We start from the raw sequence: 72,089 nt of genomic DNA, 5'->3' as shown, positions 1-72,089 counted from the left end.
GATGACTCGCGACGTACCTCATGGCGAGTCCGGATAACCTGTTCAGCTCCGCCCAAGCGGCCAAATGGTCGGATACCGAAAGTGGGCGCTCTGGATTGTGGAACTGCGACCAAAAAAGTTCTTCCAATTCATGGTCACCTCGACCCCGGAAGTGTTCGGTCGCGTCTGCGGCACTCGCCGCCAAATCCAGATAAGTGTTCACCGCACTCCACTTCCGGTCTAACGGAGCATACTTAGGATCCCCGAACTTCATCCGCAGCATATAGGGCTCTCCAACCGCGATATCTCCGTCCTGACGTAGCTCCTCCTTCATAGCTCTCATTGCAGAGCGAGTGTCCTTCGCCTCGGCAGTGACCTTTTCAAGGTCCTTCTGTGCCACCCTATCTTCTTTTTCAAGAAGTTTACAGCGGTCGGCAGCATCCTTCAATTTTATAGCCATCTCGGCTATTACTTTCTTGCTCTTGCACTGAGCAGCCTGTTCGGCTTTTAGCTCTCCATCTGCTTTAACGGCAGCCACATCGCTTTTCCTCGCTTGCTCCTTGGCTCGGGCAAGTTCCACCCGAAGATTCTCCACGGCAGCGACACCATCTGCATTAAGCACATATATTATAAGGCACGAGCATCAAGATCCACTTATCAGATGTCTTTGGAGACATTACATACATTGTGCCTCGTCTAGCTGCTTATTTACAAGCGTGATATCGGCATCTGCTATGTCAAGTTGCCGCTTTAGCTCGGCAGATTCATCAGTCCGGCTAGCCACCGAACGCCTCGCCACCTACATAGGAAAGGTGACATATTATACCTGGGATTATGATCCTCTGTGCACCGTCATTTTTGACAACACATAGAGTCTCAGGGGCTACTATTTATACAGGGCACATTTTATTTATGCGGCTCTGTCAAAAGGTACATCTTTTCACGTACCTCAAAACCTGTCAGTAAACTCCTGGCGGCCTCGTACAATCCGCTTTCCGCGGATGAAATCCTTCTAATCACCGTGTTCATCAGCACACGGTGTTCTTCTGAGATAGACGCTCGTCCGAGCAGATCCTTCAGCCCATCCGATCGTGCACCAAAGGGTGTCGGACTAGTCCGACGACCATTTTCAAGGTCCGGATTTGGAGAAACCCTTCGGGACGACACCTCGGGGTCGCTCCCCTCACAAGATGGTATAGCGGGGGGAGGCGTTTCACTCTCCATCATCTCCGGACAAAGATCCCGTGAAGATGAGCTCTCATGAGAGGGGTTGAGATCCGAACTGCAAGGTAAAATTTCAGTTATCTTCCTCAGAAATAAAACAGGGATGTCACTCATTTTGGAACCCCTCTCTTTACTTACGGCTCGGTGGAGAGCTGATCCCCTTGGGGGCGCAATGCGGCCGGGCCATTCTCCGGCGCCGGACCCTCTGACGAAGATTTCTTCCCCTGCTTTGAGGCCATCGCCTCCGGGTCTTCGGAGGCGGTCCTTTTCTTTCCCTGGTTTGGGGAATTCTTGATTTCTTCCTTCCTAACAGCCTCCTTCACAGAAGCGGTAGCTCCTTGGTTCCCCTCTTCACCTTCTTCCGAAGGCGCAATCTCCAGCATCCTGGTCAACACGGGATCCGGCGTGGTCTCAAGCAGGGGGGTCGGACACCTGATAAGCTTTGCTTTCGCTATCCACTCCTGTTTGAAGGACAACTCTTTTAAGGGCAGTGTTATGATAAATGTACGGATAGCGTGTCCGGGTACAGGGCTACTTACTTGAGTGTCCGGGCGATTGCAGCTCAGACCTGCGTCATTGGACAGGTCCGGACACGTTGCTTGTGATCCGAAGAATAATTTTTACATCTCCATGGGCGTAGTGCCCATAAAGTGTTGGAGGGCTCGCGGTCCTTCCGGATTAAATTCCCACAGGCGCGCGGAGGGGGCGACGTTTGTAGGGCAGTATGCGACGAATCAGCATGACCTGCGCCACCACCGCCAGATTGATATCTCTTTCTAGGAGATCTCAAATGCGGCCCTGTAGCAAGGGCACGTCCTTAGACGGCCCCCAGTTAAGCCCTTTAGTGACCCATGACGCTAGCCGTGGTGGGGGACCCGAGCGAAAAGCAGGTGGCGCCACCCATGTGGTGCCCCTGGGGGCTGTGATGTAAAACCAGTCCCGTTGCCATAAGACAAACTCCTCTTGAAAAGAGCCCTCGGGCCATGGAGCGTCGGCAATCTTGCTTATAATAGCCCCTCCCCACTCAGCGTGCTGCCCCTCGATTATCTTCGGTTCTACCTTGAAGGTTTTAAGCCACAGTCCGAAGTGGGGAGTAATATGGAGGAAGGCCTCACACACGACAATGAACGATGAGATTTGGAGGATGGACTCCAGAGCTAAGTCGTGAAATTCCAGCCCGTAATAAAACATGAGCCCCCTCACGAAGGGATCAATCGGGAAGCCTAGCCCCCGAAGGAAGTGAGATGTGAACACCACGCTCTCACTGGGCTGGGGAGTGGGAATAGCCTGCCCTTGAGTAGGCAGCCTATGCGAGCTTTCTCCGGTTAGATACCTGGCATCTCTCAGCTTTCACACGTCTTCTTCCGTAACGGAGGGAGGAATCCACCGGCCTTGGAGGTCGGAGCCGGACATCATCGAACGTCCGAAGCGCCTGAATCTGGAGCTTTGGGTGTTGGAACTCGAGGCGAGGGGCGGATTTGATTGGAATGAAAAGAAAGGAGTCGAGCCTTGGTCTCTTTATAAAGATGTTGAATACCAAGAGCCCTCCCCGTAACCGTTAGGGACTCACTTTCAATTAAGAAGTCATACAAATGACACGGTTGGGTTACCCACGCTCGTATTGATGAGAATCCCGGAATAAGGGGACACGATCTGTGCTTTGACAAGACGCGCCAAGGAAACTGCCTCGCTAAGCGCGCTGAGGTGGGACAGTAAAATGATTCAAATAAAGGCTTGGCTGTGGCATAGATGTCACACTACAGAATATGTTGACAGATTAGATTTGTGCGAATATTATTCTCTCTGCGGAGGTATGTGGAAATTATTTTACAGAGACGGACACTATCCTTGTGTTCAACATCTTCTATGAAATATTCGGAGGAGGAACCCACCTTGCAATGTCGAAGACAATTTGCACGCTGGACTCGTCGTCATTGAAGCCTGGTTCAGGGGCTACTAAGGGAGTCCTGGATTAGGGGGTGTCCGGATGGCCGGACTATGACCTTTGGCCGGACTCCCGGACTATGAAGATACAAGATTGAAGACTTCGTCCCGTGTCTGGATGGGACTTTCCTTGGCATGGAAGGCAAGCTTGGCGATGCGATATGAAGATCTCCTCCCATTGTAACCGACTCTGTGTAACCCTAGCCCTCTCCGGTGTCTATATAAACCGGAGAGGTTTAGTCCGTAGGACGAATAACAATCATACCATAGGCTAGCTTCTAGGGTTTAGCCTCTCTGATCTCGTGGTAGATCAACTCTTGTACTACCCACATCATCAATATTAATCAAGCAGGAGTAGGGTTTTACCTCCATCGAGAGGACCCGAACCTAGGTAAAAACATCGTGTCCCTTGTCTCCTGTTACCATCCGCCTAGACGCACAGTTCGGGACCCCCTACCCGAGATCCGCCGGTTTTGACACCGGCATTGGTGCTTTCATTGAGAGGGCCTCTGTGTCGTCACCTTTAGGCTCGATGGCTTTCTGGATGAAGCGCCGCCGTCTCGAGGCGGATCCTGGGCAGAACCAATCTATGGCTCCGGCGGAGCTGTTCTGCCGGGGAAACATCCCTCCGGGAGGGGGAAATTGTTTCCATCGTCATCACCATCGATCCTCTCATCGCGAGGGGGTCAATCTCCATCAACATATTCACCAGCACCATCTCCTCTCAAACCCTACTTCATCTCTTGTATTCGATCTTGGTCCCAAAACCTCAGATTGGTAATTGTGGGTTGCTAGTAGTGTTGATTACTCCTTGTAGTTGATGCTAGTTGGTTTATCCGGTGGAAGATTATATTTTTAGATCATTAATGATAATTAATACTCCTTTGATTATGATTATGTATATGCGTTGTGAGTAGTTACGTTTGTTTCTGAGGATATGGGAGAAGTCTTGTTATAAGTAATCATGTGAATTTGGTATTCGTTCGATATTTTGATGAGATGTATGTTGTCTTTCCTCTAGTGGTGTTATGTGAACATCGACTACATGACACTTCACCATGATTTAGGCCTAGGGGAAGGCATTGCTAAGTAATAAGTATATGATGGGTTGCTAGAGTGATGGAAGCTTAAACCCTAGTTTATGTGTTTCTTCGTAAGGGGCTGATTTGGATCTATATGTTTCATGCTATGGTTAGGTTTACCTTAATTCTTCTTTCGTAGTTGCGGATGCTTGCGAGAGGGGTCAATCATAAGTGGGAGGCTTGTCCAAGGAATGGCAGCATCCAAGCACCGGTCCACCCACATATCAAATTATCGAAGTAACAAACGTGAATCATATGAGCATGATGAAAACTAACTTGACGATAATTCCCATGTGTCCTCGGGAGCACTTTGCTTTATATAAGAGTTTGTCCAGGCTTGTCCTTTGCTACAGAAAGGATTGGGCCACCTTGCTGCACCTTGTTTACTTTTATTACTTGTTACCCATTACAATTTGTCTTATCATAAAACTATTTGTTACTGATAATTTCAGTGCTTGCAGAGAATACCTTGCTGAAAACCACTTGTCATTTCCTTTTGCTCCTCGTTGGGTTCGACACTCTTACTCATTGAAAGGAGTAATATAGATCCCCTATACTTGTGGGTCATCAAGACTCTTTTCTAGCGCCTTTGCCGGGGAGTGAAGCGCCTTTGGTAAGTGGAATTTGGTAAGGAAACATTTATATAGTGTGCTGAAATTTACTGTCACTTGTTACTATGGAAAATAATCCTTTGAGGGGCTTGTTCGGGGTATCTTAAGCTCGATCGAAAGAGCAAAGTGTTGCTCCTCAACCTACTGCACCTACTGAAAATATTTATTATGAAATTCCTTCGGGTATGATAGAGAAACTGCTAGCTAATCTATGCACGAGATGGGACATTACATCCTGATATGCACCTAATCTATGTGGATGAAGTTTGTGGATTATTTAAGCTTGCAGGTATGCCCGGGGATGTTGTCAAGAAGAAGGGCTTCCCTTTATCTTTGAAGGGCAAGACATTGACATGGTATAGGCTATTGAATGATATTGGATCATGGAACTACAACCGATTGAAATTGGCATCAGAAGTTTTATCCAATGCATCTTGTTCATCATGATCGGAATTATATATATAATTTTTGGACTCGTAAAGGATAAATTATTGCTCAAGATTGGGGGAGGCTTAATTCAATGCTATGTTAATGCCCCAATCATGAGCTCTCAAGAGAAATTATTATTCAAAAAATTTATGCTCGACTTTCTCATAATGATCAATCCATGCTCGATACTTCTTGTACTGGTTCCATGTGAAGAAGGATATTGAATTAAAATGGGATTTATTGGAAAGAATTAAATATAACTCTGAAGATTGGGAACTCGAGAAGGTAAGGAGTCAGGTATAAACCTTAAGTTTGTTGGTGTTAAATCTTTTATAGATACCGATGGTTTTCGTGATTTTAGCACTAAATATGGACTTGACTCTGAGATAGTAGCTTCTTTCTGTATATCTTTTTCTACTCATGTTGATCTCCCTAAGGAGAAGTGGTTTAAATATCATCCTCCCATTGAAGTTAAAGTAGTTGAACCTATTAAAGTTGAAGAAGAATCTATTACTTATAATGTAGATCCTATTGTTCCTACTTCTTATATTGAGAAACCACCATTCCCTGTTAGAATAAAGGATCATGCTAAAGCTTCAACTATGGTCAACAAAATTAATATTAGAACACACAAACCCTCTAAGCAAATTAAAGTTGAACCTAGTATTGCTATAGTTAAAGATCTCTTGGTCAATAATATTGATGGTCATGTTATTTATTTTTGTGATGAAGCTGCTAGAATTGCTAAATCCGATACTAAAGATAAACATAGACCTGTTGTTGGCATGCTTGTTGCCTCTGTTAAAATAGGAGATCATTGTTATCATGGCTTATGTGATGTGGGTGCTAGTGTGAGTGCAATACCTTATACCTTATATAAAGAAATTATTAATGACATTGCACCAGCTGAGATAGAAGATATTGATGTTACTATTAAGCTTGCACATACACATACTATATCACCAATTGGGATTGTTAGAGATGTTGAATTCTTGTGCGGGTAGATAATATATCCTACTGATTTTCTTGTCCTTGCTTTCCCACAAGATAATTTTTGTCCCATTATATTTGGTAGACCCTTCTTGAATATTGTTAATGCTAAGATAGACTGTGAGAAAGATATTGTTACTGTTGGTTTAGGAGATATGTCTCATGATTTTAATTTCTCTAAATTTCATAGACAACCTCATGATAAAGAATTGCCTAGTAAGGATGCAATTATTGGTCTTGCTTCTATTGCCGTCCCTCCTGCTGGTCCTTTAGAACAATATTTGCTAGACCATGAAAATGATATGTTTATGAATGAAAGAAGGGAAATAGATGAAGTATTCTTTAATCAGGGACATATTCTGAAACACAATTTGCATGTTGAAATCCTTGGGGATCCTCCTCCACCCAAAGGTGATCCCGTGTTTGAGCTTAAACAATTACCTGATACTTGTAAATATGCTTATCTTGATGAAAAGAAGATATATCCTGTTATTATTAGTGCTAACCTTTCAGAGCATGAAGAAAAGAGATTATTGAAAACTTTGAAGAAGCACGGTGCCGCTATTGGATATACTCTTGATGATCTTAAGGGCATTAGTCCCACTCTATGTCAGCACAAAATAAAATTGGAGAAATATGCTAAACCAGTGGTTGATCACCAATGACGGTTAAATCCTAAGATGAAAGAAGTGGTAACAAATGAAATACTAAAGCTTCTAGAGGCATGTATAATTTATCCTATTGCCGATAGTCAATGGGTAAGCCCTGTTCATTGTGTCCCTAAGAAGGGAGGTATTACTGTTGTTCCTAATGATAAAGAATGAATTGACATATTGAATCAAGAGCTGCAGACAATCAAGGAGATTCTTGACTCTTATGCCCGGGCAACTGGTTTGAAAATTAATTACGCCAAGTCTCAACTAATGCCTATCAATGTAAATGCTCAAAAAACTCTGGATTTGGCCAATGCTCTTGGGTGTCAAGTTGGGGAGATGTCGTTTACCTATCTAGGTTTGCCTCTTGGTACAACAATACCCACTGTCAGAGAGTTAATGCCTTTGGTCGACAGAATTGAGAGAAGGTTGACAGGAACAACAATCTGGTTATCCTAGGGAGAACGAGTTCAGCTGATTAACTTCGTGCTATCCTCACTGTAATCTTTTGCTATGTGTGTACTAAAACTTCCACTAAAATTGATTCATATCTTTGATAGAGCAAGAAGACACTGTTTATGGAGGAAAGAAGTGGACAGAGATCCTAAAACCCACTCCTTGGCTTCTTGGAAGATAGTTTGTTGCCCAAAGAAAAAAGGGGGTCTTGGAATCTTAAACCTACAAATCCAAAACAATGCTCTACTGCTCAAGTACCTGCATAAATTTATACACAAACATGATGTCCCCTGGGTAATGCTAGTTTGGAATGCCCATTATGATGATACACCTCCCCATGCAAAACCACCTTGTGGTTCTTTTAGGTGGCGTGATGTATTCTCTCTGATGGATATTTATAGTGGGATCACCTCCTATATACCTGCCGCAGGGGATACGATTTTACTTTGGAAGGATGTTTGGATCAATGAAAGACCTCTGATGGAATCCCATGAGCATCTTTTTTCGTTTGCTAATAACGAAGACATCTCATTGGCACAGTACTACAACAACAATGATCACGTGGAAAACTTCATGCTCCCTTTGTCAATGGAAGCCAGAACAGAAATGGATAATTTACATGAGATCATGGAAGTAATCATCTTGGAAGCTATGGGGACCGATGAATGGATCCTTTGCTGGGGTGACACTGATTTTAAACCGAAGAAGTTCTACATTTCATGTTCAGAAATATATTGACTCCCCAATGCATCACATCGATCTGGAAAACAAAATGTATCATGAGACTCAAAGTGTTTGCATGGTTGATGTTGAATGACAGAGTCAACATAAGGGATTTATTGCTGAGACGACACTTTAATATTGGAGAAAATCACATTTGCCCAATGTGCCATATGGAGGTTCTAGAAACAAATGCCCATCTATTTTATGAGTGTCCTTTTGCTGCAAAGTGTTGGGAGGTTGTGGGCGTAGACTGGGGTAATCTTCCAGACATACAACTCAAGTATGAGAGAGCTAGGGCAAGATGGCAGGGGCCTTTGTTCAAAGACATAACCATATTGACCTCCTGGTATATTTGGAAGCAACGCAACAGAGAAATTTTTGATGGTGAGGAGGCCACGCAAGGTGAGTGGCTGAGGAAACTCAAGCAAGATTTTGTGATCTTGGGTTACATGATCAACCCTCAAATCTTAACCTTTTTAGAAGGCTTTAGCAACTCCGTATCTTTGTAATCTCTTGTTTTACATAGGCTAGTCTAGCACCTTCTGTGTTCATTTTAAATCCATGTAAAACAACCACTTCTCTTTAATGTTAACCATTGGTTAACATTTTGAATAAATAAAGGAAAAAACAACTGTATGAGGCTCTCCTGCTGTTTTTCACTGGTCAAAAAAAGATAAGAATGAATTGATTCCCCAAGGAATTGTTACAGGTTATAGAAAGGTAATTGATTTTCGCAAATTGAATAAATCTACTAGAAAAGATCATTACCCTCTACCTTTTATTTGATCAAATGCTAGAAAGACTATCCGAACATACTCATTTCTGCTTTCTAGATGGTTATTCTGGTTTGTCTCAAATACCTGTGTCAAAAGAGGATCAAGAGAAAACCACTTTTACTTGCCCTTTCAGTACCTTTGCTTATAGACGTATGCCTTTTGGTTTATGCAATGCACCTGCTACCTTTCAAAGATGTATGACTGCTATATTCTCTAACTTTTGTGAAAAGATTGTTGAGGTTTTCATAGATGATTTCTCCGTTTATGGAACTTCTTTTGATGATTGCTTAAGAAACCGTGATCGAGTTTTGCAGATATGTGAAGAAACCAATCTTGTCTTGAATTTGGAAAAGTGCCACTTTATGGTTAATGAAGGCATGGTCTTGGGGCATAAAATTTCTGAAAGAGGTATTGAAGTTGATAAAGCTAAAGTAGATGCTATTGAAAAGATGCCGTGTCCTAAAGATATAAAAGGGATAAGAAGTTTCATTGGTCATGCTGGCTTCTGTCAGAGGTTTATTAAAGACTTCTCTAAAATTTCTAGGCCTCTCACTAATATCTTGCAAAAAGATGTTCCTTTTGTTTTTGATTATGATTGTGTAGAAGCATTTGAAATACTTAAGAAAGCCTTACTCTCTGCACCTATTGTTCATCCACCTGAATGTAATTTACCCTTTGAAATTATGTGTGATGCTAGTGATTATGGTGTTGGTGCTGTTCTAGGACAAAGAGAAGACAAGAAATTAAATGTTATCCAGTGTGCTAGTAAAACCCTAGTCAGTACCCAGAGAAATTATGCTACCATTGAAAAAGAATTCTTAGCAGTTGTATTTGCATGTGATAAGTTCAGACTTCATATTGTTTATTCAAAAGTAATGATACACACTGATCATGCTGCTATTAAATATCTAATGTAAAAGAAAGATGCTAAACCTAGACTTATTAGATGGGTTCTCTTGCTACAAGAATTTAATTTGCATATTATTGATAGAAAAGGAGCTGAGAACCCCATTGCAGACAACATGTCTAGGTTAGAAAATGTTCTTGATGACCCACTGCCTATTGATGATAGCTTTCCTGATGAGCAATTAAATGTCATAAATGCTTCTCGTAATACTCCATGGTATGCTGATTATGCGAATTATATTGTTGCTAAATTTATATCACCTAGTTTCACATACTAGCAAAAGAAAAAGTTTTTGTATGATTTAAGACATTACTTTTGGGATGATCCACACCTTTATAAAGAAGGAGTAGATGGTGTTATTAGACGTTGTGTACCTGAGCACAAACATGAACAAATCCTACACAAGTGCCACTCCGAGTCTTACAGAGGACACCACACTAGAGATATAGAACTGCACATAAGGTATTGCAATCTGGTTTCTATTGACCCACTCTCTTTAAGGATGCTCATAAGTTTGTCTCGTCTTGTGATGAATGCCAAAGAATTGGTAATATTAGTAGACGTCAGGAAATGCCTATGAATTATTCACTTGTTATTGGACCATTTGATGTTTGGGGCTTTGATTGTATGGGACCTTTTCCTTCCTCTAATGGGTATACACAAATTTTAGTTGATGTTGATTACATTACTAAGTGGGTAGAAGCTATTCCAACAAGTAGTGCTGATCATAACACTTCTATTAAGATGCTTAAAGAAGTTAATTTTTCTAAGGTTTGGAGTCCCTAGATACTTAATGATGGATGGTGGTTCACATTTTATTCATGGTGCTTTCCGTAAAATGCTTCCAAAATATAATGTAAACCATAGAATTGCATCTCCTTATCATCCTTAGTCTAGTGGTCAAGTAGAATTGAGCAATAGAGAGATTAAATTAATTTTGCAACAGAGTGTTAATAGATCTAGAAAGAATTGGTCTAAGAAACTTGATGATGCATTATGGGCTTATAGAACTGCTTATAAGAATCCTATGGGTATGTCTCCGTATAAAATGGTTTATGGAAAAGCATGTCACTTACCTCTTGAACTAGAACATAAGGTATATTGGGCTATTAAAGAGCTCAATTGTGACTTCAAACTTGCCGGTGAGAAGAGGTTATTTGACATTAGTTCACTTGTTGAATGGAGAACCCAATCCTATGAGAATGCCAAGTTGTTTAAAGAAAAAGTTAAATGATGGCATGGCAAAAGGATACAAAAGCGTGAGTTTAATGTAGGTGATCATGTTTTGCTATACAACTCTCGTAAGATTTTTTGCAGGAAAGCTTCTCTTTAAATGGGAAGGTCCTTACATTATTGAGGAGGTCTATCTTTCCGGTGCCATAAAGATTAACAATGCCGAAGGTGGTAAACAGTCAAAGAATCAAACATTACATCTCAGGTACTCCCATAAGTGTTGAGACCAATATAATTGATACTGTAACCCCAGAGGAGTACATAAGGGACACTTTCTAGAATGTTTCAGACTTCGAAAAGGAGTAGGTATGTGGTACGGTAAGTAAACCGACTCCAAAATGTTTCTAATGATATTTTTTCTCTGCTTTGGAATATTTAAAAAATTAGGAAAATTAAAAGTAGTCCGAAAGAGACACGAGGCCACCACAAGGATGGAGGGCGCGCCCTATCCCCCTGGGCGCGCCCCCGACCTTGTGGCCACCTTGTGTTCCCTCCGGACCCTGTTTTCTTGCACAATACTTCTTATGGTCGGTACAAATTCATTATATGATCTCTCAAAGGTTTGACCACCGTACCGCACAAATATCTCCTATTTTTGTTTCAAGGTGTTTTCTGCCAGAGTTTTCAAGGCTAGGCACCATGTCGTCTCCCTCCTCCAACAATGCGGGCTACGATGCACGGCTGATGAATATAGAGATGAAGAGAGAAGAACTCGAGAAAATCAACGAGGATGATAAAATCAAGAAGGCCACGGAAGATCAAGCTCTGGCAGTTAAAGAAGAAGACATCCTTCGACCTCACTACTATTATCTTACTCCTACAAAAATTGAAGCTTTCAAGGTGATTGAAATAGTTCGTGTGCAAAACAAGTATCTCACTCATGAAAATATTTTGTTGCAAGAGTACATCACCGCACTCAAGGGCATTATTCACATCTTGGAGCATCTGCTACGCTCGATGTGTGGCACGACTTCATCAACAACCCCATCATTGATAACCCACAAGTATGGGGGATCGCAACATTTTTGGAGGGTAGAGTATAGGGGATCGCAACAGTTTTCGAGGGATTGCATGATTTGACACAAGGGGAGCCAAAGAATATTCCAAGTATTAGCAGCTGAGTTGTGAATTCAACCACACTTGAAAGCCTTAATATCTGCAGCAAAGTGTTTAGTAGATAAGTAGTATGGAAGTAACGGTAACGGTGGCAAAAGTAACAGTAGCAGTTTTGTAACGATCATAACAGTGGTAAGGGAGAAGAAACTGAGCAAAGATCAATATGTGAAAAGTTCGTAGGCAATGGATTAATGATGGATAATTATGTCGGATGTAAATCATCATGCAACAGTTATAACATAGGGTGACACAGAACTAGCTCCAGTTCATCAATGTAATGTAGGCATGTATTCCAAATATAGTCATACGTGCTTATGGAAAAGAACTTGTATGACATCTTTTGTCGTACCCTCCCGTGGGAGCGGGGTCCTATTGGAAACTAAGGGATATTAAGGCCTCCTTTTAATAGAGTAACGGACCAAAGCATTAGCACTTAGTGAATACATGAACTCCTCAAACTACGTTCATCACCGGGAAGTGTCCCGACTATTTTCACTCTGGGGTTTGCCGAATCATAACATGTAGTAGGTGACTATAACTTGCAAGATAGGATCAAGAACACTCATATATTCATGACAACATAATAGGTTCAGATCTGAAATCATGGCACTCGGGCCCTAGTGACAAGCATTAAGCATGGCAAAGTCATAGCAACATCAATCTTAGAACATAACAGATACTAGGGATTAAACTCTAACAAAACTAAGTCGATTACATGGTAAATCTCATCCAACCCATCACCGTCCAGCAAGCCAATGATGAGATTACTCACGCATAGTGGTGAGCATCATGAAATTGGTGATGGAGGATGGTTGATGATGACGATGGCGATGGATTCCCCTCTCCGGAGCCCCGAACAGACTCCAGATCTACCCTCCCGAGGAAGAACAGGGCTTCGCAGCGGCTCCATATTGTAAAACACGATGAATCCTTCTCTCTGATTTTTTTCTCCCCGGACGTGAATATATAGAGTTGGGGTTGATGTCGGTGGAGGTCCAAGGGACCCATGAGGTAGGGGGCGTGCCCTGCACCCTTGTGGACTGGGTGTGGGTCCCCTTCTGTTGACTCTTTTGCCAATATTTTTTATTAATTCCAAAACCTGACTCCATGAAGTTTCAGGTCATTCCGAGAACTTTTATTTCTGCAAAAAAATAACACCATGGCAATTCTGCTGAAAACAGCGCCAGTCTGGGCTAGTTCCATTCAAATCATGTAAGTTAGAGTCCAAAACAACGGCAAAAGTATTTGGAAAAGTAAATACGTTGGAGACGTCTATCAACTCCCTGATACATCTCCAACGTATCTATAATTTTTTTATTCCACACTGTTATATTATCATTCTTGGATGTTTTACAATCATTTTATAGTCATTTTATATCATTTTTGGTACTAACCTATTGACATAGTGCCCAATGCCAGTTGCTGTTTTCTGCATCTTTTTTACATTGCAGGAAATCAATATCAAATGGAGTCCAAATGAAACATAACTCCTGGAGGATTTTTTTGGGCCAGAAGAAAGTCAATGGGCCAAGGAAGCACCTGAGGGGTTGCTCGAACTGAGAAGCACCGACCAGGGCGCGCCACGAGGCCCAGGCGCACCCTGGTGGGTTTTTCCACCTCTTTGCTCTATAAATACCCAAATATTCCAGAAACCCTAGGGGAGTCGACGAAATATTGATCCAGCCACCGCAGAGTCCAGAACCACCAAGATCCAATCTAGACACCGTCATGGAGGGGTTCACCACTTCCATTGGTGCCTCTTCTATGATGCGTGAGTAGTTCTTTGTAGACCTACGGGTACATAGTTAGTAGCTAGATGGGTTCCTCTCTCTCTCTCTCTTGATTATCAATGCAATTGTCTCTTGGAGATCCATATGATGTAAGTCTTTTAGCGGTGTGTTTGTTGGGATCTGATGAACTTTGAGTTTATGATCAGATCTATGTTTTTATCCATGAAAGTTATTTGAGTCTTCTTTGATCTCTTATATGCATGATTGCTTGTAGCCTCGTATTTCTTTTCCGATATTTGGGTTTTGTATGGCCAACTTGATCTATTTATCTTGCAATGGGAAGACGTGCTTTGTAGTGGGTTAGATCTTACGATGCTTGATCCCAGTGATAGAAAGGGAACCGACACGTATGTATCATTGCTACTAAGGATAACAAGATGAGATCTATATCTGCCGCAATAGATAAACGGATCTCGTCTACATCATGTCATCATTCTTAATGCATTACTCCATTTTCTCATGAACTTAATACACTAGATGCATGCTGGATTGCGGTCGATGTGTGGAGTAATAGTAGTAGATGCAGGCAGGAGTCGGTCTACTAATCTTGGACGTGATGCCTATATAATGATCATTACCTAGGTATCGTCATGATTATTTGAAGTTCCATCAATTCCCAACAGTAATTGTTTTCCCACCATTTGCTATTTTTCTCGAGAGAAGCCACTAGTGAAACCTACGACCCTCGGGTCTCTTTTCATCATATTTGCCTTTGCGATCTATTTTCTCTTGCATTTATTTTCAGATCTATTAAACCAAAAATACAAAAATACCTTGCTGAAATTTATTTGTTCCGCAATCTATTTACCATATATACCACTTTTTACCTCACGTTATTTTCCCACTAGAGGCGCCGTACCCGAAAGGGATTAACAACCCCTTTAACACATCATCACGAGTATTTGTTATTTGTGTGCAGGTGTTGGTTACATGGTGTGAGGAGATTCTCCTACTGGTTCGATAATCTTGGTCTCATCACTAAGGGAAATACCTACCATTGCTATACTGCATCATCCCTTCCTCTTTGGGGAAATACCGACGTAGTTCTAGCAGACATCACTCCCCCAAGCTTAAACCTTTGCTTGTCCTCAAGCAATTCAGTTGACAAACTGAAAGTGATAAGGAAAAACTTTTACAAACTCTGTTTGATCTTGTTGTTGCAAATATGTAAAGTCAGCATTCAAGTTTTTAGCAAAGATTATGAACTAACCATATTCACAATAACACTTAGGTATCACATTTACGCATATCAATGGCATAATCAACTAGCGAGCAATAATAATAAATCTCGGATGACAACACTTTCTCAAAACAATCATAATATGATATAACAAGATGGTATCTAACTAGCCCTTTCTGAGACCGCAAAACTTAAATGCAGAGCACCCCCGAAGATCAAGGACTGACTAGACATTGTAGTTCATGGCAAAAGATCCAGCCATAGTCATACTCAATCTAAATTACTAACAATGCTTGCAAATGATAGTGGTGCTCTCCAACTGGTGCTTTTTATAAGAGCATGATGACTCAACATAAAAGTAAATAGATAGTCCCTTTGTAGAGGGAAGCAGGGATTTGCAGAGGTGCCAGAGATCGAGTTTTGAAACAAAGATAAATAATATTTTGAGAGGCATACTTTCATTGTCAACATAACAACCAAGCAATATTGATATCTTCCATGCTACATACATTATAGGCGGTTCCCAAACAGAATGTCAAAGTTTATAGTCCCCCACCATCAACGAGCACATTCCACGGCTGGTCCGAAACAACGGGTACCGTCCAACTAACAAAATCCTGGGGGAGTTTTGTTTGTAATTATTTTGATTTGATTTGAGTATGTGACTGGGCATCCCAGTTACCGGCCATTTTCTCGTGGATGATGAGCGGAGTCCACTCCTCATGAGAAAAACCCACCTTGCATGGAAGATATAGACAACCCTAGTTGATACATGAGCTATTCGAGCATACAAAACAAGATTTCATTTGAAGGTTTAGAGTTTGGCACATAGAAATTTACTTAGAACGGCAGGTGAATACCGCGTATAGGAAGGTATGGTGGACTCATATGGAATAACTTTGGGGTTTATGGAAGCAGATGCACAAGCAGTATTCCCGCTTAGTACAAGTGAAGGCTAGAAAGAGACTGGGAAGCGACCAACTAGAGAGCGACAATAGTCATGAGCATGCATTAGGATTAACCAACAATGAGTGCAAGCATGAGTAGGATATAAACCACCATGAACATAAATATCACGGAGGCAAAGTTGATTTTGTTTCAACTACATGCGTGAACATGTGCCAAGTCAAGCCACTCGAATCATTCAAAGGAGGATACCACCCTATCATACCAGATCACAACCATTTTAATAGCATGTTGGCACGCAAGATAAACCATTATAAACTCATAGCTAATTAAGCATGGGATGAATAACTATAATCTCTAATTATCATTCCAAACATGTTTCATTCATAATAGGCCGAATCAGGAACGATGAACTAATCATATTTACAAAAACAAGATAGGTCGAGTTCATACCAACTTTTCTCATCTCAATCATTTCATCATATATCGCCATTATTGCCTTTCACTTGCACGATCGAACGGTGTGGATAATAATAATGGTGCACGTGCATTCGACTAAGCTTGAATCTGCAAACATTTAATTCAAAGGAGAAGACAAGGTGATATGGGTTCTTGGTTAGATCAACAATAATGCATATGAGAGCCACTCATCATTTTCATCGTGGTCTTCTCCTCTCAACCCCCAAAGAAAAGAAATTCAAAGAAAAATAAAACTATTTACACGGAAAAGCTCTCAACAAGCAAAAGAAGAACGATAAATCTTTTTGGGTTTTCTTTTAGTTACTACTACAAGCATTGAAAGTAAACTAGCTAAAGGCTACAACTATTTATTTTTGTTTTCTCAAAGTTTTTCAAACACACAAGAAGAAAACAAGAAAAGAAAATAGACTAGCATGGATGGTACAATGAAAAAGTATGAATACCGACAACTAGAATGAGTGTGTGAACAAGAATGTAATGTCGATGAGAAATATGTACTCCCCCAAGCTTATCAATTTTGGCCTAAGTTGGTCTAAGCCCATGGATCAAAGTGGTCCTCTCCGGTGTACCGAGGAGGGTCCTTGGGGAGCCACTGGTTAGCAAGCTCCTCCGGATCTCACTGATAAATAGACTCCCGATATGGATCAAGAGGTGGATCAGGCTCAGGCTCTGAGACTCGTGTTAGCTCCCAATATGCATAAATGTCCTCGGGCATAATAAGGTACTTGCCTAAATGTATGTTAAACAAAGAGGGTGCAGGCAAAGTAATAGTCTCACAAGTAGTTTTACTAAATACCAAGTTATACTTAAGTCTCTTCATCTTATGTTTAACAATAAAATCATGTGCTACCATACTCTTATAGTCTAAGAACATACTGGGAAGCAACTTTTCCTCTTTCTCATAATGCCTAATAGGTATCTCAAAGTGTTTAGCAAGGTGTGAAGCAAAGATGCCTCCAAACATGGGGCCCTTTGAACTGTTCAGATTCAACCGTTTAGCAACCATAGAGCCTAAACTGAAGGTTGTATCACAAAGTAAAGCTGAAGGAAATATGCCCTAGAGGAAATATTAAAGTTATTATTTATTTCCTTATATCATGATAAATGGTTATTATTCATGTTAGAATCGTATTAACCGGATACGTGATACATGTGTGAACACATAGACAAACAGAGTGTCACTAGTATGCCTCTACTTGACTAGCTCGTTGATCAAAGATGGTTATGTTTCCTAGCCATAGATAAAGAGTTGTCATTTGATTAACGGGATCACATCATTAGGAGAATGATGTGATTTACTTGACCCATTCCGTTAGCTTAGCACTTGATCGTTTAGTATGTTGCTATTGCTTTCTTCATGACTTATACATGTTCCTATGACTATAAGATTATGCAACTCCCGTTTACCATAGGAACACTTTGTGTGCTACCAAATGTCACAACGTAATAGGGTGATTATAAAGGTGCTCTACAGGTGTCTCCGAAGGTACTTGTTGAGTTGGCGTATTTCACGATTAGGATTTGTCACTCCGACTGTCGAAGTGGTATCTCTGGGCCCTCTCGGTAATGCACATCACTATAATACTTGCAAGCAATGTGACTAATTAGTTAGTTGCAGGATGATGCATTATGGAACGAGTAAAGAGACTTGCCATTAACGAGATTGAACTAGGTATTGAAATACCGACGATCGAATCTCGGGCAAGTAACATACCGATGACGTATGTTGTTATGTTGTTTGACCGATAAAGATCTTCATAGAATACGTGGGAGCCAATATGAGCATCCAGGTTCCGCTATTGGTTATTGACCGAAGACGTGTCTCGGTCATGTCTACATAGTTCTTAAACCCGTAGGGTCTGCACGCTTAAAGGTAGATGAAAGTTATATTATGAGTTTATGTCTTTTGATGTACTGAAGATTATTCGGAGTCTCGGATGTGATCACGGACATGACGAGGAGTCTCAAAATGGTCGAGACATGAAGAACGATATATTGGATGACTATATTTGGACACCGAAAAGGTTCCGGGTGAGATTGGGACAATACCAGAGCTCCGGGAGGTTATCGGAACCCCCCGGTAGGTATATGGGCCTTAATGGGCCTTAGTGGAAAGGAGGGGAAAGGAGCAAGGGAGGCCCCACCCCAAGCCCAATCCAAATTGGGAGGGGGGCCGGCCCCCCTTTCCTTCCTCCCTCCTTCCTCTTCCTTCCCTCTCCCTCTCCAAATAGGAAAGGGAGGAGTCCTACTCCGAGTGGGAGTAGGACTCCCCCCTAGGGCGCGCCTCCTCCCCTTGGATGGCCCCCTCCTCCACTCCTTTATATACGGGGGAGGGGAGCACCCCATAGACACAACAATTGATCATTGATCTCTTAGCCGTGTGCGGTGCCCCCCTCCACCATAGTCCTCCTCGATAATATCATAGCAGTGCTTAGGCGAAGCCCTGCGATGGTAGAACATCATCATCGTCACCACGCCATCGTGCTGACGGACCTCTCCTTCGACACTCAGCTGGATCAGAGTTCGAGGGACGTCATCGAGCTGAACGTGTGCAAGAACTCGGAGGTGCTGTGCTTTCGGTGCTTGATCGGTCGGGCCGTGAAGACGTACGAGTACATCAACTGCGTCGTGCTCACGCTTCCGCTTACGGTCTATGAGGGTACGTAGACAACACTCTCCCCTCTTGTTGCGATGCTTCACCATGATCTTACGTGTGCGTAGGATTTTTTTTGAAATTACTACGTTCCCCAACAGTGGCATCCGAGCCAGGTTTTATGCCTTGATGTTATATGCACGAGTAGAACACAAGTGAGTTGTGGGTGAGACAAGTCATACTACTTACCAACATGTCATACTTTGGTTTAGCGGTATTGTTGGATGAAGCGGCCCGGCCGACATTACGCGTACGCTTACGCGAGACTGGTTCTACCGATGTGCTTTGCACTAGGTGGCTGGCGGGTGTTAGTTTCTCCAACTTTAGTTGAACCGAGTGTGTGTATGTCCGGTCCTTGAGAAGGTTAAAACATCACTAACTTGACGAACTATCATTGTGGTTTTGATGCGTAGGTAAGAATGGTTCTTGCTCAACCTGTAGCACCCACGTAAAACTTGCAACAACAAAGTAGAGGACGTCTAACTTGTTTTTGCAGGGCATGTTGTGATGTGATATGGTCAAGGCATGATGCTATATTTTATTGTATGAGATGATCATGTTTTGTAACCGAGTTATCAGCAACTGGCATGAGTCATAGAAGCAATAGGTGGCGAGACTACAATGATGCTACGATGGAGATCAAGGTGTCGCGCCGGTGACGATGGTGACCATGACGGTGCTTCAGAGATGGAGATCACAAGCACAAGATGATGATGGCCATATCATATCACTTATATTGATTGCATGTGATGTTTATCTTTTATGCATCTTATCTTGCTTTGATTGACGGTAGCATTATAAGATGATCTCTCACTAAATTTCAAGATAAAAGTGTTCTCCTTGAGTATGCATCGTTGCCAAAGTTCGTCGTGCCCAGACACCACGTGAGGTGTGATAAGCTCTACATCTATCTACAACAGGTGCAAGCCAGTTTTGCACACGCAGAATACTCAGGTTAAACTTGACGAGCCTAGCATATGCAGATATGGCATCGGAACACTGAGACCGAAAGGTCGAGCGTGAATCATATAGTAGATATGATCAACATAGTGATGTTCACCATTGAAAACTACTCCATTTCACGTGATGATCGGTTATGGTTTAGTTGATTTGGATCACATGATCACTTAGATGATTAGAGAGATGTCTATCTTAGTGGGAGTTCTTAAGTAATATGATTAATTGAACTTAAATTTATCATGAACTTAGTCCTGGTAGTATTTTGCAAATTATGTTGTAGATTAATAGCTCGCATTGTTGCTTCCCTATGTTTTGTATGTGTTCCTAGAGAAAACTAAGTTGAAAGATGATAGTAGCTATGATGCGGACTAGGTCCGTGATCTGAGGTTTATCCTCATTGCTGCACAGAAGAATTATGTCCTTGATGCACCGCTAGGTGACAGACCTATTGCAGGAGCAGATGCAGACGTTATGAATGTTTGACTAGCTCAATATGATGACTACTTGATAGTTTAGTGCACCATGCTTAACGGCTTAGAATCGAGACTTCAAAGACGTTTTGAACGTCACAGACCATATGAGATGTTCCCGGAGTTCAAGTTAATATTTCAAGCAAATACCCGAGTTGAGAGATATGAAGTCTCCAACAAGTTCTATAGCTAAAAGATGGAGGAGAATTGCTCAACTAATGAGCATGTGCTCAGATTGTCTGGGTACTACAATCGCTTGAATCAAGTGGGAGTTAACCTTCTAGATAAGATAGTGATTGACAGAGTTCTCTAGTCACCATCACCAAGTTTTAGAACTTCGTGATGAACTATAGTATGCAAGGGATGACGAAAATGATTCCCGAGCTCTTCATGATGTTGAAATCAATGTAGGTAGAAATCAAGAAAGAGCATCAAGTGTTGGTGATTGACAAGACCACTAGTTTCAAGAAAAGGGCAAAGGGAAAGAAAGGGAAACTTCAAGTAGAATGGCAAGCAAGTTTTCATTCCCGTGAAGAATCCCAAAGCTGAACCAAAGCCTGAAACCGAGTGCTTCTACTCCAAAGGAAATGGTCGCTGGAAGCGGAAGTGCCCTGAATATTTGGTGGATAAGAAGGATGGCAAAGTGAACAAGGGTATATTTGATATATAGGTTATTGATGTGTGCCTTACTAGTGTTTATAGTAGCCCCTGAGTATTTGGTACTTGTTCGGTTGCTAAGATTAGTAACTCGAAACAAGAGTTACAGAATAAACAGAGACTAGTTGAGGGTGAAGTGACGATGTGTGTTCGAAGTAGTTCCAAGATTGATATGATCATCATCGCACACTCCCTATACTTTCTTGATTAGTGTTAAACCTAAATAAATGTTATTTGGCTTTTGCGTTGAGCATGAATATGATTTGATCATGTTTATTGCAATACGGTTATTCATTTAAAGTCAGAGAATAATTGTTGTTCTGTTTACATGAATAAAACCTTCAATGGTCATACACCCAATGAAAATAGTTTGTTGGATATCGATCGTAGTGATACACATACTCATAATACTGATGCCAAAAGATGCAAAGTTAATAATGGTAGTGCAACTTATTTGTGGCACTGCGGTTTGGGTCATATTGGTGTAAAGCACATGAAGAAACTCCATAAAGATGGATTTTCGGAATCACTTGGTTATGAATCATTTGATGCTTGCGAACCGTGCCTTTTGGGCAATATGACTAAAACTCCATTCTCCGAAACAATGGAACGAGCTACTGACTTGTTGGAAATAATACATACCAATGTATGCGGTCCAATGAGTGTTGATGCTCATGGCGAGTATCGTTATTTTCTGACCTTCACAAATGATTTGAGTACATATGAGTATATCTACTTAATGAAGCACAAGTCTGAAACATTTGAAAAGTTCAAAGAATTTCAGAAGTGAAGTGGAGAATCATTGTAACAAGAAAATAAATTTTCTACAATCTGATCGTAGAGGAGAATATTTGAGTTACGAGTTTGGTCTTCATTTAAAAACAATGTGGAATAGTTTCACAGCTCACACCACATGTAACACCACATCGTAATGGTGTGTCCGAACATCGTAACCGCACTTTATTGGATATGGTGCGATCTATGATGTATCTTACAGATTTACCACTATCGTTTTGGGGTTATGCATTAGAGACAGTTGCATTCACTTTAAAAAAGGGCACCATCAAAATCCATTGAGACGATGCCTTATGAACTGTGGTTTGGCAAGAAACCAAAGTTTTAGTTTCTTAAAGTTTGGGGCTGCGATGCTTATGTGAAAAAACTTCAACCTGATAAGCTCGAACCCAAATCGGGGAAGTGTGTGTTCATAGAATACCCAAAGGAAACTGTTGGGTACACCTTCTATCATAGATCCGAATGCAAGATATTCGTTGCTAAGAATGGATCCTTTCTAGATAAGGAGCTTCTGTCGAAAGAAGTGTGTGGGAGGAAAGTAGAGGTTGATAAGGTAATTGTACCTTCTCCCTAATTGGAAAATAGTTCATCACTGAAATTAGTTCCAGTGATTCCTACACCAATTAGTGAGGAAGCTAATGATGATGATCATGAAAATTCAGATCAAGTTACTACAGAACCTCGTAGGTCCTCCAGAGTACGGTCCGCACCAGAGTGGTACGGTAATCCTGTTCTGAAAGTCATGCTACTAGACCATGATAAACCTACGAACTATGAGGAAGTGATGATGAGCCCAGATTCCGCGAAATGGCTGGAGGCCATGAAATCTAAGATAGGATCCATGTATGATAACAAAGTGTGGACTTTGGTGGACTTGCCCGATGATCGGCAAGCCATAGAAAATAAATGGATCTTCAAGAGGGAGACGGACGTTGATAGTAGTCTTACTATCTACAAAGTTCGACTTGTCGCAAAAAGGTTTTTGACAAGTTCAAGGTGATGATACAATGAGATTTTCCCAACTGTAGTGATGCTTAAGTCTGTCCGAATCATGTTAGCAATTGCCACATTTTATGAAATCTGGCAAATGGATGTCAAAATTGCATTCCTTAATGATTTTCTTAAAGAAGAGTTGTATATGATGCAACCAGAAGGTTTTGTCAATCCTAAAGTTGCTAACAAAATGTGCAAGCTCCAGCGATCCATCTATGGACTGGTGCAAGCATCTCGGAGTTGGAATATACGATTTGATAAGTTGATCAAAGCATATAGTTTTATACGGACTTGCAGTGAAGCCTGTATTTACAATAAAGTGAGTGGGAGCACTACAGCCTTTCTGATAAGTATATGTGAGTGACATATTGTTGATCAGAAATGATGTAGAATTTTCCTGGAAAGCATAAAGAAGTGTTTGAAAGGAGTTCTTTAAAAGAAAGACCTCAGTAAAGTTAGTTACATATTGAACATCAAGATCTATTGAGATAGATCAAGACGCTTGATAATATTTTCAATGAGTTCATACCTTGACAAGATTTTGAAGTAGTTCAAAATGGAATAGTCAAAGAAAGAGTTCTTGCCTGTGTTGCAAAGGTGTGAAATTGAGTAAGACTCAAATCCCAACCACGGCAGAAAATAGAAAGAGAATGAAAGTCATTCCCTATGCCTCAGTCATAGGTTCTATAAAAGTATGCCATGCTATGGACCAGACCTATTGTATACTCTGCCCTGGTTTGACAAGGGAGTACAATAGTGATCTAGGAGTAGATCACTGGACATTGATCAAAATCATCCTTAGTGGAATAAGGATATGTTTCTCGATTATGGAGGTGACAAGAGGTTCGTCGTAATGGGTTACGTCGATGCAAGTTTTGACATTGATCCAGATGACTCTAAGTCTCAATCTGGATACATATTGAAAGTGGGAGCAATTATCTAGAGTAGCTCCGTACAGAGCATTGTAGACATAGAATATTTTTCAAAATACATACAGCTCTGAATGTGACAGACCTGTTGACTAAACTTCTCTCACAAGAAAAACATGATCACACCTTAGTACTCTTTGGGTGTTAATCACATAGCGATGTGAACTAGATTATTGACTCTAGTAAACCCTTTGGGTGTTGGTCACATGGCGATGTGAACTATGGGTGTTAATCATATATAGATATGAATATTGGTGTTAAATCACATGGCGATGTGAACTAGATTATTGACTCTAGTGCAAGTGGGAGACTGAAGGAAATATGCCCTAGAGGCAATAATAAAGTTATTATTTATTTCCTTATATCATGATAAATGTTTATTATTCATGCTAGAATTGTATTAACCGGAAACATGATACATGTGTGAACACATAATCAAACAGAGTGTCACTAGTGTGCCTCTACTTGACTAGCTCGTTGATAAAAATGGTTATGTTTCATAGCCATAGACAAAGAGTTGTCATTTGATTAATGGGATCACATCATTAGGAGAATGATGTGATTGACTTGACCCATTCCGTTAGCTTAGCACTTGATCGTTTAGTATGTTGCTATTGCTTTCTTCATGATTTATACATGTTCCTATGACTATGAGATTATGAAACTCCCGTTCACCAGAGGAACACTTTGTGTGCTACCAAACGTCACAACGTAACTGGGTGATTATAAAGGTGCTCTACAGGTGTCTCCGAAGGTACTTGTTGAGTTGGCGTATTTCGATATTAGGATTTGTCACTCCGATTGTCGGAGAGGTATCTCTGGGCCCTCTTGGTAATGCACATCACTATAAGCCTTGCAAGCAATGTGAATAATGAGTTAGTTGCGGGATGATGCATTACGGAATGAGTAAAGAGACTTGCCGGTAACGAGATTGAACTAGGTATTGAGATACCGACGATCGAATCTCGGGCAAGTAACAAACCGCTGAGAAAGGAAACAACGTATATTGTTATGCGGTTGACCAATAAAGATCTTCATAGAATATGTGGGAGCCAATATGAGCATCCAGGTTCCGCTATTGGTTATTGACCGAAGACGCGTCTCGGTCATGTCTACATAGTTCTCGAACCTGTAGGGTCCGCATGCTTAAAGTTAGATGGTAGTTATATTATGAGTTTATGTGTTTTGATGTACTGAAGGTTGTTTGGAGTCCCGGATGCGATAACGGACATGACGAGGAGTCTCGAAATGGTCGAGACATGAAGATCGATATATTGGACAACTATATTTGGTGCCCGGAAAGGTTCCGGGTGAGATTGGGACAATACCGGAGCTCCGGGAGGTTATCGGAACCCCTCGGTAGGTATATGGGCCTTAATGGGCCTTAGTGGAAAGGAGGGGAAAGGAGCAAGGGAGGCCCCCCCCCAAGCCCAATCCGAATTGGGAGCCCCCCCTTGCTTCCTCCCTCCTTCCTCTTCCTTCCCTCTCCCTCTTCAAATAGGAAAGGGAGGAGTTTTCAGTAGGTGTCAACTTATTCAAATCAAGTCTACGATATAAAGATAAAGGCATAACACTAACACCAGCTCCAAGATCACATAAAGCAGTTTTAACATAGTTTCTTTTAATGGAGCATGGTATAGTTGGTACTCCTGGATCTCCTAGTTTCTTTGCTATTCCATCCTTAAAAGTGTAATTAGCAAGCATGGTGGAAATTTCAGCTTTCGGTATCTTTCTTTTATTTGTGACAATATCTTTCATATACTTAGCATAAGGATTCATTTTAAGCATGTCAGTCAAACGCATACGCAAAAATATAGGTCTAATCATTTTACCAAAGCGCTCAAAATTCTCATCATCCTTTTTCTTGGACGGCTTAGGAGGGAAAGGCATGGATTTCTGAACTCATGGTTCTCTTTCTTTACCGTGCTTCCTAGCACCGAGGTCTCTCTTATCATAACATTGATTATTTGATTGTGGGTTATCAAGATCAATAGCGGGTTCAATCTCCACATCATTGTTATTACTAGGTTGAGCATCAACATGAACATCATCATTAACATGATCACTAGGTTCATGTTCATCACCAGATTGTGTTTCAGCGTCAGAAATAGAAATATCATTGGGATTCTCAGGTGTGTCAACAACAGGTTCACTAGAAGCATGCAAAGTCCTATCATTTTTCTTTTTCTTTTTCTTAGAAGGACTAAGTGCATCAACATTAGTTCTCTGAGAATCTTGCTCAACTCTCTTAGGATGGCCCTCAGGATACAAAGGTTCCTGGGTCATTTTACCACCTCTAGTCATAACTCTAACATCATTATCATTGTTCTTATTATTTAATTAATTGAGCAGATCATCTTATGCCTTAAGTACTTGTTCTACTTGAGTGGTAACCATGGATGCATGTTTACTAATAAGCTTAAGGTCACCTTCAACGCCAGACATATAATCACTCAAGTGTTCAACCATATAAGCATTATGTTTCAATTGTCTACCAACATAAGCATTGAAGTTTTCTTGTTTAACAATAAAATTATCTAACTCATCCAAGAATTGACTAGCAGACTTATTACGAGGAATATCACCTTCATCAAATCTATAAAGTGAATTTACCTTTACTACCTATGTTGGGTTATCAAGACCATGTATTTCTTCAACATGTGGTAAATTCTTAACATCTTTAGATTTCTTTGCCTCTTGCATATCTTCAGGACTGAGAAATAGAATACCCCTTTTCTTCGGAGTTGGCTTAGGAGTACCAGTTTTGTAACGATCGTAACAGTGGTAAGGGAGAAGTAACTAAGCAAAGATCAATCTCTGAAAAGCTCGTAGGCAATGGATTAATGATGGATAATTATGTCGGATGTAAATCATCATGCAACAGTTATAACACAGGGTGACACATAACTAACTCCAGTTCATCAATGTAATGTAGGCATGTTTTCCGAATATAGTCATACATGCTTATTGAAAGGAACTTGCATGACATCTTTTGTCCTACCCTCCCGTGGCAGCCGAGTTCTATTGGAAACTAAGGGATATTAAGGCATCCTTTTAATAGTGTACCAGACCAAAGCACTAGCACTTAGTGTATACATGAACTCCTCAAACTACGGTCATCGCCAGGAAGTGTCCCGACTATTGTCACTCCGGGGTTTGCCGGATCATAACATGTAGTAGGTCACTATAGCTTGCAAGATATGATCAAGAACACTCATATATTCATGAAAACATAGTAGGTTCATATCTGAAATCATGGCACTCAGGCCCTAGTGACAAGCATTAAGCATGGCAAAGTCATAGCAACATCAATCTTAGAACATAATGCATACTAGGGATCAAACCCTAACAAAACTAACTCGATTACATGGCAAATCTCATCCAACCCATCACCGTCTAGCAAGCCTACAATGAGATTACTCACGCACGGTGGTGAGCATCATGAAATTGGTGATGGAGGATGGTTGATGACGACGATGGCGACGGATTCCCCTCTCCAGAGCCCCGAACAAACTCTAGATCTGCCTCCCAAGGAAGAACAGGGCTTGGCAGCGGCTCCGTATCGTAAAACGCGATGAATCCTTCTATATGATTTTTTTCTCCCTGAACATGAATATATAGAGTTGGATTTGAGGTCGGTGGAGGTCTAGGGGACCCAAAAGGCAGGGGGTGTGCCCTGCACCATCGTGGACAGGGTGTGGGTCCCCTTCTATTGATTCTTTCGCCAATATTTTTTATTAATTCCAAAATGTGACTCCGTGAAGTTTCAGGTCATTCCGAGAACTTTTATTTCTGCACAAAAATAACACCATGGCAATTCCGCTGAAAATAGCACTAGTCCGGGTTAGTTCCATTCAAATAATGCAAGTTAGAGTCCAAAGCAAGGGCAAAAGTGTTTGGAAAAGTAGACACGTTGGAGACGTATCAATCATCACCACCCCCGAAGAAAGAGACATAAATACATGGGTATGGGCACTCCCCTTGGTGACTGCCAAGCTTGCGAGAGGTGGCACGGTATAGTATCACCATCACACATTTGTCTTTATCGCTTTTCTTAGTTCAGTCCTTTTGGTTATATCTCGATCTAGTAGAATAAAGTTTTAGTATGGTCTAGCTTTGAGTTTTGCCTTGATCTCTATCTATGTAATCGACTCCGTGAGATATATAATAAAGAGTAGTTTTGAGTTAAGGGATTTCCTTTCTTGCTATGATCTTGAGGGAATTAAATAAAAGAAAGAATAAAAAGAAATAAAAAGTTCATATATTGATCTTATGAAGAGTAATGACTTCACATATAAAGAGTATGATGTATAAAAGTTATTGAGGGTTGACAAACATAGTTTTGGTCATTGTTGCAATTAATGTAAAGTAATAAAGAAAGAGAGGTCTTACATATAAATATACTATCTTGGACATATTTTGTAATTGTGGGAACTCATTAAAATATGACATGCCAAAAAGTTGATGTTGGACAAGGAATACAACATAATAAGGTATGTTTTCTTATATCTGAATAGAAGTTATATCGTCATAGATCATCCAACATGTTGAGCTTGCCTTTTCCTCTCATGCTAGCCAAATTCTTTGCACCAAGTAGAGATACTACTTGTGCTTCCAAACATCCCCAAACCCAGTTTTGCCATGAGAATCGACCATACCTACCTATGGATTGTGTAAGATCCTTCAAGTAAGTTGTCATTGGTGCAAGCAATAAAATTTGCTCTCTAAATATGTCTGATCTATTAGTGTGAAGAAAATAATCTTTATACGAACTTGTGATGTGGAACAAATAAAAGCAACAGACTGCATAATAAAGGTCCTTATCACAAGCAACAATATAAAGTGACGTTCTTTTGCATTAAGATTTTGCGCATCCAACCAAAAAAAGTGCATGAAAACCTCTGCTTCCCTCTGCAAAGGGCCTATCTTTGAATTTTACCGTCTACCCTTATATAATCGTCATGGTCATCATCACCTTTCCTATTTACACTTTTTCCTTTGGCAAGCACTCTATGTTGGAGAGATCCGGATATATAGATCCACTCAGATGTAGGTTATCAAAAAGTATTATTGTTCACATTACCCTTGAGGTAAAAGGTTGGGAGGCAAAACTATAAGCCCCTATCTTTCTCTGTGTCTGGTTGAAGCTTTGTACCCATAAGTATCGTGTGAGTGTTAGCAATTGTGAAATATTAAATGATAGTTGAGCATGTGGACTTGATGAAAAGCTCTTACATTGACTCTTTTCGTTTTCAATGGAGTTTCTGATTCATACTTTATCTTGTGAATGAATTTTCACTTTAGCATAAGAAATTACATGACATTATATGTTGTTGTTCTAAGGATAATCATCATGCCCTCATATCCGTATTTTATTTTATCGACACATGTATCTCTAAACATGTGGACATATTTATCGATATCGGCTTTCGCTTGAGGACAAGCGAGGTCTAAGCTTGGGGGAGTTGATACGTCCATTTTGCATCATGCTTTTATATTGATATTTATTGCATTATGGGTTGTTATTACACATTATAGCACAATACTTATGCCTTTTCTCTCTTATTTTATAAGGATTACCTGAAGAGGGAGAATGCCGGCTGCTGGAATTCTAGACTGGAAAAGGAGCAAATACTAGAGACCTATTCTGCACAACTCCAGAAGTCCCGAAACTTCACGGAGCATGTTTTTGGAATATATAAAAAATATTGGGCGAAGAAAATACTAGAGGGGGGTCACCAGCCAGCAGCAAGGGTGGAGGGCGCGCCCTACCCCCTGGGCATGCCTGAGGGAGTCCTGGATAAGGGGGTATCCGGACAGCCGGACTAAGTACTTTGGCCGGACTGTTGGACAATGAAGATACAAGATAGAAGACTTCGTCCCATGTTCGGATTGGACTCTCCTTGGCATCAAAGGCAAGCTTGATGATTCGGATGTAGATCTCCTCCTCTGTAAACCGACTCTGTGTAACCCTAGCCCCCCTCTAGTGTCTATATAAACCGGAGGGTTTAGTCCATAGGACTAAGGATCATTATCATCAACAATCATACCATAGGCTAGCTTCTAGGGTTTAGCCTCTCTGATCTCGTGGTAGATAAACTCTTGTAATACTCATATCATCAAGATCAATCAAGCAGGAAGTAGGGTATTACCTCCATCGAGAGGGCCCGAACCTGGGTAAATCATCGTGTCCCCAGTCTCCTGTTACCATTAGCCTTAGACGCACATTTCGGACCCCCTACCCGAGATCCGCCGGTTTTGACACCGACATTGGTGCTTTCATTGAGAGTTCCTCTGTGTTGTCGCTAAAAGGTTAGATGGCTCCTCCAACCTTCAACCAGGCTGTCCTGGGCGAGACTTTTCTCCCCGGACAGATCTTCGTGTTCGCCGGCTTTGCACTGCGGGCCAATTCGCTTGGCCATCTGGAGCAGATCGATAGCTATGCCCCTGGCCATCAGGTAAGGTTTGGAAACCTAAGCTACACTACCGACATCCCCGGAGACTTGATCTTCGACGGATTCGGGCCCGTGTCAGGAGCACCGAACAATCACGACGAGCATGACTTAGATTTGCAGTCGGAAAGTATTCGGAACATCGCACCTGCTACCGCTCTGGACTTCGCTCCAGGGAAGGTCATGCCTTCCAAGGATGGGTGTATGGACCCCGCCCCGGAGTCTGCATACTCCTCAGCGTTGGAGATGAACACAGACTCCTCTCCTAAAGGGATCTGTGTCTCCGGACCCCCGGACTCATCCCGGCCGTGTGTTCCGGACCGCGCGTATCCATGCCCATGAATCTAACTCGGCTCCAGTCATGGAGTTCACCGCCGCGGATATCTTTCAGCACTCACCCTTCAGAGACGTGCTAGATTCTTTAAGGTCTCTCTCTCTGTCAGGAGACTCCCGGCCGAACTATGTCCAGCTCGAGTGGGAAGCTGGCGACGAAGAAATTCGTTTCCCACCCACCACCCACTTAATAGCCATGGTCGATGACTTGACCGACGTACTTAACTTCGACTCCGAAGACATCGACGGTATAGACGAGGATGCAGGAGAAGAACAGGAACCACCGCCCATAGGGCGCTGGACTGCCACCTCTTCATATGACATATACATGGTGGATACTCCCAAAGAAACCAATGGCGATGAGGCAACAGAAGATAACCCCCCGGGGAAGAAAGCAAAACACAGGCGTCATTGGTGCCGCTCCAAGCCTCGCCACAACAATACCGGCATTGGAGAAGATAATCCAGATGGTGCTGAAGGGGAATACGATCCTGATCAACCCACCATCGAGCAAGTCGAAAAGAAGCAGCAGCAGCTCCAAGCTGACCAAGATCTGCCCGCAGACAAACGGACTAAGGCCCGGGCAGCCAAAGAATACGAACTCAAGTGCCGAACAAAATACTACCCAAAGCGCAGGTTACTACCTCAATTCGAGGAGGCGGCACTGAAAATCAAACGTAGGCCTACACCCTGTCGACAGCACACTGCGGCAAGGGGCTGCGCACAAGACCAGCGTTACATACCAAACAGCAACATAGAAAGTACCCCGGACGCATCAGCGGACAGAAACAAAGCCTACAAACCTTGGTGCAACAAATATAAGCGTCCCAAGACAAAGAATGGCGCCCGGGGAACGGCGATCAACACAGGAGCCCGTAATCCTCAAACCGTTGAGAGGGAGAAGACACTTCAACATCTTAATCCGGGCCCCTCCAGCTTGAACCGCATACTTGACCGACCATGTCAAATCCATGGTACCCCAGGAGCAGCAGCCAATCATATTAATAGAGAATGCTGGGTCTTTAAGCAAATCGGCAGGCCGGCACCAGAAGGAGCATGAAGAGGTGCCAGGGCAAGCAGCCCAGATTATCAGGTCCAGGGACCGACCACTCGAGGATCAGGCCCCACCAAACAACTTATTCTAGAGTGTCACACATAGGCGTAAGGGCCACCCAGGCCCCGCCACCCCGAAGATGGTCTCCGGATAGACAAAAATGTCATACCAACTTTTGGTCTTATACTTCCAGGCAGTAGCTATTCAGCGCCGCCACGGCACACTCCGACTCAACGCATTATCACCCAAGACCCACATGATGACGTTACAATTGCGGTCAAGACCGAGCTTCGCCTCGACACTGAAGAATCGGCTACTTTATTCACTGAAGCAGCGAGTCACGGTTTCTTCAATCGAACCTAAATTCGACAGCCAAACTCCCGGACACTGACAAGGGAGTCCGAACTACTTCAGGATACCCCAACCTAATCATAGCTCATACAGACCCTTCAGCATAAGCTGGACGGATCACATCCATGGCTCAACCACTGCTCTCACACGCCTCTTAAGCACTATTTGCTGGTTCACCCTCGCGCACAACCGGACCGGCGGCTTGGAATTAGCTCGGACGCATACAGGGGGGATGTCCACCCCACTTGAACACAATCCGGATAATCCTCCGGACCCGTGCACAGCCAACCACTGCCCGGCCCCAACAGGTTGTGTCGTCATGCCTCTCTTTTGTAACATGCACCGTACCCATACGCATAGACGTATTACTTAAATATGGCATGTGGAGTCATTTGACGCTTATCTGCTATTTTTCAACGAAATTTTGTCATAACGGCATCCGAACATCTTGTTATGCCTTCGAACGTCAGGGGCTTCCTCGCACCCGTACTACGGCGTCTAAAGTCCGAACACCTTCTCAGTCGTTCGGCACCCCGAACTTATAGCATTATATGCATCAACTCCGAATCATGTCTTGGGTCATTGGTTGGGTTTGCCCGGCTCCCATGTTTTGGTACCTTACGTTCGGCAATATCGGCTAAGGTAGCGCTGGGAGAACTACTGCGATTGTGTCCCGGTTCTGTCGGACGAACACCTCAGTAGAGAAAGCCGAAAACCGATTGTCATGATAAGGTGAGAGCTAGTCAGCTGTTCGAGAGGTTGTCAAATATTTAAGGATTTATTCCGCATAATGCCATAATAAAATGCAGTGTGCGAAGGATCGGTCCACCAATCAGGTGCTATTAGAGCCCCCGTGCGGTCTTCCGAACACCAGGGGCTGCGCCGCCCATACTCGAAATCCTATGGCTAACTAAGAGTAATAAAGCCTTATAGTCCGATTGCCTGGTTCGCTGTGCTGAACACCTCCTTCATGGACCCAAGAATGGGATAAAGAGTGTTCAGGTGTATCCCGAACACCCCCGTAGTTCTTACATGGGGACAGAAGCCGACGACTAGCCAACTCTCAAGACTAACATATTAAACGGCCGCGCAGGAATAAAATTTACGCATAACAGGCACCTACATATAAGTGACTCTGTTTTGCCTTAAAAAGCATAGCACAATTTCTTTCAGGGGAAAATAATTTCTTTCGTACATTCCACGACCACGAGGCAGGCGCCTTTCAGGACGCCATCATAATATAGTTCGGGCTTGCGGTTCTCCTTCCCCTCCGGCGGCCCCTCGGTCATCAGCTTCTCAGCATCAAGCTTCCCCCAGTGCACTTTTGCATGGGCAAATGCCATTTGTGCCCCTTCTATGCAAACTGACCGCTTAATGATGTCCAGCCAAGGGCAGGCCCTCCCAATCTGCTTCACGAGCGCAAAGAAACTGCTCCGTATGGGTTCGGTGGGCCACAGCCGGATAACCAAATCCTTCATGGCTAGTTCGGTCGCCTGATGCAGCTCGATCAACTATTTTAGCTAGTCGACAAATGGCACCGGATAGTTCGGCACCAAATACTGCGACCAGAAGAGCTTCGCCACAGTTTCCTTCTTCTCAGCTTGGCAAAATTGGGCAGCATCAGATATGTTGTGCGGCAAATCCACGAATGCTCCTGAAAAAAGTAGGATTCAATGGGTCACCATGAATCTTCCCTGCGAAAGTGTAAGGCACCTTGAGAAAACAAAAAAACCCCTTACCAGCCGCAATCTTCCGCGCCTCCTGAATATCCTTCAGCGCAACCTGGGCTTCCTCTCGAGCCTCACTCGCGGTCCGAAGAGCTTGGGCAAGTTCGGATTCTATCAACGATAGACTCTGCTCCAAGCTCTCGTTTCTCCCTACGACCTCCTGAAGCTCTCGTTCAGCTTCCACAACCCTCGCCTCGTGTTTCTCACGGAGAGTCCACTCCGCAGCAGCATTCTTTTCGGCCAACGCAACAACCTTCTTGAGCGCCTCAATTTCGGCATCCGCCCCTGGAGCGCGCAATATATATACTTTAAGATAGTCACAACTACTTACTTGTGGAAAAACTTACTAAAAGTTTTCCAAACATACCTTGTTTCTCCTCCAGCCGCTTCTTCACTCGGCCGAGTTCTTCTTCGGCCTGCACCAGACTCTGCTTGAGTCCAGACACTTCCGCAGTATGGGAGGAGGCAGTTGCTGAAGACATTTGATTCACAAATTTTATATATATATATATATATATATATATATATATATGTCTAGCTAAGTCTCCTACGGACGGGAAGTTGATCCCCTGTCATGTTCCTGTCCTCTCCAAACAGTGTATCAGGGGCTACTATCTATACTATGACAGTCTTCTACACATACCTCCAAGCCTTTTATAAGGCTGACGCATGATTCATTCAGTCTGCTCTCGGCGGCCTGAATCTTTTCTATCACCACGCCCATAAGGGCGCGGTGTTCATCAATAATGGACGCACTCTCAAGTGCTGTCGATAGGCCGCCTGGTGACTTTGGTTGGACGGAGGTCGCAAACGGAGTAGGATCGCCCCCTCCAGTCAAAGGGGGCCACTTGCCTGATCTCGGAGCCGTCAGGGTCTCCGGGACCGTGTCTGGCTGTGGGCCAGATCCATGATCGCCCCCGCTGTCGATATTCATGGGAACCGCCACCCCCGCGCGTCCGTCCTCCAATGTGCGCCCCCCGGCTTAGGTCCTTTTTCGACGACACCTAGGTGTCATAGCCAGGCTTTGGGGAAGGGGCCCTAGGAGGGGTCTCACTCTGCAAGGCATCGGAACTCAACGAGTCCTCTGATGAGTCCTGTTGGGCCGGAGACCTCGCTGGGCTATAAAAAGTACGATGCGAATCAAAATACTGCAGTCTAGTAAATTCTGGATGCATGGATGTGTTCGGATTTCGTGCACTTATGATTTTACCAGGGTTGGGCCCTGGGATCCCACTCCGTGCTGCTGTCGGTAGCCGTGGTGGATGCCTCGGGGACAGATGTTCTTCCCCTCTTAGGAGAATCTGCCTCTAAGGATGAGGAGGCTGCCCTTTTCTTCCTCCTCCTCCTCATTCCCTCTGGAGGAGGGAGGGTCGCTGGAGTCTTCGGACTTTGTGTCCGAAGCGCCCCGATGACGGAGACCGCTCCTGGTCTCCGTGGCCTTTTTATTGGCGTCTTTCTTCGGTGCCTTGTAAGGCGCTGGGACCAGCATCTTCGTCAGAAGAGGTCTCGCCGGCTCTTTTGGCAGCGAGGCCGGGCAATGAATCCGCCCCACCACCTTCATCCATTCCCGGGGCAACCGTGGAAAGACACGTTAGAAAACATCTCCTTCAAGACATAGCAATGGCAGATGCGAATAACCAAGCTATGATGACGACTTACCGGACTGGCGGGGTGGGACAACTGGTACCCGCGGTCTGCGGCGGAGTCCGGCCATGGTTTGCCAGACTTAAAGAGCACCTTCGAGATGTCCTTGTGCGTGGAGCCGAAATGCTCCCGCAGGGTTTGGTGCTCGGCAGGGTCATACTCCAACAAATCACAGCCTCTGTGCTGGCAAGAAAGGATTAGGTGGACCAGCATCACCTGGACCACGTCAACGAGCCTGATGGCCTTGTCCTCCATACCTTTGACGCGCGCCTGGATCACTGACAGTTCGTCGGACGACGACCAGTTTATGCCCTTCTTGGGCCAGGATGTGAGCCGCAAAGGGGCTCCAGATCGAAACTCAGGAGCAGCGGCCCACTTTTTGCCGCGTGGCTCCGTGATATAGAATGACTGTTGCTGCCACTCCTTGACGGAGTCTTCGAAAGTACTCGTCGGCCATGTGACCTTGGCCATCCTGCTCACCATGGCGCCTCCGCACTCGGCGTGTTCGCCACTCACCACTCTGGGTTTCACGTTGAAGATCTTGAGCCATAGACCGAAGTGCGGTGAGATACGGAGAAAGGCCTCACACACGACAATAAATGTTGAGATGTTGAGGAAAGAATTGGGGGATAGATCGTGGAAATCAATCCCGTAGTAATACATGATGCTGCAAACAAAAGGGTGGAGGGGAAACCCGAGCCCGCGAACGAAATGGGGGAGGAAAACAACTCTCTCGCGGGGCTCTGGAGTAGGGACAATCTGTCCCGCTACTGGAAGACGATGGCCGATTTTCTTGGCCAGATATCCGGCCGCCCGCAGCTTTTTAATATCCTTCTCCTGGACGGAGGAGGCCATCCACTTGCCTCCTGCTCCGGATCCGGACATTTTCGGAGGACCTCTTTTTGGTGGGGGGTGAATGCTTGGGCGCTAGGGCTCAGACGAAAGGAAAGGGGCGAGCAAAAGTAGAAGAAGGCGTGGGCAGAAAGGAGGAGGCTTTTCCCCTTTATAAAGGCGATAAAACTTTACGCCTCCCCGCTTGCCTAATGGAGCCTGGTCGTTCCCCACTTACCGTAATTGAGTGTATGGTTAGGCTACCCACGCCTGTATTGAAGAGAATCCCGCGATAAGGGGACACGATCTGTGCTTTGACAAGACGTGCCAGAGGAACCGCCTCGCTATGTGTGCGGAAGCAGGTTGAAGAGAATGGTTCGAATAAAAACCGGACCGCGGCATGGTGTCACTTTTCGAAGGATTGTCAGCAGATTGAATTCGTGGATTAGTATTGTTCTCTCCCTGGTGATATATGGAATGATTATCCTGCAGAGCCGGACACGGTCCTTGTGTTCGGAATTTATCTTGGAGTATTCGGAGATGGAACCCGCCTCGCAATGTCAAAGACAATCTACGCGCCGGACTCATCGTCATTGAAGCTTGGTTCAGGTGCTACTGAGGGAGTCCTGGATAAGGGGGTATCCGGACAGCCGGACTAAGTACTTTGGCCGGACTGTTGGACTATGACGATACAAGATAGAATACTTCGTCCCGTGTCCGGATGGGACTCTCCTTGGCGAGGAAGGCAAGCTTGGCGATTCAGATGTAGATCTCCTCCTCTGTAAACCGACTCTGTGTAAACCTAGGCCCCTTCGGTGTCTATATAAACCGGAGGGTTTAGTCCGTAGGACTAAGGATCATTATCATCAACAATCATACCATAGGCTAGCTTCTAGGGTTTAGCCTCTCTGATCTCGTGGTAGATCAACTCTTGTAATACTCATATCATCAAGATCAATCAAGTAGGAAGCAGGTTATTACCTCCATCGAGAGGGCCCGAACCTGGGTAAAACATCGTGTCCCCAGTCTCCTGTTACCATTAGCCTTAGACGCACAGTTCGGGACCCCCTACCCGAGATTCGCCGGTTTTGACACCGACAACGCCCCCCGACCTTGTGGGCCCCTGGCAGGCGTCCAGTGCCCATCTTTGGCTATATGGTGTGTTTTGACCTGGAAATATTAGAAGGAAGCTTTCAGGACAAAGCGCCGCTATCTCAAGGCGGAACCTGAGTAGAACCAATCTAGGGCTCCGGCGGAGCTGTTCTGCCGGGGAAACATCCCTCTGGGACGGGGAAATCGTCGCCATCGTCATCACCATCGATCCTCTAATCAAGAGGGGGTCAATCTCCATCAACATCTTCACCAGCACTATATCCTCTCAAACCCTAGTTCATCTCTTGTATTTGATCTTGGTCCCAAAACCTCAGATTGGTACCTGTGGGTTGCTAGTAGTGTTGATTACTCCTTATAGTTGATGCTAGTTGGTTTATCCGGTGGAAGATTATATTTTCATATCCTTAATGACAATTAATACTCCTATGATTATGATTATGAATATGCTTTGTGAGTAGTTACATTTGTTCCTGGGGACATGCGAGAAGTCTTGTTATAAGTAATCATGTGAATTTAGTATTCATCCTATATTTTGATGAGATGTATGTTGTCTTTCCTCTAGTGGTGTTATGTGAATGTTGACTACATGACACTTCACCATGATTTGGGCCTAGGGGAAGGCATTGGGAAGTAATAAGTAGATGATGGGTTGCTAGAGTGACATAAGCTTAAACCCTAGTTTATGCGTTGCTTCATAAGGGTCTGATTTGGATCCATATGTTTCATGCTATGGTTAGGTTTACCTTAATTCTTCTTTCGTAGTTCCGGATGCTTGCGAGAGGGGTTAATCATAAGTGGGAGGCTTGTCCAAGTAAGTGCAGCACCAAAGCACTGGTTCACCCACATATCAAATTATCAAAGTAACGAACGCGAATCATATGAGCATGATGAAACTAACTTGACGATAATTCCCATGTGTCCTTGGGAGCACTTTTCTTTATATAAGAGTTTCTCCAGGCTTGTACTTTGCTACAAAAAGTATTGGGCCACCTTGCTGCACCTTGTTTAATTTTATTACTTGTTACTCGTTACGTTTTGTCTTATCATAAAACTATCTGTTATCGATAATTTCAATGGTTGCAGAGAATACCTTGCTAAAAACCATTTGTAATTTCCTTCTGCTCTTCGTTGGGTTCGACACTCTTAATTATCGAAAGGACTACGATAGATCCCCTATACTTGTGGGTCATCATGGACGTGTAGCAGTTCATTCGGTGTTAGATTGCCATAAGTATCTATACTGTAGTACCATCATCATTGTTTGACTTTTGGAAGTGCCGAAGAGCCAACCGCATGGTCACCTACTCACAGTATAACCGACCATGTTTGCACGATTTGCACCCTTCTACGCTCCATTTTGTCTTGCGTTCCTTCCTCCATCCAGCATACTGACAAGTGGGCCCCATGCTCATTTATGCTAATGTGGTAGTCAATTATTTTGCCAGAGTCAGCTATCACACCCTTTCGATGCCATGTCAATGTACCCACTAGAAACAAGTTAGACTTGTTCGGTTCAACCGCTTCCCTAGGTGTTTGGAGAGGAATTGGCCGGCATGAGGCGGTTTTATAGGTGGGAAGACGGCAAAAAACAAGGGAAAATGCATGAACCAGCTTGACGAGGGAGGGAAGCTTTTACATACACGGGGGACGTGGCATTGGCCATTGGGCGGCAACACACGGTCATCTGGGTACGCAATAAAGGATGTGAAGAGGCTTCCTATATTGGCAAGGACTAGCTTCCCTACTGATTGCTCATCCAATCAAACTCCCAAGTTAACTGTGCTGAGGCTGGAGTAGTCATCAGATGGGTGACCGAATGGGAAGTGGACTCGATGTTAAAACTAATGGGATGGGTCACTTTAAACGTTTAACTGGCTTAAATGTATACAGTGGTCCATCCTATTAGTTGAACCTCAAGTTCTTTGTTTTGTAATTTTTGACATTTTTTGTTTTTTGAACACACGTTAATTGAAGGTCTATCGCGTTACTTTTTGATATTTTTTGTTTTTTTGAACACATGCTAATTGTCTTGAAAGGGGTCTATCGTGTTACTTCATGACATCTTTCCAAAAAGGAGTGACATGACTTTTGTCAACCAATAACGCATGTCTATCAAGTTAACCTTGAGGTACTTGTTCTCAAATTAACCTCTCGGTCTTGCAGGAGTACTTGTTTTTTGAACACATGTTAATCAAAGGTCTGTCACATTACTTTTTGATAATTTTTGTTCTTTGAACACATGTTAATTGGGTTGAAAGAAGGTATATCGTGTTAATTCACGACATCTTTCCAAAAAAGTGATATGAGTTCTGTCAACCTATAAGGCATGTGTGTCAGATTAACCTTGAGGTAATTTTTCTCAAATTAACCTCTGGGCCTTGCAGGAGTGCTGCAATGTGTTAGCGTCAATTGCAAGATGAGCCAGCAAGCTAGCAGTGAAGTTGCCAACATGCTCAAAGTGCACGCAACATTGAGTAGAAAGAAGCATGCTCAGGAAATTAATGCATGCTTAGGGAGGCCTTTGCTCAAAGAGCAAGTGTATATAAGGTACAATGGCCAGGCTATAAGGACGAGGAGTGAGAAGCGATACGCGCTGCTGGATATACTATAACTAGGTGTCCCACGGAGGTAACATTCAAAGTTATTCTCACACTATATAATGGTATAGGAATGTGGAGAGATTTGGTTGAATTCATATCGCTGAATAATACAAAATATCCTTTTGCAAACATGCAGGACATCTAGAATCAAGGTGCACGTGTCATGCAAGAAAATGGAGATAAGCAGTGTGTAAGTGAGTCGTGCACTTCGATGGCACCTACTATGCAATATTTGTTTCTCCTCGATGGCACCTACTTTGACGGAGCACGTGATGGTAGTCATGGATATGGTCGGCCCTTTTTGGAGAGACTACTAAATAACTTTGATGTGTCTAGAACAGCGAGAAGCTTTCTTACTATGCCTTCTCCCTCGCCAACACGTGCGTGGTGGCTCGCAGCACAAGGAGAAACTTTTTCTTACAAGAGGTGGACGTGCAGGTTCAAATACCCATGGATTTTTTGTTTCTCTACTGGCTTCATATAATTCTGAAAACACAAGTTTTCTTCAAGCCTCTTGCTCATATCTCTCATCAAAGGGTGCTATTCTATAATGCGTTTGTTTTGGGTACAAAATGTCACAGGTTCAAATCCTGTCATCCCTACCTATTACTTCTTTCTTCTTTATAGGCAGTAGCATGGCAGATTCGAAGATACCGATATCTCTATTTCAAATTGTTCATTTATTGTCATATTGCCAAAAGTACTACTGTAGTACAATCATTATTGTTTGAGTTCCGGAAGAGGCGACGAGCCAAACACAAGGTCACCTACTAACCTAGTACAGTATACTAGTATAGCCAAAGCTAGTCCACCTTTCTAGAGCATGGTTAATTAATGTAGGCGGCTCTTGCAGCGGCACATCATTTAAAGCAAGTACTCTTTTCGTAGGCCTTAAGGATAATGTTGTCCTCAAAGCCGGATGTAAATGATCAAGGTCCACGATCAAGGTGGTCTGGGCGGACACAACCACTCACTGCATCCGCCATTTGAAGCGGCGCGCCGGCCGAGGGCGCCACCCACTGCACTCCCAGCTATACCCGCCTCCTCGCCGCATTCAAAAACCTACATTTAAACCCGCGTGGAATGCGAGAAATCCGCTCCGGCCACACACCTCCGTTCAGGAGCAGGACGCCGGCCAAGCTCCTCCTTCCACCATTTTCTACACTCTTTAGGTGGCATCCGACGAGCAGGAAGAGCAGTTTTCCAGCATAAAAGCCGTCTGGGTGGCCCGCCGAGCCCGGCAATTACGAGCGAGGCAGCTCGCTGCTCCACCTACCTCGCCTAGCCCGTCGGAGGCAGTTGCCGCACTAAGACAGCACGTGGTTTCGCACGTAGCCGCTCCAATACAGATCGGGGAAGAGTGTCGACTTGCTCTACGCCGACTTGGCGAGGAGCACGATGGCACGGCATCATCGCTGCCCTCGACACTACCGCGTCATACAATGCCTCCAGTGCCTGCGACTGTGCCATCCACCATCGACGCGTGCGTAGCCACGCCATGCAAGCAGAGAAAGAAGCCGTCGTGGATGTTGACGAGGTGACGCGGCTATGCAGATGTCGACGAGGTAATGGCCAACACGTCCCTACCCGCCGCCATCATCAAAGAGAAATAGAACATGGGAGGATGCTGCTGATTGTATCCCATGATGGCCACCGCAGAGGCGACGCCGGCGAGAACAACTGATGTCTTGCACGATTCTGATTCAGCCCGATGCTGGAGGAGGACAAAGAGATTGGGTGGCGACCATTTAGATTAGGTATATTAATTCTACAAGGCTGGTTGTAACGGTTGTATCATAAGTAGTATCATGCATGCCAACTAGGCAAATTTGATGAGGTGGTGTAGAATTAAATGAAGAAAGAGAGGGTTGAGTATCATATTATGATACCGTATGGAATTAAGTTACTCCCACTGTGGTTAGTGTTAGGCCTTGTTGGTTTCAACTTCCTCCCAAGGGGTTTGGAGAGGAATGGAGGGGAATTTGGCTTGTACATGATTTAATCCCCGAGAATCCTTCTTAATCCCTGTTAAAACCCCTTGAACCGCACATGCCCTTAAGGTTAAAAATGACCGGGATTACAGCGGACAGTTTACAAACTTCAAGGACTTAAAGGTGAGAGTTTGTTTCTGACTAGCTCTACAACCTCAAGATTATACTCCCTCCGTCCCAAAATAAGTGTCTCAACTTTATACTAACTCTAATACAAAATTGTACTAAGCTTGAGACACTTATTTTGTTACGGATGGAGTAAATCGGACTTCACTCTCGCCTCATGCACACGCCCGGGTACACTCATGGTGGAGCGCATTTGCACACGTAAAGGCCGGTAACGTGACAACTTGAGACATCTGGTCGTCCAGTTAATGTGGGGTTTGGGACCAAATGTTAGCCATACCAAGTGCGACCTGAACACAATAGTGCGGTTATTGATCGATTTTGTTTTTACTGGTAGTACGTTAAATGAAAAAATATGCACTACAAAAAAAGATACATCTGTGACATTTTGGGTCGAACGAATTTTTTCCTGTCATGCTTATGAAACTTCTACGATGATAATTGTGACAAAACCCGGTATCATCATAGATGTGGTGGGCTCCTACTTCTATGACAAAAACTCATGAGAGAAAATGGGCTTTTCGTCCTGGGCGGGCGGGAGATGTAGTTGCATGACGTTCTTTGGGCCCTCCATGACGGAAAAAATCATGGTAGAAGCGAGGGCGAGGAAAAATTTCTGGGAGTTCTCGGTTACGGTGGGTGGTCGAGGCCGAGCGATGCGCAGAGGGATTGTGCATTTCTCTCGTACACGTACATGCGTTGGTGCGAGGTATTGGCCTCTAACTGAACCTGAGCAAGGCGTTCACTTACTGAACCCAACTGATTGCACTAGCTACACGTTACTGAACCCGAGCGATTGATTGATCCCTCGATGTTAATTGAAACCGATCAAGCGATTCCTTCGCTACTGCTGCTAACTAAGGTCGATCAAACCTGCTGCCTCTTGATGAATAGTGACTACTGTTGGGGGTTGGATGAAAAGTTCCTGGTGGGGCTTGGATGAACATGACCCTGTGGTTGTCGAGGCTGTTGTCCCTGGATGAACAGGACCCTGATCGAGCCGGTTGGGGGTGGATGAACATGACCCCGTGGAGGGTTGGTTGAACAGTAACCGGTGGAGGCTGGATGAATAGGACCCCGTGGAGGACTGGTTGAATAGTAGCCGGTGGAGGCTGGATAAACAGGACCCCGTTGGGGGCTGGTTGAATAGTAGCCGGTGGAGGCTGGATGAACAACAACCTGTGGATGGATAGTAGGTGGTAGAGGCAGGAGGGAGACGCTACAGATGAACAGTCACAGGTGGAGGCTAGAGGAGGTCGACGGTGGATGAATAGTAGCCCATGGAGGCTGGAGTGAGGTAGTAGACCGTGGATGAACAGTAGCTCATGGAGTCCCATTTTGCTGTATGCCATACCCCTCCCGATGAACAAGACCCCGTTTCGATCGTAGGAGGTCGAAGAGAAGTCTGTTTCCTCCGTTTTGCGGTATGCAACACCCTCCCCCGATCAACAGGACCCCGTTTCGACCGTAGGAGGTCGAAGAGAAGTCCGTTTTCTCCCTTTTGCGGTACGCCAGATCCCTCCCGATGAACAAGATCCCGTTTCGACCATAGGCGGTCGAACAGAAGGCCTTTTCCTCCGTTCTGCGGTACGCCAGGTCTCGTTTCGGCTGTTCCATCCAAGCCGGTTGGCTCCTGATGAACATGAGCATTCCATTCTCTCCCGATGAACACAATGCAGTTTCTCCGTTCTGACCCAGCCGGTTGGCTGTCGATGAACATGACACTGTCGATGTACGCGTTTGAGACCCCGCCCATATGTACATATGTAGCCATATTTACTTTCTTGCAGCGTTGTTGTACGTACATGTACACGATATAGAAGGGACTGCATGACATGCTACGTTCGCGCATCTACTACGACATGTGCCGCTCCTTACTCGGTCACAGTTCATCGCTGTAGAGAGACCGATTGACCAGTATGTATGTACATGTTTGCAACCAGAAAGACAACCCTACGTACTGTTCGACTAGGTGGGTCCCAGCTATCAAGGAGGATAAGGAGGCACTTCCTTGTGTGCGAAGATATAGCTGGTGGGTCCCAGATGTCAGGGAAAGAATCATTTTTTTCGCAATATGGACACACTTCCTTACATGTGAAGATGTAGCTGGTGCGTCCCAGCTGTCAGTGGAAGGAATAAGGAGACACTTCCTTCGATGCGAATATATACGTGGTGGGTCCTAGCTTTTAGGGGGAGGAATAATTTTATTTTCGCGTAATAAGGAGGCGGTTGTTGGTGTCAAAACTGGCAGATCTGGGGTAGGCGGGCCCAAGCTATATGTCTGAGGGCCGATGGTAACTATGCACAAAGGACACAGTGTTTACCCAGGTTCGGGCCCTCTTAATGGAGGTAAAACCCTACTCCTGCTTGATTATATTCGAAGGGTATAGGGGTTACAAGAGTTGATCTGCCACGAGATCGTGTTGGCTAACCCAAGATTAGCTAGCCAAGCAATGTTCTGCCCCTGCCTCCGATCTAACCCTCCGGTTTATTTAGACAATGGAGGGGCTTACGATTGTACAAAGTCGATTTAATCAGAAAGGAAATAACATATCCGGACACCTATACTTGCCATCCACGCATACAAGAGTCCCCACCGGACACGAGAGGTGACTTTCTGTCTTATAGCTTGACGGCCCATCAGTCTGACACACATCCAATAGACCGGATGCCCGAGGACCCCCTAGTCCAGGACTCCCACAGTAGCCCCTGAACCAGTCTTCGATGATGATGTGTTTGGCGTGTAGATTGTCTTCGGCATTGCAAGGCAGGTTCCATGAATATTACACATTGGCTTTCCTCCGTAAATTGTATCCTACTTTTCGTAATGAACACAACCCTTAGCCGCGAAGGCAGGATACATAAAAATAAGAATAGTGTGTTTTACTGACAACTTTTTCAGTGAAGCGTCAGACTGACCCTTCGACATTTGAATCGTTTTCCCACCCCACGTTCCGTGTTTCGAGGCCAAGCCCCATTGACGCGTCCTGTCAAAACAGAGATTGTGCCCACTTAATACGGTATTGCTATCAATAGATTTTGGGTAATCCAACCATTTATGGTGCATGCTTTTATTGGGAATAGGCGAGCTTCAAGGAGCAAGTGGGGGGACGGTTGGCATTTTTACCGCCTATAAGAGGGCCATAGATTTCTCCTTTCTTCCCCACGCCTTCTATTCTCCTCTGCCTTCCAATCTCCCAAGCTCTCAGCGCCCAAAAACTCTCTGTCTTTCTCACCACCACCACCACCTCCTCCGACCATGGCCGAATCCAGTTCCAAAGGCAAGTGGGAGGCCTCCTCCATCACGAAGAAGGAGATAAAAGATGTCAGGAGTGCGGGATACCTCACGGCCAACATCAGGCACATGATCCCCCCCAAGGGTCAAGTCATTCCCACTCCGGAGCCTAGTGAATGGGTCGTCTTCCTTCCTCACTTCCTTAGAGGGTTAGGTTTTCCACTCCACCCATTCGTCCGTGGACTCATGTTCTGCTACGGGCTAGATTTCCACGATCTAGCCCCGAACTCTTTCCTCCACATCTCGGCATTCATCGTCATGTGTGAGGCTCTCCTCCGCATCCACCCACATTTTGGCCTGTGGCTCAAGGTCTTCAATGTGAAGCCGAAGGTGGTCGATGGGTAGCACGCGGACTGCGGCAGAGCTATGATCAGCAAGCTGCCCAACACCACGTGGCCTAAGGGGGCCTTTGTCAAGACCATCAAGATCTGGCAACAGGAGTGGTTTTATATCACTGAGCCGAGCCGCACTAAATGGGCGGTAATTCCGGAATTCAGATCCAGACCCCCCATGAGGCTCGTCTCCTGGACCGCAAAGGGCCATGACTAGGGGTCCCAGATGGAGGGGCAGACGTTGCAAATGCATATCACCAACGTGCTAGGAAAAAATGTTGGTCTAACCAACATGGTTCGAATTATTCTCTTCCGCCACACCCTCCCCTGCCAGCGTCAGCCTTCCTCCATGTGGGAGTTCAATTTGGGGAGCCGCGGACTCTGTAGAATTTCCTCGACACCACGCACGAGGGAATGTGGGAGATGCTCTTCAAGGCGTAGAAGAGCTGGCCCATGGAGACTGAAGACGTCGGCCTCAACGCCACGAATTCGTCCACTCCGATAAGTATTTAACTTTTCAAAGACATACCCAGTTTATATATTCGATTGATACAAAACTCATCTGCCCATCCTTTTTTTATACAGGGTTGGACTAAGAAGTCAGAGTGGATTAAGAGTCCGGCTCCGTTCCCTGAAGACCCAGTCACTCCTCAGCTGGAGAAGATGCTGGTCTCGGCGCCTTATCAAGCGCCGGAGAAGAAAATAAAGAAGAAAGGCAAGGGACCCATGGACGGGCCTCGCCACAAAAGCCCTCCAGAAGCAGTGTCTGGAGAGACAGAGGCTGTTTCCTGTATAGAGTAAGACAAGGACGAAGAGGAGGAGGAAGAGGAACAGGAGGAAGTGGAGAGCGACCCCCTCAAGACGAGGAGGGGAAAGAGGACAGCCTCCGAGAACCTGGAGGGAGCGATGCTGAAAAACGGGAGGGTGATCCTTTCGGATAGTTTGGACTCAGAGTCCGAACACAGCCCGGAGAGGATACAAAGGGAGAATCCCCTGGCCAAAACGTAAGTATCAAAAACTTACTCGTTCAGTTATCGCTTAATCTGCCTCTGTCATACCAAATCTTTTTCTGCTTTTCAGCCCTCCGCGCGAGATCCCGATTCCCTCCTCTTTGGAGGGGAACTCTCTAGCACCTGGAGAGGCGGGGAGTGATGGACCATCATGCGCCTTCTCCCCCTGCCATGGAGGACACCGAGGTGTCATCCCAAAGGGCATCTCCTGGCGGAGGAGGAGCAGACGGGGCTGTTCAGAAGGCGCCCGAGGACAACACCTCGGACACTATAGAGCAGGGCACGGCGACCTCCATGACCACCGAGGGTGGGGGGCCTCAACTGTCCGGGCCCTCGCCGACCGCCATCCCGAAGACTAGTATGGCCCCGGGTTCGGACCAACACCCCCCTTTGAAAGAGGGGGGAGGAGCAGCAGCTCCACCGGCGGCCTCGGTCAATCCGGAGTCCGCTGACACTCTGCAAGAAGCACTGCAACATGCATCCATTGTGGAGGAGCACTGCACCCTGATGGGTGCGGTTATGGAAAAGGTTCGGTCCGTGAAGAACGGACTGACCGAAGCCTTCAACAGCCTACTGACGGGATTTGAGGTATGCGATGTAATACTCTTTACAAGTGTGTGTATCTGTGTGTGTGTGTGTGTGTGTGTGTGTGTGTGTGAGGTGAAACCCATGTGTAGACAGTAGCCCCTGAGACTTTGTACAAATTAGAACAATTCGGATAGAGGATAAAAAATGAGTTGATAATGCGTCGTATATGTTTTTGGATAGGCTTCTATGCTGGCGGCTACTACCCAGGCAACGGAGATTGCCGAGCTTAGTCGGAAGCTTCGGCTATCCAATGAGGAACTCGACCGCATGAACAAGTGGTTTAACGAAACCCAAGGTATGCCGCACTACCACATACCCGAAAGTTATATGTTTGTTAGTCGTTTAAATTGACTAAAATGTTGCAAACATACTCACAGTTGGCGCAGCCGAGGTCGAGCCCCTCAAGTGTGCCCTTGCCCAAGACAAGAAGGAGGCAGAGATGAGCAAGGCGGCCTCTAATAAAGCGGCCAAGGAGTTAGGGGTGGAGCAAACCACTCGCCGGAGAGATGAGGCGCGGGTGGGGGAGGTCGAACAGGAGCTCAAGGATGCCATTGCCAAGTGTGAGTCCTTGGAGCTATAGAGTTCGGAAGAAGCCTCCGAGCTCACCAAGGCGCTGGAAAGCACGAAAGAAGCCTAGGTTGAGGCCTAGGGTGCTCGCCAAGAAATCCAAGAGGCAAGGCAAATAGTGGCAGGTAAGGCCTTTCTCATGCAGAGTAAATTTACAAGGAAGAGATATATTTTGCTGACCCGGATTTGGAGTTCTCCAGGTGCATTTAGGGATCTGCCGAGGAGCATTGCTGACGCCGCCGAATTCTTCCATGTCAAAGAGGGGAGTTCCACGAAGAAGCTATTCTGGTCGCAATACCTTGCGCCAGAGTATCCAGCGCCCCTCAGCGATTAGCTGAAGCAGGTGACGGAGCTGCATAGGATGGACTGGCTATGAAGGACGTGATTGTCTGTCTTTGGACAGCTGAGCCCATACCCAGTAGTTACTTCGGACATGTGAAGCAACTGGTCTAGGCGTGCCCTCGGGTGGACGCCATCAAGCTGTCAGCCTACATACAGGGTGCCCGGATGGCCTTTGCCCGAGTCAAGGTAAAATGGACGAAGATGAAGGCCACTGAGATTGCCACCGTAGGGCCGCCTGATGGAAAGGATCACCTGCAGCTGGAGAAGTACTTCAGCGAGGTCCTTGAGGGAGCCCGCATCATAGAGGGCCAGTGCTCAAAGGACATCATATTCTATTAGTAGAGTCCGGTTTGTAAGAGTCATGTAATTAGTTTATCCTCCTGTTTGTCCGTTTATAAGTCTAAAAGTTTACTAGTCGTTGGCTTCTGCCCCCACGTAAATATTACAGGGGTGTTCAGGAACGCATGGCCGCACTTTATCCAACGTCTTGGTCCGATGTAGGAGGCGTCTTGCAAAGTGAACTAGGCAATCAGACTATGTGGCTTTAGTACTTTCACTTAGCCATAAGAGTCCATTGGCGGAGCTAAGTACTAGCCCCTTGTTTGCGTGCGCGGCAGTCCGGAGTACGGTGCCTTTGCAACACGGCTAGTCAAGGCCCAGCCCCTCGTATAACACGGCATAAATCGCGAATAATTTGTAGTATAACACTAAGTCAACGGATCGCTGACCCACTCTCGCCTATCATGACAGTCAGTTTTTGGCTTTCTCTACTAAGGTACTTAACCGGATGAACCAGAAATACAGTTGCAGTTGTTCTCCCTTTACTACCTTAGCCGAACTTGTGGAACGTAACGTGGCAAACACAGGAGCCGGGCAACCCAACTATAGACCAAAGACATGATTCGGAGCCGATGCATATAATGGAATATCTGGGATGCCGAAGAGTTCCCTAAAGGTGTTCGGACTTTAAAAGTTTGCGGGGACGAATACTACCCCTGGGATGAAGGTCGTGTCGAGCCACGTATGTCAATCGAACGTAAGGGGGGAACACAGATGGCAAGATAATACAAGAATCCAACCGAGAAGGTGATAATCATCTGCTTCCATTATATCCTTATTGATACATTGAGCTGTGTTTCGACCGACAATTCCGTTCAGTATTGAGGTCATGTTACATGCCTAAAAAACAAAAAGTTTTACATGAGGGAAAGTCTAACACAGGGCCTAAAGATCATAGTTCAAAAAACTCCAGTGATGCCCTGTCCCACTTTTGCGCCATTTCTCCTTAGTAATAAGTCCTTTGATAGTAGTATTTGATGGTTGGGAAACGCTAGCCTTAAAAGGATCTCCTAAAACAACTAACTAGCTAGTAGGGCTCTTGATGAACCTGTAGTAAGAGAAAAAAGATATATGCGGTCCATATGGGGTCAAGCCATTTAATGGTCCTTTTCTGTAGTATGCCTTCGGCACCGCCCAGGGTATTCTTAATGCGTAGTTATGTACATGCGGCACGCAAGCCGCAACCTTATAGGGCGATCGGTGGAGGACGAACTGCTAATCAAGGTCCGGATATGTTGATTTATTGCTATTATGTGCGGACCGGACTCGTTTGGATACATCATTGGGTTAATTAGCTGATGAACTGTTCGGCTTGATAAGGTCGCCATACACTTCGGCTGCAAGGGCCGCGGTGTGCTCTTCAGTATGGAGGAAGCGCTCCATATAACCATTGACTGTAATAAAGCCACAAGGTCTAGGCATCTTAAGCTTTAAGTAAGCATAGTGCGGGACTGCATTAAAGCGGGTGAAAGCAGTTCCTCTGAGCAGTGGATGGTAGCCGCTACGGAAAGGGACGATGTCAAAGATTAACTCTTCGCTACGAAAGTTGTCTCGGGAGCCGAATATTACCTCAAGTGTAAGTGAGCCCGTGCAACAAGCCTTGACGCCTAGTATCACGCCTTTAAACGTAGTGTTACTGGGTTTGATTCTTGATGGGTCGATGCCCATCTTGCGGACAGTGACTTGATTGATTAAGTTAAGACTGTTGTCTCCGTCCATAAGGACTCTGGTGAGCTGGTTTCCGTGATAATTGGATCAAGTACCAGGTCGTCTGAACCACCGTGACGGATACTGGTTGGGTGGTCCCTGTGATCAAAAGTGATCGGACATGCTGACCATGGGTTAAACTTGGGGGCGACAGGCTCTACAGCGTAGACGTCCCTTAGTGTGCCCTTGTGCTCCCTTTTGGGGATATGAGTGACATAGATCATGTTCACTATTTTCACCTCTCGGGGAAACTGCTTCTGACCCCCGATGTTCGACTGATGAGGCTCATCATCGTCTTCACCTAGAGGTCCATTTCCCTTGTGTTTGGTATTTATCTTACCGGCCTATTTGAAAATCGAACAATTCATGTTGGTGTGATTCACAGGCTTATCGGGTGTGCCTTGAATCTGACAGGGCCTCTCAAGGATTTTATCCAAGCTAGATGGCCCGTCTTTGTTGACTTTGAAAGGTTTCTTCCTCTGACCGGACTTAGGGCCGCTGAATCCTGCATTGACTGTCGTATTGTCTGCATCGTCGTTGTTGTTCCGACGTTTATTTTCATTTTGGCGAGGTTTACCATTGTCATCCCTCACCTCAGAAGTGTCGGGGTCGCCCGAGCTATTGCTTCTACGAGGCAACCAGCTATCCTCGCCCGCACAGAAGAGGGTCGTAGGTGCAGTTAAGGCTGCCATGGTCTTCAGTTTTTCCTTCCCGAGGTGTCCGGCGAGCCATTCGTCTCGGACGCTGTGTTTGAAGGCTGCTAAGGCTTCGGCGTTCGGACAATCCACAATCTGGTTCTTTTTAGTTAAGAACTGATTCCAAAGTTTGCGAGCTGATTCGCTCGGTTGCTGGATTATGTGACTCAGGTCGTCAGCATCCGGTGGCCGGACATAAGTGCCCTGAAAGTTGGCCCGGAAGGAATCTTCCAAATCTTCCCGGTTCCAATGGAGTTTTCTGGGAGGTAGTTTAGCCAGTGCCATGCTGGTCCTTTCAGCTTTAGAGGAAGATATTTGATGGCGTGCAGGTCATCTCCTCGAGCCATGTGAATGTGGAGAAGAAACTCTTCAATCCAGACAGCTGGATCCGTCATTCCGTCATATTGTTTGATGTTTACGGGTTTAAACCCTTCCGGAAACTGGTGATGCATTACCTCATCGGTGAAGCATGAAGGGTGTGCGGCCCCTCTATATCGCGCTATATCGCGGCGCAGATCAGCCGACATCTGAGTTTGGTTCTGATCCCGAGTATAGTGGTCATCACGCCGGGCTTCATAGTCATTGTATCGCGTCGGGGCACGGCCTCTTGATCCGTAGATTGATCTAGTCTGACCGGCTTTATTAGCTAGGTCATGTTGCAAGTCATATGTGTATCATGCGGCTGCTGTCTCCCTGCCTCTTCGGCGAGGGGGTGCGGGTTGGTGTTCGGCTTGATATGCCGCTTTATCCCATCCACGTGGTGGTCGGTCTGACTGATCTGCCAGATTGTATTTTGATGGTATTGGCTCAAGGGCTTCATCGTCGAATTGTGGCAGCAGCTTGCACTTAGCATAACTTTTGATGGGTCGCTCGTGGCCGTATTCATGGGCGGCCAGGACCTTATCCACCTTTAATTGAGCATATCCTGTTCAGCTTTGAGCTACTGATGTTTCTTTTTCAGGCTCCGGGCTGTGGCAATGAGCTATTGCTTAAAGCGTTCTTGTTCGAGGGGTTCTTTTGGGACGATAAAGTCTTTGTCACCGAGGCTAACCTCCTCTTCGGGTTCTGGCATTTAGTTGCTCTCTTCCGAATCTTCGTGATCGGCGTGTTCGAGGCTATACTGACCCTCTTCCCTTTCACCCTGTTCGGATGTGGGCTCGACGGGGTATTCGGGATCTTCGGCATCATCCGGAGTCTCATTTCCCCCGGTGCCGGTACTACTATCCTTCGCCCGATGCGATCGTGAGCGGCGCCATTGGCGTCGATGCTTTGGTGGTTTGTTGACGGGGTTGTCCTCATCGGGGTTCTGATTATCCTCGTCGTCCTTTTTATCAGGAGTGTCCACCATGTATACATCATAGGTTGAGGTGGCCGTCCAATATCCCATGATGGGTGGGACTTGGTTTGGTTGGGAGTCTGCATCATCATCCATACCGTTGATGTCTTCAGATGCGTAGTCCAACATGTTGGTTAAATCTTGGACAGTGGCTATTAAGTGGGTGGTGGGTGGGGTATAAAATTCCCCGCTCTCAGCCCCCAGCCCAAGCTGCATACAGCTTGGAGGTAAAGCCCCAGTGATGGCGAGAGACTGCATCAATCCCAATGTTTCGACCAGAAGCGAACGTTGGACCGGAAACCGTGGATCTGCAGGGCCGAGTTTGGCATGGGACACCTGTTCGGACCCAATGAGTGCAGACCTTGATAGTTCAGAGTGGTTGCCTAGAGCCAAGTGCAAGATTGCATCCGGATCTTCGATTAGGAGCTCCACAAAGGGAAGAAGTCTGGCGGGGATCACGCTCCCGTCTTCGGACAATGAGACCCGTCACGGATCTAGGGCCGGAGCAGGTAGAAGTGTTGACCCCTGAACATGATCTAACAGGGGAGCTGAGGAGCCTTCCTGGCGGCGGCATAGAGCAGCAGCCGAGGCCGTGAACCCCTCAAAGACTAGATCTCCTCGGATGTGAGCATCATAGTTCAAGTTTCCAAACCTGATTTGGTGGTCGGGGGCATAACTGTCGACCTACTCGAGGCGGCCGATGGAGTTAACACAAAGCACAAAGCAACCAATCACAAAGACCTATTCGGGGAGAAAGGTTTCCCTGGATGCAGCATTATTGCTGATGAAGAGGTGAGCCATCGATCCTTCTGTTGACGATACAACGGAGCTCTCAATGAAAGCACCAATGTCAGTGTCAAAACCGGCAGATCTCGGGTAGGGGGGCGCAAGTTGTATGTCTGAGGGCCGAAGGTAACTATGGACAAAGGACACAGTGTTTACCCAGGTTCGGCCTTCTTAATGGAGGTAAAACCCGAATCTCGCTTGATTATATTCAAAGGGTATAGGGGTTATGTCGGTGTCAAAACCAACGGATCTCGGGTAGGGGGTCCCGAACTGTGCGTCTAGGCGGATGGTAACAGGAGACAAGGGACACGATGTTTTACCCAGGTTCAGGCCCTCTTGATGGAGGTAAAACCCTACGTCCTGCTTGATTAATATTGATGATGTGTGTTACAAGAGTGGATCTACCACGAGATCAAGGAGGCTAAACCCTAGAAGCTAGCCTATGGTATGATTGTTGTTCGTCCTACGGACTAAAGGCATCCAGTTTATATAGACACCGGAGAGGGCTGGGGTTACACAGAGTCGGTTACAATGGTAGGAGATCTACATATCCGTATCGCCAAGCTTGCCTTCCACGCCAAGGAAAGTCCCATCCGGACACGGGACAAAGTCTTCAATCTTGTATCTTCATAGTCTTGGAGTCCAGCCGATCATGATAGTTCGGCTATCCGGACACCCCCTAGTCCGGGACTCCCTCAGTTGCCCCCGAACCAGGCTTCAATGACGACGAGTCCGGCGCGTATGTTGTCTTCGGCGTTTGCAAGGCGGGTTCTCCTCCATGTTTCATGTGTTTGCCGGATAGTGTCCGGTTGGTTCATAAATGCTGCGCTCCTTGGCTTCTACGTCCAATAATGGCCTTCTTCCACGTGTCGTACGAATGCGAAAAGCCAGGGTATTCTTACGTTTTTCCCCTAGCTACGCGAATAAGCTTCCTAAAAGAGAGGTGAGGATCCAGATCCAAATCACACCATCCTCCTTCCGCAAGTACTCATCGAGGCGCATCTGACAAAAAATCCATTCCAACATGGATAGTCGACGCGGCTCCTCTTCTCGCGCTCCCAGTCCTCAGCCAGGAGATTGGAGGAGATGCTTAGTCCCGCATAGCGAGTTAGTGACGCTCCAAGCAGAGGGATACCTTCCCCCGGCCTTTATGGTTCCGGTTCGAGCTGGACTGGCCACCTACAAGGGTGGGAAGCAGGCGGAGAGCGTCCCCAATCCCTCCAAAGGAGAGCGGGTATGCTTCGTCCCCTACTTAATAAGGGGACTCGGATTTCCTATACATCCATTTCTCCGGGGGCTCCTGGAGTTCTATGGACTCCAACTTCACCACCTCACGCCTGCCTCCATTTTGCACATCGCGGGCTTTGTAGCTCTTTGCGAGCTGTTCTTGCGCATCGAGCCCCATTTTGCGCTGTGGAAGAGGCTGTTTTGCCTCGTACCCCGTTCTCACGAGGGGTCGATATATCAAGTGGGCGGAGCCGAAATATGGCGCATCGCCGGGACCGGATATCTATCCGGAACAACGAAGAAGGCGTCCGAAGACTGGCCTTCGGAGTGGTTCTATATGGAAGATGCCCCGCTGCCGGATCCAGTTCGGATCGGCCTCCCGGAGTTTAGCAACGCTCTTCTGAAGAAACGCCTGAGTTGGCGCCCGTGGAGCCCTCAACGGGAAGATGATAGGAGCGTCCACTATCTGATGGGCTGGATATGGCTACTAGCCCATTCCGGATTAACCATGATTGGAGACATGGCCACATGCATTATGCGAGGGGTGCAGCCGCTCCAATATAGGGGCCACCCCATGTGGGATTTTAACGGGGAGAATGACGCCACCCGTCATGGCCGCACGGGACCGGGATCAGCCGCCGATCTGGTGAAGATCCTGTCCGGCTTGTACAAGGGGAAGGAGGAGGACTTTCTCCGCACGAGTCCATTGAATGGATTCTCCATGAATAACCCTCGAATCTGGGTAAGCGGACGTTTATATATCTGATCCGCGCTTTCAAAGATAAGTGTCTTACCTTATGATTTCTACGCAGGAACTGCGCCGGGATGTGGAGGGCATAAAAAGCCCAACTCCACAACCCGAGGATCCGGGAAGATCCCTTGATCTGACCTCCGAAGAGGATCCAAACATAAAGGTGGAATTGATTGACGGGGTGTTCCACCAGGTCAGTATAGACAATGCTTTAGTAGCCATTACGGCTGACTACTCTAGTTTATGTCCGGCTTCCTAGGTGAGTATGACCGAAGTCCTGACACCGTTACTTTTTAATGCTTATTTCTGACCACCGTGTACCAATGGTGTTTAGCAGGAGGTGCCTTTACAGCGGGAAGCCGAGCCCGCGGCGACTGACCAAACGAGGTCAGTGCGGCCTAGCAGGCGGAAGAGGAGTGCGGCGCGAATCGAAACGTCGCCGCAAAGGTATGGTGCACCATTGTATTTTAGGGAAAGACTCCTGGTAGGCATATTAATGCTCATGATTCTTCCAGGAGAAAGAACGCTCGCCGGACTGAGTCCGGAGAGGGTTCCCACCAAGCCTCCGCCAGCTAGGCTCCAACGCCTGGTCCGGAGGGGGAGGCGAGCGCAAGGCGCCAGCTGGATGCTCCTCCAACGGAGGATGACGACAGGTTGTCCGCCACCAGGTCTGAGGTGGAGAGCGCCATGAATAACAGGCGCCGTCGGACAGTTCTTCGTGATGCGTGCTTCTCCCCTGAGGCGTTAAATGCCTTTAATGCGGGAGACGCGCACCTCCGTGCTGCTCAAGATGGTTTCACCAGAGCCATGGAGCATTATGTAAAGGACATACGGGTAAGGAATTTTGATAGTTATATATGCAAGTAGCCCCCGAGACTTAAAATAGTTAAACTAACTGATTTAAGGATCATTTGTTATGCAGGATCTTACTGAGAACAATACCCACCTGTCTCAGGAGCTTCAAGAATGCAAGGCCCAACTTGAGGCCGCACTAGCCGCTGCCGGGGGAGCCACGGAGACCCCCTTTGGTAATTCATATTTTGAAAAGAGAAGTAGTTTATGAAGTGCGGCGTGTGTGTATTGTCTGACAATAATATTGCAGAGGGTGCCGGACTAGATCCGGACAAGCAACAGCTGCTGCGCCAGTTGAAGGCCGGCGAGAGGGTGCTTATGAGGGTGCAGCAGGAGAGGAACAAACTCCAAGATGCCAACACCCAGCTGGGCGAAGAAATAAAAGATGTTCGGGTCCAGCTGTCTAACTCCGTAAAGGAGAATCGACGGCTTCGTCGCGGCATTTATAGTAAGTGCTTGAGAAAACTCTTTTGAAAAGAAGAGTTCGGCGAGGAAGTCGATTGACAGAAATGTGTCTGTAGGTGTGCTCACGGGTCGTCCGGCGGAGGAGATGCCTGGTTCCACAGGAGACCCTCTTCCCGAGCTGCTGCAACTGCACGAACGTGTTCGGCAGGCGATGAGCGGCGTCGTTCAGGCCTTATGGCCTTCCGTCTCCCTACCCGAGGGTCTTGGAGGGCTTGCTGAGAAGCTTCAGGGAGTACGGCGGCGTCTCCATCTGTGGAAGATATCGGCCTGCCGTCAAGGCGCCAGGGAGGCCTGGGCCATGGTGAAGACGCGGTACCCGAAGGCTGACTCAAACCACATGGACGAGGTTGGACCTGTGGGCCCCGATGGGAAGGAGATCCCTGTGAGGCTGATGTACGGCCAAGTAGAGTTGGCCGCGAAATATTCCCAACAGGACTGTAAATTAGACAGCCTGTTAGATGGGATCGAAGAGGAGTACAATCAGTCAGTTTGACGATGTAATGTTAAAATGACATGTAAAATGCCTTCTAGCCGGATTGTAGATCGTTTGTTTTTGCGGACTTTTCGCTTGAACCTCGGGACCCAACAGTCCGGAGTGTGTACGAATACCCTTTTGTTTATGAAAGAACCAGGGCATGCATGGAGATAAGGTGTAGGGGTCATAATTTCTTTATCAGACAAGTGCCCAACTAGCTATGTTATATTACATGGTGAGAATAGTTCCATTAAGGGTTCCTTTCCCTGGGAGGCATGCCCTAAAGTGCATGTCCGGACTACGAAAATAGCAGAAAAGCATCTGGGGGCAGATAAATAAGTAAGTAATAAATCATCTTTCAGGTCACCGACCGAATATTCCCTTAAGAACGCTAGCCTTCGGCTTCACCTAGTCTGAGGTACACATCCGGCTGACCCGGCAGTAACAATCGCAGAGGTGCTCCCTTTACCTCCTAGCTGAACAATCGGGAATGTAGGGGTAACCACAGGAGCCAGGCAACCCGGCTTGGCCAAAACTTAAGTCATATCGATGCATATAATGGTGATCAAAAGGAACATGCGGAACTGTGACACATGTGTTGGGCATGAAGCCCATATAAATAAGCTTCTGTTAAAGAAGCCCCCAGGTATAACGAGTGCGAGTAGCACATCGAGTGAGTCCAAACAAAGCGCAGATTAGCCCTCAAGAGGTTTGTACTGAAAAAAGGTGGGGGAAAAAGAGGGAAAACAAAGACAGCGAAAAAATATGAAAGGTGGACGGAGGAAGGAGACGAACCCTGAGTCCGGCGCTAGGCTTAAAATTTTCGGAGACGGGCTGCGTTCCATGGATTTGGCTCGAGTCGGTTGTCAGATGTGTTGCATAGACGGTATGCACCACCGGTAAGGACTTGGTCGATGATGAAGGGACCTTCCCATTGGAGCTTAAGTTTGTCCTTTTTCTAGTCTGGCAGGCGTAGAACTAGCTCGCCAACATTGTAAGTTTTGGCACATACTTCTCTGCTTTGATATCTTCGAGCCTGCTGTTGATAGAATGCGGAACGGGATTTTGCCACGTCGCGCTCCTCCTCTAAGGCGTCCAAACTGTCCTGCCGATCCAACTCGGCTTCTCTTTCCTCGTACATGCGCATGCGAGGTGAGTCATGAATTATATCGCAGGGCAAACCTGCCTCAGCACCGTATACCATAAAAAATGGTGTGAATCCGGTTGTGCGGTTTGGCATGGTCCGTAGCCCCCAGAGTACGGAGTCGAGCTCCTCTACCTAGTGTGTGTTAGATTCCATGAGGGACCGCACTAATCTGGGTTTGATGCCGCTCATGATTAGACCATTTGCTCGTTCCACTTGACCGTTAGTTTGAGGGTGGTAGACTGAAGCGTAGTCGAGCTTGATGCCCATGTTTTTGCACCAGAGTTTAACCTCGTCGGCCGTGAAATTCGTGCCATTATCAGTGATGATGTTGTGGGGGACGGCAAAACGGTGTACTACCCCTGATATGAAGTCTATCGCAGGTCCGGATTCTGCCGTTTTAACCGGCTTGGCCTCTATCCATTTGGTGAATTTGTCCACCATGACCAGTAAATATTTGTGCTTGTGGGTTCCCCTTTAAGGGGTCCAACCATGTCAAGCCCCTAGAACACGAACGGCCAAGTAATGGGTATAGTTTTGAGGGTGGTGGGTGGCATGCGGCTCTGATTAGCAAAGAGCTGGAAACCGACGCATCGTTGGACTAAGTCCTGAGCATCTGCCCGGGCGGTCGGCCAATAAAATCCTATACGGAAGGCCTTGCCTACAAGGGCCCGGGCGGCAGCGTGGTGCCCGCCGAGTCTGGCGTGAATTTCAGCCAGGAGATTTCGCCCTTCCTCTTCGGAGATACACCTTTGAAGGACTTCGGTTGTGCTTTTCTTATAAAGTTCTCCCTCATGGACCTTGTAGGCTTTAGATCGCTGAACTATGCAGCGGGCCTCATTTTGGTCTTCGGGAAGTTCCTGCCTGATTAAGTAGGCTAGGAATGGTTCCGTCCACGGGGCAATTATTGCCAGTATTTCGTGGGCTGAATCTGTTATTTCATTGGCTGAGCCACCGATTGTGTCAGAATGTTCTGCGTTAGGTCATGCAGTTGGTTCTGGATTGTTATTTTCGGACTCCTCTTCCCATAATACGGATGGCTTAAAGAGCCGCTCTAGGAAGATGTTTGGAGGGACGGCGTCGCGTTTTGCGCTGATGCGTGCTAACACGTCTGCTGCCTGGTTATTATCCCGGGCTACATGGTGGAATTCGAGTCCTTCGAACCGGGCTGACATTTTTAGGACGGCGTTACGGTAGGCTGCGATTTTCGGATCCTTGGCGTCAAAGTCTCCATTTACTTGGGATATTGCGAGGTTTGAATCCCCATGCACCTCTAGGCGTTGAATACCCATGGAGATTAACATCCGGAGGCCATGTAGAGGGGCCTCGTATTCGGCTGCATTGTTGGAGTCCGTGTACATTATTTGAAGCACGTATTGGACTGTGTCTCTGGTTGGGGACGTCAAGACGACGCCAGCCCCCAAGCCAGCCAACATTTTAGAGCCGTCGAAATGCATGATCCAATTGGAGTATGCGCCGTACTCTTTAGGGAGTTCGGCTTCGGTACATTCGGCGATGAAGTCAGCCAGAACTTGCGACTTGATAGCTCGCCGTGGTTTGTAGGTTATGTCAAATGGTAAGAGCTCAATGGCCCATTTTGCAATCCTGCCCGTTGCGTCGCGATTGTTTATAATATCGTTGAGAGGTACTTCGGAGGTTACCATTATGGAACACTCTTGAAAGTAGTGTCGCAGCTTCCGGGATGCCATGAACACCGCATACGCTATCTTTTGATAATGTGGGTACCGGGACTTGCATGGAGTTAAGACAGTGGATACGTAGTACACTGGTTTTTGAAGAGGGAATTTGTGCCCTTCTGTTTCTCGTTCGACGACGAGTACCGCGCTGACAACTTGATGTGTTGCTGCGATATATAACAACATCGGTTCGCCCAGGTTGGGCGCGGCCAGGACCGGATTTGTTGCCAATACGGCCTTAATTTCTTCGAGTCCGGCCGTGGCAGCATCCGTCCATTCGAAATGTTCGGTGCGCCGGAGGAGGCGATAGAGGGGCAGTGCCTTTTCTCCCAAACGGGAGATGAAGCGGCTTAGATCCGCCACACATCTAGTTAATTTTTGTATTTGCTTGAGGTCTTTTGGGATATCCAATTGTGACAGAGCTCGGATCTTGGCTGGGTTTGCTTCAATTCCTCTACCGGATATAATGAAGCCCAAGAGCTTTCCGGCTGGTACGCCGAAAACACATTTTTCCAGGTTGAGCTTAATGTCATATGCTCGGAGATTGTCGAATGTCACCCTCAAGTCGTCTACTAGAGTTTCGACGTGTTTGGTCTTGACGACCACATCGTCTACGTATGCCTATACTGTTTTGCCTATCTGGGTGGCCAGACATGTCTGAATCATGCGCTGATATGTTGCGCCGGCGTTTTTGAGTCCGAAGGGCATTGTGTTGAAGCAGAATGGTCCGTATGGAGTAATAAATGCCGTTGCGGCCTGGTCTTTTTCCGCCATCTTGATTTGATGGTATCCGGAGTATGCGTCGAGGAAGCACAATGAATCGTGCCCTGTGGTAGCATCGGTGATTTGGTCGATGCGGGGGAGAGGGAAAGGGTCCTTTGGACAGGCCTTGTTAAGGTCTTTGAAATCGACACAAAGGTGCCAAGATTTGTCCTTCTTTGGTATCATTACCAGGTTGGCTAGCCAGTCCGGATGTTTTATATCTCTGATGAATCCGGCTTCTAAGAGTTTGGCTAGCTCCTCTCCCATTGCCTGTCTTTTGGGTTCGGAAAATCGCCGAAGAGCCTGTTTGAATGGCTTGAATCCTTTTAGGATGTTTAGGCTGTGTTCTGCCAGCCTGCGTGGGATTCCTGGCATATTTGAAGGATGCCAGGCGAAAATGTCCCAATTTTCCCGAAGGAATTCTCGTAGTGCGGCTTCTACATCAGGATTTAATTGTGCCCCAATGGAGGCCGTCTTTGTGGGGTTCGTTGGATGGACCTGGAATTTGACTATTTCATCTGCTGGTTTAAAAGAGGTGGACTTAGACCTCTTATTGAGTATCACATCGTCCCTATCCACCGTGGAGCGCAGCGCAGTGAGTTCCTCTACCGCTAGGGCTTTAGATAATGCCTCTAGGGCTAGTGCGGCTGTCTTATTTTCAGCGCGGAGTGCTATATCTAGATCACTGACGAGAGTGATTATTCCATTGGGCCCGGGCATTTTGAGCTTCATGTACCCGTAATGGGGTATAGCTTGGAAGATTGTGAATGCCTCTCGCCCTAACAAGGCGTGATATCCGCTGCCGAATGGGGCCACTTGGAACATGACCTCTTCAGACCTGTAGTTGTCCGGCGAGCCGAACACTACGTCTAGTGTGATTTTTCCCGTGCAGCGTACTTCTCGACTAGTGATTATTCCCCTGAAGGTTGTGCTGCTCCGCTCAATGCGGCTCCAGTCAATTTCCATTTTTTGAAGGGTTTCCTCATAGATGAGGTTTAATCTGCTACCGCCATCCATGAGTACCTTGGTAAGACGAAAGTCGTCCACTATCGGACTAAGGACCAATGCGGCTGGTGCTCGAGCTGTTCGAAATTTAGGTTCGTCGCTGGCATTGAAGGTGATAGCCGTGTCGCTCCATGGATTTGTTGTTTCTACTTGGTAGACTTCGGCGAGGCTGCGGATTGTTTGTTTCCGCATGTTATGTGATGCGAAAGTCTCGAAGACTGTTAATACCGTACTGGTACTATTGGGCTGGTTGTCTGGGGCTAGAAAGCCTTCGCCACTTTTGGCCACCTGCCGTAGTATCCAACATGCTCGAAGGCTATGTGTTGGAGTGGCGCCCTCCGTACTGTGGATTTTACAGGGTCCATTGAGCCATCCCTCCGGTACGGTTCCATGCCCTTTAGGGGTTTTTTGCTTTTTGGTTTTTAACCCAGGTGCTTGAGTATGACGCACCCTTTTATTTTGGACTGGGGTTGTATTCAGGGCCGGATTGTCCCAAAACCTGGTTTCGGTTTTCCAAGCGCTCTCCATCGCACAGTATTTTTGTACAATGATCGCTAGGTCGGTGAAGCATGTAACTTCACGACGACTTATGGCGTTTATGATTCCCTTGTCCGTGCAATTCTTGCGAAAAATTGAAATCGTGCTTTCTTCACGGCAGTCCTTTATCCTGTTCATAACCAGGAGGAATCTGGCCCAGTAATGATGTACTATTTCATCGGGCTCTTGCCGTATTTGATATAGATTGCTTATGTTTGGATGGGCAGGTGGAATTAAGTTCAGAACCCCGCCCGATCTGAGGCTCAAAGGCCAGGAAGTTTCCGGATTTGGAAGCTTGGCTTGTTGGATGCCTTCCAACAAATCTGGTCCGATGCCTGACTTTAGGTTCAGTATTTGATTGACGTCCGTACCTCCGCGGGAATCCGGCGTGGAGGGAGCGGGAATCCGGACATAGCTGGTTTTTAACATAGAAGAAGAGTCACCTCATTGTTCCTCTACCACAACAACGTGGTGGGTAGCCTGGGGAGAGTTAATTTCTCTCAGATCTGTTTTAAGACCAATCTGATCATAGTCTGTAGCGACTCCTAGGGCGGCGATGCGATACAAGAGCTCGTTTACGGAGGAGAGCTCAATCGGATCTAGCTGCTCGGCGAATTCCGAGCTAACGTGAAGATCGCTTTTGATGACCTGAGAGGTCATTGTTGGAGCGGTGGCCGAACAGGCGGTCATAAGAAAACCACCTAGCCAGATAGTTTGGCCGGCGGCCAAAGCTCCCTTGATGACGGCGCCATCCTTAAAGACGGGAAAAGGCATCCTTCCTGATTGCGACGGCACAGAGGAACTCTCAATGAAAGCACCAATGTCAGTGTCAAAACCGGCGGATCTCGGGTAGGGGGTCCCGAACTGTGCGTCTAGGTGGACGGTAACAGGAGACAAGGGACACGATGTTTTACCCAGGTTCGGGCCCTCTTGATGGAGGTAAAACCCTACGTCCTGCTTGATTAATATTGATGATGTGTGTTACAAGAGTGGATCTACCACGAGATCAAGGAGGCTAAACCCTAGAAGCTAGCCTATGGTATGATTGTTGTTCGTCCTACGGACTAAAGCCATCCGGTTTATATAGACACCGGAGAGGGCTAGGGTTACACAGAGTCGGTTACAATGGTAGGAGATCTACATATCCGTATCGCTAAGCTTGCCTTCCATGCCAAGGAAAGTCCCATCCGGACACGGGACAAAGTCTTCAATCTTGTATCTTCATAGTCTTGGAGTCTGGCCGATCATGATAGTTTGGCTGTCTGGATACCCCCTAGTCCGGGACTCCCTCAGGTTACAAGAGTTGATCTACCACGAGATCGTGTTGGCTAACCGTAGATTAGCTAGCCTAGCAATGTTCTGTCCCTGCCTCCGATCTAACCCTTCGGTTTATATAGACATGGGAGGGGCTTAGGATTGTACAAAGTTGGTTTAATCACAAAGGAAATAACATATCCGGACCCCTATACTTGCCATCCAAGCATAAGTCCCCATCGGACACGAGAGGTGATCTTCAGTCTTGTAGCTTCACGGCTCATCAGTCCGGCCCACATCCAATAGACAGGATGCCCGAGGACCCCATAGTCCAGGACTCCCACAATGGTTGAATGCGTGCGTCCATGGACTTGGTGCATCCCCACTGTCAGCCTCTCCACATACAGTCCTCTTCCAATGACTCTCGTTTGTTGACCATGTTGACCACACCACGCCGAGTGCATTCAAGGTGGTGGATGATGGCGAGGCCCCGGACGGCAACGAGCTGGAGATGGGAAGATGTGGGAGTGGAGTCGTAGACGGAGAGGTGTACGAGGGTTAACTGGTTCTGGTGTGGCACGGTGTCGGATTTCGGGTTCCGACAGACCCTTGAGGTTTGAACTCTGGGGTGCGCGTGAAGATCTCTCCCCTACCGACTCACCTCTCGAGGCCTCACAAGGAATCTAGGCTACGCGATGAACAACACAAGGGACGCAAGGTTTATTGTCACGCCCAATATGCGATACTATCCTAGAGAGACTCAAAGGTCCCACCAAGGATAGAACCGCATATTGAAACACTTTTGTAAGGTGGATATCATTACATCAACATTACATAACATATGGGGATACATACAAGTGGCATACAATGCCACACGGATACAACATCATCATACATAAGATCAACATCCGACTACATAAGCTCAAACGACATCCACCCTGCTAGCCCAGGCTGCTGACCTGGAACCTATCCCCTGATCGAGGAAGAAGCAGAAAAAGAACTCCAAAACAAGTAACATCGCTCTCGCGTCATGAGAATCGCATAACCTATACCTGGAACTGTTGTTGTAGTAATCTGTGAGCCACGAGGACTCAGCAATCCCATTACCATGGGTATCAAGACTAGCAAAGCTTAAAGGGAAAGGAAGGGGTAAAGTCGTGAGGCTGCAGCAGCGACTAAGCATATATGGTGGCTAACATACGCAAATAAGAGCGAGAAGAGAGCAAGCGGAACTGTCGTCAACTAGTAATGATCAAGAAGTGATCCTGAACTCCTACTTACGTCAATCATAACCCAAAAACCATGTTCACTTCCCGAACTCCGCCGAGAAGAGACCATCACGGCTACACACGCGGTTGATGCGTTTTAATTCGGATCTGGTGTCAAGTTATCTACAACCGGACATTAACAAATTCCCATCTGCCTATAACTGCAGGCACGGCTTTTGAAAGATTATACCCTGCAGGGGTGTCCCAACTTAGCCCATGATAAGCTCTCGCGATCAACGAAGGATATACCTTCTCCCAGGAAGACCCGATTAGACTCGGAATCCTGGTTTACAAGACATTTCGACGATGGTAAAACAAGACCAGCAAAGCCTCCCGCTGTGCCGACAAATCTCGATAGGAGCTGCACATATCTCGTTCTCAAGGCACACCGGATTGTCCAAACTTCCGGTAGGCCAGCTCAGAGTTGCCCCTGGTGGCCACTGACGGTTGACAGGTTGGACCAACACTCACGACGAGCACTGGCCCGGGGGGGATAAAATAAAGATGACCCTCGAGAGTGCGACTCCCAAGGGAAAAAGGGCTAGGTGAGGCAAATGGTAAAACCAAGGTTGGGCCTTGCTGGAGGAGTTTTATTCAGAGCGAACTGTCAAGGGGGTCCCATAAATCACCCAACCGCGTAAGGAACGCAATATCCAGGAACATAACACCGGTATGACAGAAACTAGGGCGGCAAGAGTGGAACAAAACACCAGGCAAAAGGCCAAGTCTTCCACCCTTTACCAAGTATATAGATGCATTAATAATATAAGAGATATTGTGATATCCCAACCAAAATCCTGTCCACCATGGAGAAATCTTCAACTTCACCTGCAACTAGCAATGCTATAAGAGGGGCTGAGCAAAAGCGGTAACATAGCCAAGCAATGGTTTGCATAGGAAAGGTATCAAAGGTTAGAGGTTCATGGCAATATTGGAGGCTTGATAAACAGGTGATAGGTAGCGCAGCAAAGCGATAGAATGAAGCAACTAGCATAGCAATGATAGTAGTGAGATCCAGGGTAGCGGTCATCTTGCCTGAAATCCCGCAAGGAAGAAGAACGAGTCCATGAAGAAGATGAAGCCACGAAGATGAACCAAGCGTAGACGAATGAATCCTCACGATCGCAACAAAATGGGAACTATCGAAAAGAAGCACACAACATAGTAAACACACCACACAAGAACAAGGCATGATGCACAACAAGCATGATGCACGACAAAGCTACATGAAGCTACTCATGGTAAGAGATGATGCAAACAAGAGCAACACATCAAAGCAAGTTTAAATGAGACCGGGAACAACATATAACAAATCCGGTAAGTCCTCATATGCATATTTCGAAATTGGTCCAGATCTGAATAAACCTTATGTTCAAGTTGTTAAACAGCAAGTTAAGATGCACCAATATGATCTACACGAGATTCTAGTCAAGTTACATATAAAGTTCATTTAATTCGGAGCTACGGCCTAGAAGATATGAGCAAAACAAGTTAAACATGGCATTGATGCAAAATGCATTCAAACATCAAGCAAACACACCAAAACAAGGATGCAACATGATAATATGAAACTATATGCAAAATCAAGCAAGTTTCATATAGAGAACACTCAAAACGGAGCAACGGTTCAACACACACACACTATACAAGTTATAGCAACAATCTGTCCAAATCATCAACTAGGCATATTGCAAGCATCAAAACAACATGCTACAGGACCTCAACAAGAAAAAAAAGACATGGGCATGATGTACAGGTAAAGCATTACAAAACATGAACACTGAGCTATCTCCGGAAATCACTAGAACATGCTCAAACACACATGGCAAGATTGCAAATAATAACAATTCATACTTTGCAGAAAATAACATCAGGTTGCAATGTTTAGAGCTATCAAACAACATGTTACAGGAACTTATCATGGAAAACAAAGGCATGGAATGAATCTACTAATTGCATAGAACAAAAGTCCCTTACTGACCATGAGCCAAAAAGAAACAGAAAATATGATGGCACCCATGTAAACATAGCAAGTTATAATACAGATTCAAACATGGCAGGAACAGAATTATGAAGGCATGTTGGTGAGCTTGTGCAACTCACTACAGAGCAATACATGGCATGTCAAGGCAACCAACAGTAAGAAGGCATGTTTGTGAAGCTAAGCATGGCCAGAGCAAGTTCATAGGGTGCATGGAACACTAGGAAAACACATGGCAACAGAACTTAATGTTAACAGGCTGACAGCAACATTATCAAGCAACTTTGAAGCAAGATATGAACAAGCTACAGCAGGCAATAATTGCATCCAGGGGGCATGGATGGTTAGAGGATGACATTTAGAACAAAACATATTTAGTGAACATCTCCAGATTATGCATAAAATGACTTGTAGCAGCAGGTTTACATAGCATCATGAAATAACAGATTCAGCCTAGCAAAACAGTAACAGCAAGTACCCTACTTAACAAGCTTGATTCACTCACTACAAGTCATTGCATGACAAGATAACCATAGCATCAGGAAGAAGACATGTTTGTGAAACAAACCAAGGCAAGAACAAGTTCATAGCATGCAAGGATCAACTACAACAACCTTGGCAAAATTGAATAACATGTAAACAATCTGCCAGGAAACATTTTGTAGCAAACGTACAGCACGAAAATGACATGCTAGACTACTCCAAAATTGCAAACAGGGGCATGAATGGATAGACAATAACCATATGTTCAAAACACCCTTACTGAAGTATCTCAAAATATGCATGGATCTCTCTGTAGCATCAAGTTTACATGGCATCAAAATAACAACAGAACATGGACTAAAATCAGCAACATCACGATGCCTAGTTTGCATGCTTGTGCTAGTCACCACATTGATCACAAAAATACATGGCAAACACCACTGTAAATATGGCATGACATAGCCCAAAACACATGTAGACATCAACCTCATAGGATGCACACATCAATCATGGCAAAAATGACAAATGAGCATGTTATAACAATTTCAGCAGATTAACATCATGAAGCACTCTTGCAACGATGATTCAGGAATCAAGATGGACTCAAATGAACATGATGCAATGGAATGAAATGATGTACTCATTGAGACGAACAATTTGACATATTACACGCACAAAACGGAGCTACGGATGCAGAGATATGATGCGTTGAACATGGCATGATAATGTCAAAATATTCGGGACTTAGACGAATTTTACCCTCCGAAAAGTCAACGGGACGACGCGGTGCGGGACGGAGGGATCCAGGGGGGGTTAGAGGCGCGTTTGGTTGGAGGGACCGGTGGATCTGGTCCACCTTGCGGGATCTCGCCGGAGTGGAGGAAGACGGCGGCCGGAGACGCGGGGCTCGCCGGAGTGGCTGCTGGAGAGGACGAGGAAGACGCTGGCGAGGCCGGGCCGGACCGGATCTGGCCGGATGGCGCGGAGGAGCGACGGGGTCGGCGGAGGCGAGGCGACACGGAGGCGGGGCGCCGGCCTCCGGGGAGCTGCGGTGGCCGGACCGGCAAGGTCGGGCGGCGCGGGCGGAGGAGCTTGGCGCACGGCGGCAGCGCGGATCGGCGACGGGGTTCGCGGCCCGGATGCTGCGGGGCTCGGGGCGACGCGCGCGGCGGCGTGCCGCGACGGAGGCGGGCGCACTCTGACCGGGGGCGGCGCGGCGAAGACGGCACCGGCGGGGCGACGGGCGGCGACGGCGGCGGCCGGCGCGGGAGGCGGAGGGCGTGGGCGAGCGGGCGCGGTGTGGGCCGGGCGGCGGCGGCGCACGGGCCCCGCGGGCCTGCAGTGGGTCGCGCGGGCCGGCAGCGGGGTCGAGCGCGGGAGGCGATGTGGCGAGCTGCGAGTGGCTGAGGGAGGCGGCGGCGGACGGGTCCGGCACCGTCCGGACGTGTCCGGCGCACGGAGGAAGACGAGGCTAGGGTTAGGGGTGGTTTCATCCGAGGGGCTATTTTATAGGTAGAGGGAGCTAGGAGAGTCCAAATGAGGAGCGGTTTTCGGCCACGCGATCGTGATCGATTGACTGAGAGCATGGAGGGGACTTAGATGGGTTTTGGGCCACTTTGGAAGGGGTTTTGGGCTGCAAAGGGAGTGGGGCTTTACGGTTACCCGGTTAACCGTTGGAGTATCAAACGGACTCCAAATGGCACGAAACTTGACAGGCGGTCTACCGGTGCTATACCAAGGCCGCTTGGCAAACCTCGGGCCATTCCGAGAAAGTTTAACACCCGCACATGAAACAAGGTCTGAGAGGGGCAACAGGGCACGCGCGAGAGGTCCGGACTTCGAACGGACAACGGAGAGAACCGAGAGTACCCGAACGGATGCAAGTTTTGAAAAACATGCGGATGAAATGCAAAAGATGACATGGCAAAATGCAACATGCAAGCAAATGACATGGCAACTACGGCGAGTAACTAGCAGACACCTGGCGCATCGAATCCGGGGCGTTACATTTATACTATTTCGGGCCACCGTTGTGGTGTGATACCCTACTCTAGTTTGTGGTGTGGTGGATTGCCTCGGGGGCTGATGATGAACATTACAAAGGAAGAACAGCCTCGCGAGGGAGGTTCTTGTGGTGGTGCTGTCCCTTTGGAGAGGTCGGTTCCCGATGCCTCTATGCTATGGTGCCTAGTCCTATATATAGAGAGAGAGGCCCTGGTCCTCTCCCCAAATATTGAGCGAGAAGGGCGCCTACAATTGGCCATTTTGAAGGGGAACATCTAGTACACTTATCCTGACTAAAGTTGGTCTTCGACTGCCAAAGACTCTGACGATGACGCCGTCTTGGGCTCCAGGTGACCTCCATCCTGCCGCTCTGCTGGTCTTGGTCTTGTTGCACCGAAATGGTAACCTTTGCCTGATGCCTTGGCCTGTGCTTGCTCCCATTGCACCAAAGGGGAAACAAGGACACTGCACAGGCCGGTGCCCGCCTCGCGCCCGCGTGTCCTCGATCGTCATGGGTTGCATCACGGGCACGTCGCGAGGTGCCCCTGCCTTGATTTCTCCGCCTCCTCGCGAGCCTGCCTGACGAGGCTGCTCCTGAGGAAGCTTCCTGTCGTCTGCCCGCGAGGCTTGGCCCCTCGCGAGGGTCTTGAGCTTGAGTTGATGAAGGTGGGCCGCGCTGGGCCACTGCTCAAGCCACGCCACAGGCAGGCAAGTCTGGGGACCCCCGTTCCCAGAACGCCGACAGTAGCCCCGGTTCCTAAGGCGCGCCCGGACTTGGCTTAGCAGACAAGCGAAGGGGCAAGTGTGAAGTGCTCCGGACCCCAACAGCATGCGGCCTTGGGCGCCGCGTGGCGGTTGATTGGACATGGGCGTCTCTGTTTCCCCACGCCCCGCTAGACAGACCCGTGGTTGCACACAGTCATTACCCTTCCGCCGTTCGCGCGCTCCCTGTCCTTCCTTCTTCCTCGAGCTCCAACCTCTGCCTCCAATCCAACTCGAACAACCCCCCCTTCCCGTCACCATGGCGCCAGTGAAGAAGGAAAAGGGGAAGAAGCCTGCGCCTTCTCCCTGCTCGCCTCCAGCAGTGGCTCCCGCCGTCGATCGATCAATCATACTCAACCCCGAAGCTTTGGACAAGGCCTGCTCTGCTCTTGCCTCCATCTTCAACGAGTGCGGAAGGATGACGGTCTGGCCCGCGTCTCACGCCTCCTTTGACAGGGTCGTCACGGAGGTCCGATTCTTCGCTGATGCCTTGTGGGCGGGTCTGGTTCCCCCCCTTTCTGCTATCTTCAATGCAGTGCTCTCCCATTATCAGATCCACGTGATGCACTTGGGTCCCGAGTCCATTACTCTCCTCGCTGTTTTTGCCTTTGTTTGTGAGTCCATGGTGGGTATTCCTCCTTCCTTTGCCCTCCTGCGCCACTTCTTCTCTGTGCGCCTGGGTGACCCCACTCAATGCTTGGGGTGCGTGAGCTTTTTCGCCATGCCAGAGACTGCTGCTTCTAGGATCGATTTCAGCCTTCCTCCTCCTATGGCTGGGTTCCGAGAGCGGTGGTTGTACGTGGATATCGGGGTGCCCAGCCCCCTGCTCTCGCACCAGACCTCACCCGATGTTCCCAACTCAGGCTGGGATCAGGAGACGCTCGCGAGCCCCCGGCTCGCCTTTGTCTGGCACCGCTTCCGGAGTTTGAGGGCGCTCGGTGTGACGGTGCCCAAGTTGGTGAAGGAGTTCCTTCAACATCACATTGCTCCTCTCGAGCGCCACTCCCGTCGGATGTGGGCCTTTGCGGGGTACAAAGACCGCATGCAGCTCCAGGAGGAGGATCTGGCGCCCGAAGTGCTGAGGATGGTGCTCAGGGTCTTGACTGGCGATCCTTCCCCAGGCAGCCTTCGACACGGGGCTGCCCTCTTGTATCTTTGCTCGGGCAGGGCTGATTTTGTGAGACAGATGCCCAGCTTTGATGAGTGGGCGCTTCGTTCGGTTAGCCTCAAGGGGCCCCGCGAGAACCCGGTTGTTGTGGTTGCTCTTCCGGTTGCCCACGGCGGTCCTGCCTCAGGTGATGGAGTAGGGAGACGAGAACAGCCGGGAGCTAGGGGGGCGGATGTTGAGATGCTGACGCCGCGTGGAGCCCCAGAGGTGGCATCCCCCGAAGCCCATTCTGGAGCGGTGGCAGGCGAGGAGTTGCGGCCTATGGCTCTTGAGGCGGGGGCTTCCGAGGCACCGGCCGTCCCTCATGACATGGCACCTGGCGGCGCCGCTCAGGGCGGTTCCCTTGGCGCCGATCACCTTGATGCCTCCTCCATGCCGCAGACCGACTCTTGCGCCAAGCTCTTAGGCCGGTTCCATGTAGACTTCGAGGCCCTCCGCAAGAGGAAGGACGCCTCGGGTGGCGATGATCGCCCTTGCCGCCCGTTGAAGCGCAGGAAGTACTTTGCCATCGACGAATAAGTCCTCTTCTCTGTCTACTCCTTTACCTTACTGTTCCTACAGCTGATCGCGGCCTTTCAGGGCCCTTTCTGCCGAGTTTGCGGAGACGGCCAAGGATCCATCCCCCCAAGCTTTGTCTTCACCACTGACCTTGGGTGTGCTGAGCTCGAGCAGCGCCCCCGCCGCTGGGCCGGTCGGAGAAGTGGTCCGCCCCGCTGGGTACCTCGAGCCTACGCATCTGCTATCCTTCCTTCATGAGCTCTCCTGGGGTACAGCTAGCTTGCCCAGCGTTCCTCCCCTGATCGTGGATGGTGACTGGCTGAGGTCGGTCTTGAGTTCCTCTTCTAGGGACGGACTGGCACCAGGCTGGATCCTTGGCGAGGTCCGCTCGGCGATCGCTGGGGCGCCATCCCCCAGCCCCGCGCCGGGAGGGGGCGTGCCGCCTCAGGGCCCTCCGCATGCACCAGGGGGCGAAGGACGATGCGGAAGACGTGCTCAGGCACGCTCGGGACCGCGGCGCCCTTCGCCAAGAGTTTCTTCAGAAGGCGGCGGATGTAGTGAATCAGCTCGGAGTGGAGCTTGCTGGCGAGGACGCATGCCT

The sequence above is a fragment of the Triticum aestivum genome, chromosome 5B (genome assembly GCF_018294505.1).
Source record: "Triticum aestivum cultivar Chinese Spring chromosome 5B, IWGSC CS RefSeq v2.1, whole genome shotgun sequence".
In the NCBI taxonomy this organism is placed as follows: domain Eukaryota; kingdom Viridiplantae; phylum Streptophyta; class Magnoliopsida; order Poales; family Poaceae; genus Triticum; species Triticum aestivum.
The sequence above is the reverse complement of the archived record's forward strand: the minus strand, read 5'-3'. Positions refer to the sequence as shown.